Here is a 70,422-nt window from a genome sequence, read left to right as displayed (position 1 = left end):
GTCTTCCCAGAGGACTGGACATTTTCAGGTTAGAACCACCCCAGTGAGTGGTAAGTAAAATAAAACTAAACACATAGATAACAAACATCTCAAAGCCAGACAGACCCGGTTTCCCACCTGTCCCGTGGGTTCCGTCCGTCCTTGGGGAGCCAGTTCTCCGGCCCGGCTGCGCGTTCCAATCGCCTGGGGAGCGTGTCCAACTCTCCCACGCCTGGGTCTCCTCTCAGACCAACAGAGCCTCTGAGCCTGGGGCCAGGGATCGCGGCTCACAGGGAAAGCGCAGGCGCCCTCAGAGCGAAGTCCAAGGACAGTGCACGGGTGAACCATGAGAGGGCGCAAGAGATCACTCAGCCCCCAGACGACTCCTCTGTCCCGGAGGCTGCAGAAGAGCAGTCAGCGAACAAGGGCGGGCAGCTCCCCGTCTACCCAAGGGTAGCACCAGGGGCACCAAAGGCGCTGTGTCCTACCCAGGCGCACCCACCTCCCAGAACCACTGACCGGGCGCCACGGAAGCCTGGCCACGGGGCGCAGCGGCATGGCGGTTCGTGCCACACTGCTGCGCTGCCTTCTGGAAAGGCGGCTACCGAAGCCCAGAGCGGCGCGGGCCTGCCCGTGAGCTGCACGCCGGCAGGGGCTCCGAGCGGCAGGCGCCCTGTCCTCGCCCCGCTGCGGTGCCTGCGGCTTCAGCACCCCTGCCGCCCCAGCAGGCCGACGGGGGCTGTGCTGACCCCCTGGAGGCGGCCAGTTTGCTAGCACGGCCAGCGAGCCCTCTTCCCCGCTTCCTGCTGCCATGCGAGGAACAGGGTGCTGACAAGCCCTGCACAACACGCGGGACTCATTCCGACACCCAGGCGGCTCCGCAAAGGCAGCGTGGGAAGGTCGCGTCACCTCGTGAGCTAGTTTAAAAAAAAAAACAAACACACACACAAACCGGATGCAAGGTTTCCAGAAACGTCTGGAGGGCCCAGTGAAGGGCTCCCATGCATAGGGATACCGCTGACAGGCCGGAGACAAAGGCGGCCTCAGGCCCCAGTCCCAGCCCTAAAGGTGCCGTCCACAGAGGCGGACGCCCCCACCCCTCGCCCCCATGCCGCCCAGCGAAGGAGGTGGGGAACCGTCTGTGGCAGCCCGTCTTGTGCACTTGAACTCCAATTACCAACAAAAAAGCACCACCCACAGGCTGTGTGGGAAAGTGTTCGTGGTTAATCAATTCGATTGATCACTGTTTATTAAGTAAAAACCTGTTTTCTAACCAGGTCCTCCCGACATGGTGTTTTTGCAGGCTGCTAGAAAACAGGAGACTAATTAGAGCTTTTAATTTAAGTCCACGCAGGGAGACATGCGCGTGCACCAGGGTGGGGGGGTATGGGTAAGAGGAGCCTCGCCCACCCAGCATAACAAGGTGGGGGTGACGCGTGCCCCACCCCCGCCTGGGGCCCTCCCAACACCTGCTGTCACCTCCCTGCTCAAGAAGCCACTGGGGCCAGGTCAGGCGAGGACACCAGGAAGGCAGCCGACTGATCGTATAGATTATGAGGATGTCTGAGTCACATCAGTGCTGCGAAATTGATCGGCTCCATTCAGCACCTCGCGAGCCGGCATGGGAAATCGCTGGCTGGCGGAGGGTCAGGTGCCGAGATCAGTGGCCACAGAGTCCTTTCTCTCTGCAGAGAACAGCGATCTCAACCGCCCCGGGGGCTCTCAGTCTAAAAGCAAACCACGCACTGCAGACCCATCCAGGCCTGGGCACGCCGAGGCCAGGGCCACTCTGAGAGGGCGGTGTCTCCTTCGGAGGGCGCGCCCGGCCCACCCAGGGTGCAGGTCTTCCTGAAGGCGGCCCCCGGGCAGGCGGGCAGCAGCCTGAGCCGCACACAGGCCTGCCTGGTCCACACGGGCGCCCAGCCTGTGGCCTGTGCTGGCGGCTTCGCAGAGCGGCAGGGACGCCGTCCCTCCCCCCCAGAGCCCGCCCAGGCCAAGGCACCTCGGACAAGTGTCGCCGCAGAGCCTGCGCCCCGGAGGGGAGAGCCGGGAGCCCCTCTGCACCCTCGCCTCTGCCGCAGAGCCCCGCCCACGCCCCACAACGCGGCCGGGAGTGACAGGCTGCCGCACGCCCATTATTTCTCATTAAGCGTGGTTCCCAGGTCTCTCACGCCGCCCCCCTCGGCACCCGCTCTCCCTGATGAGGATGCCGCAAAGGGTCCTAATATGTCCCATCAGTCACAGACCAAACGCCAGCGAGGAGGGGCCATTAATAAAAGGAAGCGCAAATTTTTGCCTGCAATTATACCTGCAATTTCTGCACGAACAGATACCCGAGGCATCAGGAATCCAAATGAGAAATAATGGTAGTCGCTCTGCAAGGCACAAGTCACGGGAATCTGACATTTTTCTAGGGACGCTGACGTAAGGATTTTAATTTCCGACTGATGAGCCGTTTTGAGGTTCAGACCTCCCGTGTCAGCCACATCAGAGGGAAATAATAGTACTCCATGCACTGGACACGAACTAGCTTAACGCTTCTCCAAAAGCAGAAAAGAGGAACTTGGAAAGTTTGGTCTGCTTGTGGCCTTTGCCGGCCCAGAACGGGCCTGTACCGGCTCCGTCTCTGCACCGGCTCCGTCTCTGCTGCAGCCTCACAAAGAAATAAAAAGCAACCACTGGGTCCCCAGGTGACAGGTGCTTTTCTCCATCTGGAAAATGAACATCAGAGAGTCTGGAGGCGGGGGGGAGGGAGGGGAGCGTCCCTGGTCACAGTGCTGGGCTGGGGACAGCGGCTCGGGGCTCGAGCTGAAACGGCCACTTGTCACAAGGCTCACGGTTGGGCAGGAAGGAGGGGAGCCCGAGGGGCAGCGGGGCTGCATCAAAGCAACTCATAATGAGGTACAAATTCGGCTGATGGTTCAGCGATTTACACAGATTGGTGGCGCTGACCTTCCGGCCCCACGGTGCCCATTTCACATGTGCGGTCCCAGAGCGACCTCTAGCGGTAGCAGGGAAGGAGCGTATCTGGAAGGCAACGTCGGAAACGAGCCTCTCATGGAGCCTCGTAGCCTCTCTGCCCCTAAGAAATCTTCATAACATAATGAGATACAGAAGTGATCTGTTTAGCTATTTAAATCACCGTTAGTTAGAAATGTTTTAAACCTTCTCTCATGGAACCTTGCAAAGGGTTTGCATGGTTCAGAGATCTATACATTTTCTTTCTTTTCATTGTGTGTAGAGGTTGTGGGAAACGTCACTTTAAAAGACGTGTGTGCCTTGTGGCACGCCCTGCCCTACAGACAATTAGTTGCCTTATTGTTCCTTCTGAATCACAGGTGCCTAGGCGGCGACTTGCTGGAATGGAAGGTGTCAAATATTCGGAAAAGCCTTACTGTTCCCCCTGCGGAGGAGGCTGCCTTGGTAGCACACACCTGCCCTCAAACACGGCAATACACACAGAGGGCGCTTCCTGGTGCCCAGCGGAAAGCAGGACCGACCGCCCCCGCCCGGTGAGGAAATCGGCAGGCAGCTCAGACCTGATCCCACCGAAAGGGCACCACCAACAGCTTTCCCGTGAGCAGGGACAGCGCTGACAGGGGGTCCCAGCAGGTGCGCACCCAGCGGTGTGCATAAGATCAAAAATGTGGAAGCCCCTGTGTTGTCCAGCTGGAGGCAGGTATGTGCAGACCTTCCATACAATGATGTGCTAACCTATCATTGAAAAAATAAAATAAAAGAGAGAGAGAAAAGATACTGCTACTGAAACGGTAAGTCCCAAAACGACGATGGCTTAAACAAAAAATTTAAATAAACAAAAAAAGATTGCAAAGTAAGAGAATGACCTGAAAATATGTTCAAGACGCTGCGTTAAGTGGAAAAAGCATGTTACCAGACGGAGGAAAGAGACCAACACGTAGATGCTTCCACTTCTGCGGTGAGACCGTGGAAGATCCCTCTCTTCCCTTAGCTCCTGTCTAGTTTCTAACTTCTACACTGCTTTTATCTATCTTGTCACTTTAGATTTTCCAATCGTATCACTTTATCATTCTCTTCCTGAGTAAAGGAGTCGGGTCTGTTCCGTGGGTTCACTTCCCGGCCACTGTCCCCCTCGCCCCAGTGCCACAGAGAATTCCAGGCGCCACAATGGGACCCGGCCGACGGCCCCGCTCAGGGCCCAGGGCTGGCCCGTCAGGCGGGTTACAATGGGTCACTGGTGGCCGGCATGTCTCCGGGCACTTTGGGAGACAGGAATGCCTCCCTGTGAGCCTCACAGAGAAGACTCCGAACTTGGAACTCTGAGCAAGTGCAAGGTCAAAGCACAGAGAGCTACACAAGAAACAGTCCAGCCTGGGACGGCCTGCCTCAATCCAAAACAGCAGGAAAGCATTAAAAAAAAAAAAGGAAGCCCCCCCCCCCCCCCCGCCGCTAAGGAACAGGAGGCACAGATCTGGGGGAGCACAGTCAGAGGGACCGGGAAGAGCCCCGTGCCTCATGGGGGTGACAGCAGAGCCTCAGGAGGAGGGGAAGGTGTCCCCGCCGGGACTACACCGCGCAGCGCAGAGGGTCTGCAGTGCGCGGGCACCAAGGCAACGGGTTGTTGCAGATGGATCGATCCAGTGACCCACCAGGCCTTTGCAGGTGCGGCTTCGGCACCCAGAATAAGGGAAGCGGGCAGCGAGGACCCCTCACAACCTGTTGCTTCAGCAGGAATTTTTTTCTCTCCGGGGGCACCATGCTTTACAAAAACGTCTTTGGTAAATAGAAGTGCATTGTCTATTTACCAAAATAAAAGAACGGTCTGATTCTCAACCCAGGTCTTACCGCCGTGTGGGAACAGACAAAGGCCCGCCAAGCGGGCAGCAGCACAGGCCTTTGGGGCTTGCTACCGCAAGTTGGCCGCTGTCACGGGCATTGCGGCGAGGCCTGGGAACGCTCTGGCGAGGAAAGGGCGGGGGGGTGCCCGGCTGGAGGCCGGTGATGAGGGAGCTGGGGGAGCCAACAAGCAGTGGGCGTCCTACAAGACCGGTTCAAGGGGCGTTTTTGGCTTAATCTTAAGTTGGGAGCAGGGACCAAATTAGGGCAGCTGCCCGTTAATAAACAAGTCCTGGTCCTCTGGGGCCACTGCCGTGGATTGTTACCGGACGCCGCCGCGTGGCTCCCTGTATGAAGATACAGCCCGTGGACCACGGGACAGCTCGATGCTCAGTCTAACGAAAAACTATGCTGAACCCTTGATCTCTCTCCGCGGGGGACGATGACACTGACAGATACCTTGACTTGGGCGTAAATCGAGGCACACCCAAATGCCAGGTCAAGCGGCCAGGGACCCCCCCTGACCCCCCCCCCCGCCCCCCGCCGCACGGTCAAACCTTCGGACATAAGGCAGGCGGTGCAGACGAGAGAATCCAGGACCTCATCAAAAACGACGGGGTTGCACCCGCAGGGTCCCTTCCCGCTTGGAGGAGAACGCCCCTCGCTGCCCCTCCCTGCCTCTTGGGTTCGCCACCCGGACTCCAGGCCCCGCCCCTGCAAAGTCACAGTCTGCCAACTGAACCCCAGCGCCGGGTCCCCACGGGCGCGTCGGCAGCCCCAGAAGCGTCTTTCTGACATGGACCCCCACCCACCGGCGCGTCCGCTGTGCGTGTTGCGGGCCAGATCAATCCGAGCCCGCTCCGCACGGGCAGATACCGAGACTAATAAATCACTGGCCCGCTCGCAGCCCACAGATGGTAAGTGTGGTTCAATGCAGGTAATTATTAAAAAAATGACTTTGGGAGCAAAAAATCAAAACATGGGAGTCTGTGTCTAATAGAAAAGGCCTGCGAAGAGATTTGGGAGTTCTAATGACTCCGAGGAGCAGGTGAAAGGTCCCCGAGCCTGACAGTGGGCTGAGTGACAGAATCGATCTCTTCTTCCCGGCAGCTTCGCCAGGCCCTCGGCTGGCTCCCCGCTGGGTCCCCCGTGCCAGGCGGCGGAGAGGCGGGGGCTGGGGCGCCCCTCCTGCTTTAATGTGTTTGCAGAAAGAGCCTCCACCAGCCCATCCATCACCAAGACTGTCAGCCCGGGGCCGGGCCGGACAGTGGCAGGGCCGGGGGGGACGCCCCCGGGGCTCCGTGGGAAGGGGCCGGCCCGGCACATTCAACCGCTCCTTCCGTCTCCGCCCCGGCCTCTGCCACACCCTTCCCGCCACCATTAAAAAATGCATTTTTCTTTTTCCTTTAACTTTCACAAGGATGTTATGATTTCTGCAAAAATGTGGCACAGAGGACGCGTCTTTCCTCTTTCAGCCGCCATTCACTCCCGCGCCCGGGGCAATCGCAGGCTGTGAGCCCCTCCCTGTCTCCAGCGCCGCCAGCCGGGCGAGGCCGTGGTGCCCTGGCCTCCTGGCACAGAGTTTGCCTCGGGCTGGGGACACGTCAGGGGTGGGCTTCAGAAACTTGCCGGAGCCCACACAGTACATCAACAGGCATGCAAGCAAAGAGAAGCACTCGGACTGGAGAAGCAGCGCCGTCAGCACCTGGGAACCCCTTCCCGGGAGGGTGGCGTGGTTCTCGCAGCCCAGCGGGCGGGCCCACGTGCAGGCAGCGGTGTGAGCAGGGCTCACAGTTTGGACACTGATGAAATAGCACTTTATTCCACTCCTACACTTACTCATCACCCGACATCTACAGGGCACGGTGGAGGGGAAGAGAACAACTGTTTTGCTTTTTTCTAAGAACGTGTATATTCCTCCCCAGATTCAGAAAATATTCGAATTCACTGTGTAGGGAGTTACAATTACCAGAAACTGAAGGGCAATTCATTGAACTGCCTTTGGGCCAACCCCAGAGGTAGCGGGAAGCACGTGTTGTGTTTTTAAGCTCTAAGCCAATTCTCACCAGTAACAATTCCTCCGAATGTGGCGAACTGAACACACACTCGCACGCACAAGCTCTGCCGGGTCCCTCACGCTCCGAGCCCACACGGCCGGGGAGGCCAACAGCCGCAGCCTAATGAACAACACCTTTGCGTAGCAGAGCCTGTCAAGGTGTGTGCAAAAGGCGCACTAACCATCTCTCCCCTCCGCCAGCCGTGCCGAGGCGACGGGTGAGAGGGAACAAAGGGGGAAGACTCACTGCTTCCGAATTAAGTGTGGCAAACAGCCCGATAACCTGGAGCGTTCGTCAGGCTAGTATTGCATGAACGGCGGCACAGAAAGAAGAAAAGTGTATTAGATGATAACCACAACAGCAAGAAAACAACATTGCGTTTAGAGCAATTAAAACAAAAAGTAATGGCGGTCTGGAAACTTTCTAACGTTTCTCCTTGGCCACCACAGGAACTCAGCTGGGAGAAGCCCAGGCGCGCAGGCCGCTGGGATGCAGCACAGTGATTACGGGCCGTTTAAGTTTAATTCGTTCAGAGCCACCACGTCTCACCTCTCGCCTCCCGGGCAGGGGTGCCGCTCGGGTCAAGGCCTCGGGTGAAACCGGGATCACCCTCCGGGGAGGGTGGTTCTCGCGCCTCCCTGACCGTCCAGGTGGAAATTAAAGATCCCAGGGTGCTTTTCAAATGAGCACAGGGGATCACCCAGGTGTCTGGCCCCAGTTTCAATAAAATCCAACTTAATGTTCCCCGCCAGGAGGGGGCCCTCCGCGAATACAGAGGGGAGTCTGTGTTCAAGGCCACAATCGGGACGCTGTCCTGGGAGCCCTGAGATGGCTTTATGGTCCACAGAGGGCTCTGATCCCCAGGGAGCAGGGGAGGCCATGAAAAAGTCAATTCCATCCTGATTTATAACTGAACTTATCCACAGAGAAACAGCGGGCCGCTGGATAAAAGTGTCCTCTAGGGAGCATGCTCACAGGAGGGGACTTTACTATCAGAGGGCTTAGATCCAAGAAAACTTAAATTCCAAAATAATAACTTTCAATAAAAGCATAAATTTGGGGTTGAGTGTTCACGTTGTGAAAGAGTCTCCGAAAATAACACTTTAATAGCTCAGTCTCCTATGAGCCTGATTAAATCAACAGTCCGCACTGAAAATCGTCAGGTTATGGACCTGAGGGGGGAAAAAAATCACCAAATTGGTGTTAGATTTCTTTGTCTCCTTTTTAAACTGATCAAGGCACTTCTGGAAGCATCAAAACTAGCATCAACCGAGGTGTTTTTTAGGCCAAGAATGTCTTTCTAGTGTGATATATTGTTGCACCCTACAACATGGCAGGCTTTGTTAGAACTTGAATATAGGGGGGCATTTTTTTTCTCAGATGGATACTTCTAGGAGGAAAAACTCTCACCGTCTGTTCAGGCGGAGGGCGTGTCTCACAGGAACCACTCGCCGCCCTGCCGCACCGCGGCCTCCTCCTGAGTCTGTGGTCCGCTACGGTGCCCGGACGTCATGCAAGGGAACGCCAGACAAGCTTCCTCTCCCCAGAGCCCACCTACCCTTATACTTACAATTTTAACTAAATGGCAATTTGCACACTGAAATTTTACATGAAGGTCACATGGCATATATAGAATGCTCAGGGTTTTCCAAAGCAATTTCAAAGGCATCATTACGCCAGGTCTGTGTGCAACAGCCCAGGAAGTGAGTTATGACACCCGCTTTATGGATAGGAATATAACGATCAGAGCGAGACTTCTCACTCTTTAAAGAGATAATGCTCATCATGGTTTATAAAGGGCTTAGTCAAATGGAAAAGACACTATGTAACAAAACAGGCAAAAGTCATGCTATTGGAATATTTGCACTAAAAAATACAAAACGTAAGCAGGCGCGTGGGAAAACATCAATGATACAAATAAAGAGAATCAAATTGGAATAATAATCAGCGCCATTTCAGGCCTCATAAGTGAACAAAAAAATGAGGCAAATCCAACGCTGACAAAACCGCAGTGAAACTGTTAAATTCATTATTAGGGGGTGACAATATGAGCCAGCCTAATTCTTCCAAAAAAGTAAGTCAACAATATATTTCTTAAAAATAAAAAGTAAAAGCAATCCCATAGCCTTTAACGAAATATGGCCATGTGCAAAACTGCATTCTTTAGAAAATAATTTAGAAGTCATTTGCAGGAAGATGTTCACTGAAGCATTGTTTACAATAACATAAAGAGGAAACAATACAGGTTTGTTGTAAATAAATAAAACAAAGAAGGTTTGTTCAAATGATTTTATCATCCAATCTCTCTCTCTCTCTCTCTCTCTCTCTCACACACACACACACACACACACACACGCACACACACACACACTGTACTTGGCAAATACAGGCGAGAAAACGCAGTGTCCACATCCCTATCACCCCGGAAGGCGCCCCTCTGCCAGCTCAACATCTTCTGCTGGGGGAGAGGCTTCACCTCTGCCATTAGCAAACAGAACCCCAATAAACATCATTTACACTTGAACATGATACTTGATTCCCTCCGAGAAACGAAAACATCTGTTTGGTTCATATAGTTGCTGGGAAGTGCAGGGAACACCTCGAGGCAGAAAGCAGGGCAGTTAAGGACGTTCTGCGCCTTAGGCAACCTAGTGCCTTAGCTTCCCCTCTTTGGGGACAGGAGTTGCCGCTGAGGCCACTGAAACACTGTGCTGAACGCTGGTGCTGGCCTTTCCGGCCTCACACGTTTCTGGTCACCTCGTGACATGTTTATTGGCCTTGCCGGGCAGGGAGCAGAACAGGAAGGCGGCCTCACGCCCGCCCGAGGCATCTGCGGGCCGACGGCCGGGGTTCAGCTTTGCTTGGCTCTGCCTGGTGGCTGCGGTCCCGTCTGCTACGAGCCCCTCACATCCGACGCACGGTGACATCTGTACCAGCACGTCACGGGCGGATAAATGCACAGCTTGTGTAATCAAACTGGGTTACAGAGGAGCATCCTTTGGTCTGCAAATAATTCTGTAAAAGGGTTGTATCTTGAGGACGGCCACTTATTTGCAGGGTTTTGCCAGGAAATGGCTCATTTCAACCCCTGCGATTGGGCCCCGGGGACTGGCCACCTTGTATATACAAGTCACCGTGGCCTCTCAGCTGGGAGCTGCGATGTAAAAAGTTGTGGCCGGTTTCCCAGCCTCCCCTGCTGGCAGGTGTGGCCGTATAACCGGCCCTTAGCTGACGGAATAGGACCAGGAGGATGGCAGCTGTCCCGGCCAAGGCGTTTAAGGGGCGCTGTCCTTCCTACGCCTCCTTTCTTCTCCCACCAGCCCCGGCAGGGGGTGGCAAAGGCATATGAAGCAGTGGAACCGAAGCAGGAAAGAAACTCCGGGTCCCGAATCACTATGTGGAAGAAGAGTCTTCCCAGCAGCCAGGCACAGCTGCCCCAGACTGCGGAGTGAAAACTCAAGTTCTAAGGTGCTGAACCGTGATGCCTGTTTGTAGAGAATAAGCTGACCTACCCCCACGCAGAGGGTGGGGGGCGGGGGCACGCTCAGAATGGGCCTCACATTCCAAATGCAGCTTTTGTAACGCAGAGAAACAGCAGGCTTGCGTTTTCCTGCAATGCTTTTGGAATTGGCACTTTTCACAGTACCCCACACTTCCCATCGTTCCCAAAGTGCCAACGTCTGCGACTACAAAAAAGCGTTTTATTTATATATTGGCCACGGGATCCTCTCCTTCAGGCCTCGTCCACAAGGTCAAAAAGTCCTCCTGTACCGTTTCCCAAAGTACGACATCCAATTTTCCCTTGAATATCTCCAGTTCCCGTGTCTTGACAGCTTCCTGAGCAAACTATTCTACTGTCCGACTCACCTTCATGGTCTAGAATGTTCTTTTCCTCCACATCAGACTTTAATTCGCCTTTTTCTAACCCCAGCAGATAACTGGTGAATAAAACCGCCCCAGAGGAAAAAATCAAAAGCACGGCTTTCAACCACTAAAATTAGCATTTATTAAGCGCTCCCCAGATCCCATGTCGTTAAACCATCATAAGAGGGCATGGGACACAAGCTCAGCGATCTCCATGGGCAGGCGCTGAGGCTCCGATTAGCTCGGCGCTGCCACCCTCGGGCCTGAGGAGCGCAAGGCCAGCCCCGCCCGTCCCCGGGGCCCCCGGGGATGCACCCGACAGGGACGCTGCGCGGACGCGAAACTCCGAACGTGCGGACTGTTGGAGCTCGGACGGCGCCTCCTTCCGGGGCTGGAACGACCGGTTCTCGCGAGGGTCGGTGTGCCTAGCAGGCAGCGTGGGCTCGGTTCCAGGCACTGCGGTGAGGTGGAGACGGCCCGACATCGAGCCGCACGGATTTTTTGGTGTCCCAGTGCAAATAAAAGTTACGTTTACACTCTACTGTAGTCCAGCAATTTTCAACTAATTACAAAATTTCTGCGGCACACAAAAAATACATTATATTTTTTTGCCGATCCGATAAAAAAAGATAGGTATAATTTGGACTCATTCAGGCTGGACGGCTATTGTTGTGCTGGCTGTTGCCATCTTTTAATTTGACATTAAGGGGCAAAGGTCGGTGCCCTGACTAAACAGTTAGATACTGCATCATTTAAAAATTCTTGCAGCACAGCGGTCGAAAATCTCTGCTGTAAGTCTACGAAGTATACAATAGCATTATGTCTAAAAAAACAAAACAAAACAATGTACAGACCTTAATTAAAAAATACTTTATGGCTGAAAAATGCTACCCATCCCTGGAGCCCTTGGGGCGTCCCGGCCTTGTCGCTGGGGGAGGGCGCCACCTCGGCGCCCCAGCGCAGCACGGGGAAGGCGCAGCAGCCTGCGGCGCCCGCCGGCAACGCCCTTGGAGGTGGCCTGGGACAGCCTTTCACAGGCAGGAGACACAGGGAGGCAGTGGAGTCAAGAAAATTCCATTCTCTTTGCTTAAAATGAGCTTCCAGACTGATCTGAAAAGGAGCTGGGAAATTTTGGAAACTGTACGTTGGCCTTGACCGGACCCTGTCGGGGCACAGACGGTGCGACACCGGGGACCCCTGGGACGGGCCGCCTGCTCACCCCGCCACCCCCTGGCCTGTGGGCAGGAAAGCGCGTCCCCAAGGCCTCCGCCACGCGTCCTCACTCCCACACGCAGTGCTGGTGCGGGCAGCAGGCCGCAGGGGCGGGGGTGCGGGGGGGGTGGATGGATGGAGGGGCGGGGGGTGGATGGACGGAGGGGCGGGGGGTGGATGGACGGAGGGGCGGGGGGGTGGATGGACGGAGGGGCGGGGGGTGGATGGACGGAGGGGCGGGGGGTGGATGGACGGAGGGGCGGGGGGTGGATGGACGGAGGGGAGGGGGGGTGGATGGACGGAGGGGCGGGGGGGGGATGGACGGAGGGGCGGGGGGTGGATGGACGGAGGGGCGGGCGGGTGGATGGACGGAGGGGCGGGCGGGTGGATGGATGGAGGGGCAGGGGGTGGATGGATGGAGGGGCGGGGGTGGATGGATGGAGGGGCGGGGGGTGGATGGACGGAGGGGCGGGGGGTGGATGGACGGAGGGGCGGGGGGTGGGTGGATGGAGGGGCGGGGGGGTGGATGGATGGAGGGGCGGGGGGTGGATGGCTATAAGAACAAAGAATGAGAGAGAGGGGAGAGAGAAAGAACGAAAGAGAGACATAAAGAGAGCGTGACTGAGAGAGAGAATTTCTCGCTGCTTGAATCTGCCCCAGGTGCCTAAAGGAACAGGGAGAGAGTATCTGGAGTCACCCAGGACACACGTGACCCTCCTCCCGACATGCCAAAGGATGAGCCGGCACGACAGCTGTCAGGCTGCCCTTCCTGCCACACGGCGCAACACAGTGCTCGGTCGAACCAGATAAATCCCACTGGCTCGTTACCTTCATTCTGTGGGCCTGCGTGTCCCCAAACTGTCAGAGGACAACCCAGAGTACACAGGGTTTCCAGACTGGCTTCCGCCCTCCCAGAAGCTCTGAATCCTTTACATTAGCATCTGTCGATGAGTCTTGTCAGATAATGGAAAAAAAGGGATGAAGAGGGAATACAGAAATAAAAGGAGCCTGAGAACAGCATTGCATTCTCTCCATTCAGTTTTGATTATATGTCATTAACTGTTGGATTGTTTTCCACCTTTTCACTTCAAACTGATTCCAGGAAGAAATGAGTATTTTTCAGCCTCCGATGGAGAGCACTGAATGTACTTGTGAACTCCTCTAATGAAAGACAATTACTTTATGTTGCCTTAGGCTCTCTCCAACCAACAGAATGTCGATGTCAAATTCTCCAATTAAAAGGGACACCTCTGAAGAGACAAATGCAAACTTTAAAGGAGAAAGTTGGTCCGCAGTCGGGCGAGTCCTCAGAACTGTCTGCCAGCCAGGCAGGCAGCCCACGAGGCGGGAAACAGGCGGACGCCTCCCGAGGCCCTGGGTTCGAATCCCATCTGCCACGTGAGCCGCACAATTTAATGGATCATCGGCCTCCCTGGGCTTTAGTTTCCTCCCCCTTCAGAGGATGGATGTTCGTAAAATTTAGCAGCACGTTTCCTTTTCCAAAATATCTTATCCAGACCTCCTAACGAAAGCATCTGTTAGGGGCTGAGCAGTGTCTCTCAAGAAAATGCACTCACATGTTGAACCCCAACCCCCTGCCTCTGACTGCGACCTGTCTGCGGACCAGGTCCTCGCAGGGGTCATCGAGTTAACGCGGGGTCACTGCGGCAGCCCCGATCCAGCATGACTGACGTTCTTAAAACCAGGGCACACGTGGGCATGGGGAAGGCAATGTGACGGCGCGTGTGTCCACAGGCCCGGGGCCACGAGGAGCAGGAGACAGGCCGCCCCCGCCCGCCCCCAGCGCCTTCCGAGGGATCACGGCCCGATCGGAACCCGCGTGCTGACTTCTGCTTCCAGAGCTATGAGACAACAAACGTCCACGCTATCGCGGCGCCCGAGCATGGCGCTCTGCTGCCCAGCAGACTCGCGAGCAGAAACGCCCCGTCAAACCTTCCGCTGCCTGGAGAGCCCCACCGCGCCCACCCCGAGCGCCCTGGACTACGTGGAGGCTGAGAGCCATCTTGCCTTTGTTGTCACGCGTCTCCGAGCCCTGACATCGGAGTCCTCGTCCACGGAAGGGCACTTCTTTTTGTGGCACTTGGACATGGAGTGTATAGCCATGCAGTGGGCGTCTTTAAAATGACTGCAGTCTGTCCAGTTGGTCTGCCACTCTTCACGGTAAAATTTAATTGACCTGAACAGGCTATGCCCTAGTCACGACGGGTGAGAGGGAAACCTATTTGGGTTTGTTTTTTTTTAAATACTCAGTAACCGGGGAACAGGTGTTAGGAACTGTTTCTGTAACCTCTTACAGACTCCCCGACTCTTGGGGGCCCCAGGCTCCTGGGACCACCCTTCCAGAACTACGGCTTTAGAAGGTGATCTAGGGAATTCCCGCACAGGACTGGAGCAAGGCCAGGTGGGCCTGTGCAGTTCTTATGACGTGACGCTCTGGTTTAAAGTGTCTCTCCGTTGCCAGCCTCCGACCTCGCCCCCCGCAAAAGAAAATTAATAGTCGATGCGTACAAACAGGCAGGCAGGGGCGCGGTGGGTTGCAGAACAGGGCTGGGGGCGGGGGCGGGGCGGGGTGGCGCCTCTCCCTGCCCACTGAGCAACTCTGCCCCATCTCCACCCCTGTTAAAACTCGGCTTCGGCATCTTCTCCAAGTGCGTACTGAGCGATGTCTACAGCAAACACGGAACACTTTTATGATGATAAGATCTCCCAAAAAACAAGGAGGGAGGGACGGGACACCCAGAAGCTTTCCCCACTTCTCTCCTTGACCGCGGGGTCCCCAAGGCAGGAAAGGAAGGGGGCAGGATGAGAAAAAATGATCAAGCCGCCGAGAAGACCAAGGCCCCCCACGCAGACCAGAAATTCACGTGACTCGGGTCAGACTGTGATGTCCTGTCCAAAGGACAGAGAGCAGCCTTTCATGAGTTCCTGTTTGCCCACGAATGGGCTGAAAGGCACACCTCGAGGGTCAGGCAAGACCCTTCAGCGAAGACCCAGCGCTGCCGCCCCCAAACGCGTGACTCGGCACCTCAGGTGCCGACTGAGCAAGTGGGGTGAGAACCCAGGAGCCTACGGAGCTGAGCACCAGCTCAGACGCAGACACTGTCCCGGCGCGGGAACACACCGCGCACCCCGGGCAGCCCCTCGCTGACCCGCAGCAGCCGGCCTGGCCGCCCGGGCCGCGGCTCGCCAGGCTTGTCCATCGGCGGGCCCTCTCCTCGCCCGCCGCAGGGGCTGAGAGCGAACAGGCCCCCCAAATACTTCCCGGGACGCACAGCCTGCGAGCTGCCCACTCAGGCCGCTGCCCACGACGTCAGGAGAAGCAGAGTTACAACGGCGGGGAGGGCGCGCCAACGGAAGGCACCCCAGGAGGCCGGGACACGCGGTCCCCGTGTTCACCGAGAGGGACGTTTATTCCAAACGCAGCTTCTGACCCCGAGGCTCAGCAGGCCGCGGCCGGGAGCGCGAGAGGGGAGGCTCCTTCTGCCAGCGTCAGCAGCAACTGTTCCCATTTACGGGACTTCTCCCTTCAAACGAGCCACACAGTCAGTGAGCACCTGCCGTCGGGGCCGGGGGTGGGGGTGCGGAGAATGATAGAAAGTGGATAGAAACTGAAACGGAGAAGAAGGGATGGTGGAAAATGATGGCTCCAAAGTCCTGGAATCCCGGTAAAATGCTGATTCTCAAAAAAAAAATTAAAAACGTTTTCTTAAAAATAGGACGACTCGGGCAGGTCGTTCACTGGGGCTTCCCTGAGACTCGGCGTCCCAGCCCAGGGCCCACGCTGACCTGGGTCCCCCTCCACCTCACAGCACCCCGGGCTGGTGCGTGTTCCCAGCCGTCTCCACGGGAAGAAACTGACTTTCTGAAGGAAAGGACCTGCTGCCTGGCCCGGCCACGCCGCCTCAGACACGGCCCTGCTGGAGCTCCGCACAGAACCGCAGGCGCTGTCCGCGGGCCGGGCCCCTTCCCCTGAGGGAAGAGAGCTTCCCCGGAAGCCCCACCCAGCGGTGTTGCACTTAGGTTTCTTGGGCTGGATCAGTGTCCCGTCCACAACTGCCAGGCTGCCTGGAAAACGGCATTCTTCAGTCTGGGTGTTGAGAAAACCATCGGTTAATACAGAAAGGAAACGGGTTGGCCTGCCAGGGCTGCTGGCCACCGCGGATCCGAGAGGCCCACAGAGCTTGACTTAGGAGAAGAGTTCGATGGGCAGCAGGGACGAAGGCGCCCAGAGCCCGGCCCAGCGTCCTCTCCGACCAAGGCCCGGGTGCTGGGGACCAGGCCGCGGAGCACCGACCACCCGACTCCGAACAGCCCCACGCGCGGGTCCCCACGTAATTACTGATTTCCTCCACAGATTTCACGTCCGAGTTTATCTTCCCTTTAATCCAATTTCATGCCTGGAGCAGGGGGAATTCAGCAGAAGGTCTTTCTTAACCTTCTGATATCATTAATTATTGCTACACTGGGACTTACGGCATGCAACAAGCAGGTTTTTAAATAGAAATCATTTGTCTCTCAGCAGGGAGACTGGCGGCTTTATTTCCGAACACTCAGGCTGCCTCCCTCGCGTCGTGGGGCGCGCGGCGGTCTCCCCGCATTCACCTCCGAGCCCGGCAAACCCCTCCCCTTGGCTGCCCCATCGGCTGGTCTGCCCCCTGCGGCGGCGGCGCTTCCTGCTTTATTTGCCGAATGGGCTTTACCCACAGAATGGGCCTGCTTTTCCCTGTGCTCTGGGCTCTTAGTCATGTTGCCTGGTGATTTTCTGCTAAAGGAAATCCCCTAACTCATTAAAAAACAACAAAAAAAAATAGATTAATTGACCAGTTCAGTAACAAGTCGCCCCAGGACCCAATAAACTTTGCAAAGAATACATTTCAATTACCACTGCGCTCAGCGGGACCCCAGGGGGTCAGCGAGCATCACCTTTCTTCTGCATGCAGGGATTTTCGTGTTTTCCTCTCCGTGCATGACGCTTTTTGCTCCAGCGCGGGCCCTGAGTCCGCCTGCGTCCCGCCCTGTCCTGTCACTGTCCCAGCCACAGCGACCCGGTGCGCCCGTGAGCCAGCCCGCGACACCCACGGGGCGCCAGGCAGGGCCGGCAGCAGGCTGGGGCTCTGGGAAGCAGCCTGACCGCAAAGCCGGGAGACACGGCGCGAGATGATGAGTTTGCCAGGAACCTTGGCAGAGGACGCGTCTGGGCAGAGCTGCCCACTCTCAAAGGAGCTACACCGTCACCTGGAAGCCTTGGGCCCCAGAAGCGTGTTCCCTCTGAGAGGACACCAAGTCCCGTAAGAGATTTCACCCAAGACCGGCCTCAGAAGCGCTGCGCACGATCACTGAAGTGCCTCCAACCCGTCGGCCTTGGCCTGGAAGTCGTGGGCTGCAAAACCCTACATCAAGGCCCTCGCCTGCCTCGGCGAACAAAACACGACTTAGGAATGCAATTAAAGCAGAGCCGCAGCATTTTAAACTCGGCCTCTTTCCTTGGCTGCTTTCCCCCGACACCTTTTTCCCGTCCCGACTTCCCGCACTAGGGTCCCGGTTCACGCAGGCTGCGAGCGCTGGCCCGGCAAGGAAGGACGGGCACGGCCTGTTTGTGCTTTTCACACCTGCGGGAAGGGCAGGCGAGCGTTCTGGCCCACGCGCAGGCTCCGGGCGGTGCTCCCGCTCTGAAAACCCACAGCCCGCAGGCCTCCGCTGACGTCCGGCGAGGGGCCGCCCGGCCTGCCCTTGCTGCGCATCACCAGCTCCTCAAGGTCATCCATCAAGTCTAACCCTTCCCAGGGACTGGCACCATGTCTGGACGCTGGGAGGCACGAACCAGGGTTTCTCAGGCTCAGCACGACTCACATTTTGGGCCACAGGAGTGTCTGGTGTGGGGACTGTCCCGTGCACTATGGGGGCACCCACTGCTGGAGCCAGTGGGTCACAGAACATTCTGCAGGCTTGACACCTCGCAGGGCGCCTTCCACAGGCTCAGCGACGGGCAGCGAGCGCACCACGCCTCCCCGGGGGGCCTCTCCTGGACCCCCGCCCGCCGTGCTGCTGCAGACCCCTGCAGGGAGGCGCGCGTTTCACGGAGGATGTCCCCCTTCCATCCCCCCCATAAAGCTGTGTCTCGGCAGCTGCGCCTTCACCGGCACGACGCCGCGAGGAACAACGGGCTCCTCCGTGCTCTGGGACAGCGGCGCAAAGTTAGCTCAGTTTTTTGTTACATCACTTAGGAAAAAAAGACAAACCACCCGTTGATTAACTGAATTTGGAGGGGGAGGGGTTGTTTTTTGGTTTTTGTTTCTTGGTTTTTTTTTACTGTTTATTTGGCACTACAAATACACGGTCGGAATTCTTTGCGTATTCTTTGCGGAATTCTTTGTGTATTCAAAATTACACAATGCAGTGGGGGGTATTTTTAAAGAAAACATTAGTAAAATTGGATCCCCAGCACCAAGTGTTAGGGATGGCTTAAAATATTAATGCAGGTTGGATGCCAAGCTGTTTTGGAGGCTCAAGCAGACCTGTATTTGGCAGGAACGTTTCGCATAGGCAAGTTAGGTACACGTGCAAATATTTAATTATAAGTTGCTGCTCATCCGCTGAACTACAGCAGTTCACCAACCAGCCAGCTGGTTAGAGGGCCGTTGGGGATCAGTCCATAATACAAGGAAATCCTCCCTCCCTTTTGGAATTCACCCACATTTTCAGCTCTGGGGAAAACGAACCATTGGGTTAATCGTAGGAGGAAGGCAAGAAAGGTTGAAAGAGATCTCTGAATCTACATTCCCAGCGGACTCTGAAGGGCTGGAACGCTGCTGACTGCGCATACTTATCTTCACGCCACTCCCCACCCGTGTCCCCAGGACGTCACGCGACGCCGAGCTGGCTACACACACTCAACGTCCTTCTTCAGCTTGGGTGGACGTTTAGCAATTGCGCATTTCGTCTAAAAAAATAAATGTTTCCAAAAACGAATCAGCACATGGAAACTCAAGCTTCATTAGATGTTAAGTAGTGAGCGCTAACGAGTGTATAAACACATATATACAGGGTGGGGCAAAAGTGGGTTTGCTGTTTGTCAAATAGTGCAACGATTCGTAAGTAACACAAGAGTAAACTGCTTTGCATGCTCGCGACGGTAAAACCTCTTCTCCCCACCCTGTCTACAGCGCCGCGCTAGAGTATTACATTCATTAGCGGACTGTTGCGTATCACGTGTTTAGAACCCTCCATGGCAGCGGGAAATGTTACAGCGCCTTGAAAAGGAAGGGAACCCTGAGGACACCGTGCTGCGTGAAATGAGCCTGTCACGTGAAGACACACCCTGTACGGTTCCACTCACATGAGGTCCCCAGAGCTGGCAGATTCACAGAGGCAGAAGGTAGGGCGGTGGTCACCGGGGCTGGGGCGGGGGAAGGAGGAGTCAGTGATAAATGGTGCAGAGCCTCCCTTTTGCCGGGTTAGAAGCTCTGGCGGCTGGTTGTACAATGATGTGAACACACTCAGCACCACTGAATTGTACACCTAAAAACGGCTAGAATAGTAAATTTTATATTATGTGTATTCTATCATGGCTGAAAATAAAAATGGAACTAAAGTTGCTGCTCTGCGGCCGGCAGGTACTCGGGTGAACTCCAGTGCCGTCGGGGAGGGCGAAGCCGGAAGGCCTGGGTCCACGCCCCGGCCTGGGCCGCGTCCTCGCTGCGTGGCTCCGACGAGGCCCTTTCCTATTCCGTGCCTCCGCTTGCCCATCTGAAAATGGCCGTAATTACAGAACATGCCTCACAGGGTTTTATGAGGATTAAATAAGGTGAAGCTTTTATACAAGGCGCCAGGCCTGCGTTTCACGCTAAATGAACACACGACCTTGGCCTTTGAGGCCGCCACCCCCCTGCGGGCACCGTGCCTTTCCGGGAAGACGAGACCTGGGCGGGATCCGAAAGGGGCCGAGGTTAGCGGGTGAATGGCCACACAGAGCCTGTCCCCAGGTCAGCGCCCTCCCGCTGGAGGGCCTGTGAACCCCCGTCACCCCCAGAGCCCTCTGACTACTCACCCCCTCCCCCGCTTTTGTTTTATCACATTTCTTCTGATCCTTCAGTCCAAACAGTTGTGTGGGGTTTTTAAATTTCCATCCCAAATCCCAGATGCCCTGCATGGGCAGCTTAAAAAATGTGAGAGGTCAGAGAAAATATAGGCCAATGAAAATAACATTGCAGAGAGAAATTAATTGCAAAGCCCGTTTAATATGACAGGGGACTCCCTAAAACTCTGTTATGCTGTCCCCGCTCCCCTTCGTAGTGGGCTCCGATTCTGGGCACCGAGGCCAGGGCAGGCTCCCCGGTGCATTGCTGCATTAATTTGACATTTCTGGCTCCAATTAACCTTACATTTCAGCTATTTTCTAAAGCTTGGTCTTTTAATTTGCGATGCGGTCATATACATTTTCCTGTCGGTGTTCGCGGGCTCGCGCGCAAGGCCCGCATGGCAACACGGCCGTCCACACTTCGTCCACCTGTAAGCAGAGGGTTGGGGAAGAGACGGCTTCCTGCCGTGAAGGGCGGTGCAGGCAGGTTCTGGTCCCAGGAGAGCCGGGTGGGGTGGTCCGCGCGGCCGCGTGGGCGTTGTGAGCCGGGGGCCCGCGCTCCGACTCACAGTCAGGACGTCGCAGTGTAAAAAGCACACTGGGCACCGACTCAGCAGGCCTGAGCTCCAGTCCCACCTGCACCACGTACCACCTGTGTTGCCACGGGCCGCACGGCTGATACGGCGGGGCCTCCGCCCCAGATGGCACAGGGCCCCCTCCCTCCTCAGGGTACTAAACGAGAAGGCAGCAGAAAAACACTCTTCTCAGACCGGACCTGCAGGACTCTGCTCCCTGTTGGACTCTCCTGTCGTCGCCAACAGCTCTGGAGCAGCGGTCAGCAAACCACGCCCCGTGGGCCACGCCCGACCCCCCGTTGGTGTTGTAGGTAAAGTTTTATCGGCACACGGCCATGTGCAGGCAGTTCCTGTCCGGCAGCTTTCTCACTAGGGTGGCAGAGTTGAGAAGTCGCCATGGAGACCTTCTGGTCCTCGAAACCTAAAATACCTGCTGTCTGGCCCTTCCTAGGCTGAGTGTCCGACTGCTGTCCCGGAGCGACAGAGGAGAGCGAGGAGGCCACAGGCCTCTGCGCCACGACGCCTTCCTTCACCGCTGCCCAGCTGTGGCCGGTGGCGGGGCCCTTGAGGTTGGACGGCAGGGACGGACGTCCGTGAGGTCCTCTGTCCCTGCTGGCACGGTGTAGATGATGCCCCCCACTCCGCTGGGGACCCGGAACTTAGACACCTTCACTTCAATCACTTACTTTATAAGCTGCACACGGACACAGACAATAGCGTGACAGAGCAGGGTTCAGGGCGGTGGCAGAAGGCCAAGCAGGGGTAAGTGGGGACGGAAAGAGACTTTGCTGGGTGATGTGTGCACCGTGCGGTGTGCTGACGACGCTTCGGTGAGTTGTACACTGGAAACCTGCATGGTTCTGTAAACCAACAGCACCCCAATAAATTTAATTTTTCACAAAAAGACAAAAGAAACTTTCCCAGCTTTTGGCACACACAAGGATTAAAAGCTTTTTTTTTTCCCCACACTTCAGGCGTCAGATGCTGGGTTTTAAAATACCCAGCATGGTGTGAACTTAGCTTTCAACATCCGCGCAGCTTTTCCATGTTTGAAACCAAGTGGCTTGAGGAAGAGAGACGTGAGCAGCGACAGGCACAGGGCAGAGCCAGCCTCGTGCCGTTACAGCGACGGAGTGTAGGCAGCATGGCCATCCACACCCAAAGAGGCATGTGGGGGTCCCTGGGGGTTCCGCCCCCCCCCCCCCGCAGCAGCACAAATGCACACAGCCCTCCCCCCGCCCACATCGGTCACCAGAGCCCTGACTGAAGCGCTCTGTGTTCTGCGTTAATGTGGGATTCCATACCATCCGACGTCCGTATCAGGAAACGCAGTGCAAGTAACCGATGAAACAAAGCGGCTCTTCTCCCTCTTTTCAAAAGAAACAGCCCCATCCTGGGGAACGCGTGATGATGCACATAGTCGGGATCTGTCCCACCAGACAAGCAAGGGTCTCTAAGACGGTCTCAACACAGAGCATCAGCCGAGCGGCTGGAGAACGGGTCCACGTCGCCTCCTTGCACGGCTGAGGTGAAGATTCGAGGAGGGCAGGCGAGACGGGCTTCGTCCACCGCACGGGCACAGATGAACCGAGGCCCTTCACGAGCGCTCGGCCGTCACCAGGAAGCACAGGCCTGGGCCTGCCGGGCTCCAAGAAAGCTCAGGAAGTCCAAGGCCCCTCCTAGACCCACCCTGCACCGTGCGCCTTCCCGGGAAGGATGGTTTTAATGTTTGATCAAGCACAACAGAACCTCTGCCCCTACAGAGCCCTTGCTTCCAGCGCGGCCGAGCTCCCGCAAAGCTTAGTCTTTGGAGAAGTCAGGCTCCTCGCTTGCATTGTTTTTAAGCCTGACCAAATTCATCATTTTAGGTCTTTTAACAATAATCCTATCACAGCTACAAGGATTGAGCGCCCACTGCATGCTATGACATGCTAGTGAATGCGTGGTTATACCCTTTAATTCTGACAGCAATCGCATTTCACAGATGGGGAAAATCGAGGCACGTGGAGCGAAGTCACTGACTAGGTCACAGAACTGATCAGCGGTGACGCTGAGATCCAAGCTGAGGACAACGACAGGCTGGGGTGTGCTCCCCAGACACTGAGCTCTCTCCAGGGCCTTCCAGGCCCTTCTTGCGCACACGCCCTCCGTGGCACCGCTGTGTGCGCCTTTCGGAGCCATCCGGCTCTTCCAGGAGCGCCTGGGCACACCCCGGGGCGGCGGCGGCGGCAGAGACAAAGAGGGAAAGGGGAGCTGCGAGGACCCTGGGGTGCGGCTTCTGGAGACGCGGCTCCTGCCGTCCCCACGTGACGCCTGCTGTCCCGGCCTCACTATGGATGGCTTTCCCGTTCGTCCTGCAAAGCGGCCAGGCTGCGACCGTAATCTCTGTGGCCACCCTGGGCCTCAGGCTTTTGCCAGGATATACAGACACTGAGGGACTAGAAAAACAATTCCACGGGACAGCCCTTAGGGAAACTGCCTAGCATTCCTCTGCAAAACAAACAAACAAACAAACAAACCCTGGCAGACGTTCTCTCACGCCTTTAAGATTCTTCGATCCCAACTCCTTAACCCGGTTGGGCATTAAAAATTAGAATATTGCTCTATAATTGAAGTACCCACTATCTTAGCATGCAGCATCACAAATCCAGGGGTTGTGGGGAGTGGAGGATCATTCAAAAATTGTTTTAAAACCTTGTCAGTCACTTCCTGTTTTAATTATTAACCTGAGAGACAGAGAGAAACATTGATTTGCCGTTCCACTTACTGATGCATTCATTGGTTGATTTTTGTATGTGCCCTGACTGGGGATCGAACCCACAACCCTGGTATATCAGGACGATGCTCTAATTGAGCTGCCTGGCCAGGGCCACCACTTCCTGTTTTAGAGTATGAGAGTGTGTGTGTGTGTGTGTGTGTGTGCACGCGCACGCACGCGGTTCTGTTTCGCTCTTATGTTCCCCTCCATTTACCTATCTCTTCCTAACGTGTCCCATGGGTACAGCTAGTAAATAAAGAAAACAATTATTTCAATCTTATTCTAATTGCATAGTTTATTTTAAGCCTATGTTTACACTAAAACTGATTAATGCTTATGTTTCATTGAGTTAAGGAAGAGTTCCTTTTTATAGAATTATTTCCAGTTACCCCTGGATGCTACAGCCAATGGATAAGGAATGTTGAATATAGAAGGATACTTCCCCAAGTTTTACCTATTTAAATACGGTACCAGGGTTAATGACAATTAAGGCATATTGGCTCACGGGCATGCTGGAGACTCCTGCATTTAAAGGCACACTTCTGTGGGAAGAACCGCTGGGAGGTCCCAGAGAGCCACCCCTGGGGGGGCTTTGCATGAGCCACTCTAGCATCCGTCCTGTGGCTGAGAGGTGCCAGGGAGGAAATGCAGAAGCCCTGGGTACAAACCTCACAGAGCCAACAGCTGGGGCCCCCAGACACCAGAACTTTCTCCGAGGGCCTATCGGCTTGCCCCCTGAGACCTGCAAGACAAGCAGTGCCCACCCGTGTCTGGCGACGAGCACAGGACCGGGGACACGCGGCAGGGCCCCCTGCACACCCCCTTCGCCACCACGGCCCTGCGTCTAGGGTTCTGCAGAGAGACCGAAGTTTGGGTGAGAGCTCACCTTCCTCCGTGTAACCTAAAGCACCTACTTCCCAGGCACAAGGGCGCGCCTGAGCCGCCTTTTATGTAATGCAATTACCCCCATTTCACGCTCTTTCCTCAGAGCCCCAGAGCTGGAACATGAGTTTCCTGTCAAATTGCGACCTCTGACCCCTTCGACATTGATGGGTTTCCCAGGCCGGAGCTACCGATCATCTCCTTTTTTATTTTAGCAAGTTTCACTCAAAGGACAAAACATGCAGGCCTTGAGCGCCTGAGCCTCCTGAAAATATTTAACATCTGAGTTAAACCACCAGGCTTTGCCAGAACAGCCCTTCCTGTTCTCTGTCTGAGGCTCTCTTCCCCCAGCGCTGAGTCGCTCAAATGTGAGCAGACCGAGACAGCTCTGAGAAACCTGTCCTCGGAACTACATGCCACCAAGCAAATTCTCAATTTCCCCTTTCTCCCAGCACGAGTTATAAAGTGTACTCCGCCCTTCGCGTCCCTGCTGGATTCGATTATCCGGAAGCAAACGTTACTGTGGGAAATGAAGGTGGGGGGCCGTTAGCGGGAGCCAGCCGCTGTGCTGCGGGCGAACCCAGAAGCAACGGGGCCGAGACGGGGACGGAGGCGCGGAGGGCGGCCTTGACCGGGATGCAGGACAATGGAACTACACAGCCTCCTTTCTGGATTGGCCGTTCGGGATGGACGCCAAAGGGCCCATCCCACGACTACTGACTGCACACGCGAATAACAGGGCTCCCTGGACGTTTCCAGAAAGCGCGTCTGGACCACCTTTTCCCAGTGAATCAGTCAACAATATTTATTAAGCACTCTCGTCAAGTCCAATACGCTGCGAGGCGCTGTGGGGGTAGAGAAGAAGCAGCAAGCACGGAGTCTTCCGGGAGCTAGGCCGCCCTCCCCTGGTGAACCAGCGCCCAGCCGCGCGCAGCAGCGGGCACGGCCTGCGTGCCTACCCGGCGCCTGTCCACGCTGCGGCTTCAGCGGCTGGGTTTGGGCTGGTGGCCTAGTGGCCCCGGTGATGGCTGGACTATGCCAAACCCGGGTCCTGGGTATAAAATTGACCTCCGGAGGCCTGCCAGGAAGCAGCGGTACTTTGAGAAGCTGCGCCGTGAGGTGGAGCAGGTGGATGCGGTGACCCGGGCGGCGGCGAGGCCTTGCGGACTCCGGCTGTGGGGAGCAGAGAGGGACAAGGTCTCACGGCCTGTGCGGCCAGGGCTGTGGGTGGCGGCGGGGCCGTCCCAGGGACGCGCGGCAGCACCGGTGCCGACCTGCGTTCGGCTTGCAGGGCTCCCTCTCGGTGTGTGGCTCCCAGCCAGCTCGCGCTCCGACGCCCAGCACAGCGGCAGGTCCCAGCCCCACCCCCACTGTTCCCCAGCCCTCCCCGAGCACCGAGCACCGAGCACCGAGCACCAGTGGACACAGCAGCTTGTTTCCCGCCCCGCCCTCAGAGGCCGGTGAGTGCCCTGCAGAGCACCAGGTCCCGCCGCAGGTCAGCTCTTTTGATCAGAATTTCCAAGGAGAGCAGGACCGAGGGCTGAGCCGAGGCGAAGTTCAAGGCTTAGCGGGAGCTAATTGCGTTCAATCACACTAGGATTGTATAATTAGCCACAGCACTCCTTCTGCGTGGGCAGACGGGGCTCCCAAGAAGAGGACAGTATCAGGCAGGGGAAGAGCCAGGCCGCAAGCAGAGGGCGGGGCAGGGGCGGGGCTGCAAGGCCGGCTGTGGCTTTCTGCCTGGGGAAGACCATCCTCCCGGGCAGGCTCCGGAGGTCCTGCACCCCCTGGACCATGCTCCGCCCATGCTGACCCCAGCCCCATCGGCCCCATTTCCTCGCACACACAGCAAGAGAGGCGCCGATGAAATCAGGGGCCCCAAGGAGGCAGGAAGGGGCCGAACGCAGGCAGGAGAGCCCGAGAGCCGCTGCAGCTGCGAGGACGAGAGCCCCTCCCCACAGGGGCCCCGGGCCAGGGCCCCGCCCCGCCCCCAGGCGGAACACACGCAGCTGGCCCGGCTCTGCGCGGCACCTCCCCGCGGAAAGAAGAGAGTCACTCACGTGGGGGCGCCCGGGTGACCTGGGCGAGGCCAGCCCCCTCCTCGGCCACCGGGCCCTTCACAGGCCACCGGGGTTAGCCGGAGTGTTTAAGTGCTTTGCTCTGAGCAGCCGATCCGACGTCAGTCAAAGGTCGAGGCTAAGGCCCCTGCGGACCCCTGACGAGGTCACCCTTTGACTCTCCGCCTCCCTTCCCCGGGGTCCCCCCGTTGCAACGTCCGTGTCCCTCTGCCTCCCGGCGTGCCCCGTGTCTGCCTGAGGACAGGGCGCCCAGCGGGCTCACCGCCCGGGGGCCACCCCACAGCCGTGGCTTGTGGGCACACGGCCGAAGTCGGGGCGCTGGGGGCTCTGGTTTGGGGAGTTCCGCCCCCCTGCAAAGCACTGGCAGCCCGGGAGGCGCGGAGGGTCCGTGCGCTGGGACTCCTGCGTTCAAGGCCACCTTTCCTGTAGGTTAGTGTTATTGATTGCCCACACCTCAGGCCCTGACACGTAATCAATAGGCCCCCTGACCCCGACGTGTGACTTGGCCTGCGGGGGCTTTAAAAACAAGCAGCGAACACGGCAGCCCTGGCTCACGCTCTTCATCCCGAGAATTCCATGTCCCCCCAGAGCTGCAGGCCGCTCCTGCTCAGATCGCCCCCGCCATCGGAGGGGCGCCCGCCTGCAGGCTCTGTCCGCGGTCCCTGCTGGACAGCTCTGCAACCTCCCCCCAGCCGTTACCGACGAGGGACGGGCCAGGCTTTGGGAAAATCAACACCTGCCCCCAAAGAGCCAGGACTCAGTACTGTCATTCTTCGGGCGGAAGGGAGGGTCACCGAACCTTCTCAGCATGGAGTGTAGGAAATGATGACTCTCGATTGGGGACAGAAGGACAGGGAGGGGACGGAGCACCTGCCAAGGGAGGAGGACAGAAGACAGAGGCCATGGACACTGTGACCCTCAGAAGCAGAAGGGTCACGGCTGGCAATAACGACCCTGACCGTCAGGCTATGGGTTTGGGGAGACAGGGCGTGGGGTTGGGGTGCAAACAGTGTCAGGCTCTCAAAGACAAACAGAAGACAAAAAAACTCCAAAATCACTGTGGATGCCACCTCTTCCAGGAAGTCTGCCCTGACCCAGCTCAAAGCCCGGGCTGGAAATTACATGCAATAAACTGCATGTCTTTCATGTGCACATGTGATGGACATACTTGATTTGGGCAGACGCATCCATGAAACCATCACCACAATCTGAAGGTAACAGACATGCCCGTCATCTCTAAAAGTGTCCCGTGTCCCTTTTTATCCGTGCAAGAACACCTAACGTCAGAAATTATGTGCATCTGTTGTTGCCATCAAAACATCATCACCGTTGTTAGTTTTGGTATTTAAGACAGTTTTCGTTTTAAAAAATATCTTCTCAAAAATGGCTTCTGATAAAATGACTTCACTTAAAGGGGTTTCCAAACGTGTCTTTTCGATGATTGAAATGGCCAAAGGCATCTTGTGACACTAAGAAGTTTCCGTTTTGCTACCTTTTTTTATAAAATGCTTGTAATTGTCCTCGAGGATCCGAGGAACTCGGAGCAGGCATGACGTTCCGGCGACGCTGCCGCTGTGGTGTGTACGACTCCGGCAGCTCTGTCCTGGAGGAGGCCCCTCCGACCCCCCTCCCCGGAGCCTCACGGGCCCTGGGTGGCGAGCATCTCCCAGGCCCTGCGGCGGGCGGTCCCGGGTTCCGCCCCCGGGTCCGCCCCAGCCCCAGCCCGCCCTGCGCCCCGTGCCCACAGCCTGTCCAGTCTCTGCGACCCCCTCAGACCGCGCTTTCCCGGCGGGCTCCCTCCGCAGCACCCTGGCCATCCTGTTGTCACTCCTTAGCTGCTGTGGCTGAGCGGGTACGCAGAGCGACCAGGATGCAATCACACCAGGGGTGCCCTCGAGGAGAACACGCTGCTCCCACTTTTATAAGCGCCCCCACGCGACTGCTGTCATGGCGTGTGACGGGAATTCTGCCATCCCAAGGGGCAGATTTTGGGGAGCGGGGCACCATGCAGTGCATTGGCGGGGAGACTGTAAGAGTCCCGAAGGGCTTCCCTGCCACGCTCCATAGCCGGCGTCCCCTCCGGTCACGGCCTTCTGGCTGCACCTCATTTCCTAGGCATCTCAGTGAACCAGGCCCGGCTCACAATGGCATCTTGTGATTTCACTCGGGACTCTAGCCGGACGGAGCAGCAGGGAGGCGGCGGCCGGCAGGAAAGTGCAACATCGCCATCTAGTGGCCGCGTGGGGCGGCTGCAGAGATGCGCCAGGACCCAGGATCATCCATCAAGGAAAACGGGGTCCGCCCACCGCCCCCGACCTTGGTCACTGTCCAGTGACACAGCCCCCTGAGCTCCCCAGTGAACATGAGCGACTACCGCTGCCACACCATTAAAAAGAAAGACCAAACCACACTCAGAGGTTGCACCTAATCGGCCTGAGTGTTGATGAGGAGCCTGGCAGGGATGCCGAGCGGGATCCCCGAGTCTCCAGGGCACGTGCAGCCAGGTCGAGGTCCCTCGGGGCGCGCGGCTCTCCGCCCGGGCGAGAGCCGGTCACGGGGGCGCCTGTCTGCTCCCGCCCCTTGGCGGCGCTGTCACGGAAAGGCCTCCTCCAACAGAAGGGGCGCCCCTGCTGGGAAGAGACCCCAGCAGGGCGCAGCCTCTCAGACCTGAGCAGCATCAGCGCCGCCTGGAGGGCCCGTGAGAACACGAGCCCCGGGCCTGGGAGGCGGGGCCGAGATTCTGTTTCCACCGTGTTCTCTCCACGATGCTGAAGCTGCTGAGCGGGGCCCACTGGGAGGCGGCGCACAGGAGCCGCAGGTGCTCGGGCTGGACTACAGGCTGCCGCCGTCCACTGCTGCCTGGCTCTGCCCTGCGGCTGGCAGTGCTCTGGGCCCAGCCACTCCGAGAAGCCAGGGAGCAGCGGGGGCGCGAGCAGGGGCTGGGCAGAGCTGAGCAGTGGGGCTCCCTCCCTCCCCGTGCTCCCCCGCCAGCATGCCCAGGCCAGGGCTGCGGCTCGGCCCAGACCCTCGGTCCCACGCGGCCCCCGGCCATTCACGACCTCAGAACGTCGACCACCCACGCCCGCCGAGGGACAGGTGCAGGTCGTCTCCGCACCAGGCGTGTTAACAGGTTCCCACAACACTGGCAGGAACACTTGTGCCGGGGGTGCTTCGTGCCACAGATTTACGGGCGCACGTGGGAAGCTTCTGCACCAGTACCTGAACCCCCGATTCCAGGCAGGGCCGTCTCCCCGGCCCTCAGCCCTGAGCAGGAGGAGGGTCCGCAGACGCCCAGGCCAGGACGGCGGCTCTTTGCAGCAGCAGCACGGATGGGCCTGGAGGACGCAACGCTGAGGGACACAAGCCAGACCCGGAAGGCCACGTGGTGCCCGGTTCTTCTCGGCTGAGGCACCTAAAAGTCAGGCCCTGGGACGCAGCGGGCAGAATGGCGGCGGCCCGGGGCTGGGCAGGGAGGACGGGAGCTGCCTACCGGGCCCAGCGTCACGCAGCCAGGCACGACGGCGAGCGGGCCCCACAACTCTTAATGGGCGGAACAGCGCCTGCGGCCACAGATGCTGCGTCACACACTTCCCTTCCATGAAGAGGGCAGGCCCGACGTTAGGTGTCCTGCACGGGTAAAAAGGCACACGGGACGCTCTGGGAGATGACGGTGTGTCCACTACCTTCAGATTGTGGCGATGGTTTCACGGATGTGTGCATCTGCCCAAATCAAATATGTCCATCACGTGTGCATGTTAAATACATGCAGTTTATTGCACATCAATTAAACCTCAATACGGCTGTGTTTATGAGAGAGGAAGAGCCAGCCGGAATGGTGTCTGGTTGCTCTGCATCCCGAGGCTGAGGGGAAGGATGGCCCGCACACGGGGGCGGGCGGTGGGGGGACAAGGACCGTGTTCCCAGCCAGCAGCGCACCCGCTGTGGGTGGGTGCGCCCCTGCGCTCCCTCCTCCCGCCAACCGCAGACTGGGCGCCGCATCCCCCTGCCAGGCCCGGGGGCGGGCAAGCCACAGGGCCGCCCACCTCAGCGGCAGTGAAGGGAGGCAGGGGCATTTCAGCAGCCGGTGGCGCTGTGTATTATTGTTTTTATTGGCAAGCCTATAGGGTTGATGAAGAAATTAGGGAAACTGGAATCTGTCTGAGCTTCTGGACTTAGAATAAAAGCTAAACATTTTTTCCTTAAAAAGAGAGACAGGCATTTGAGCCCCTCTTAAGGAGGAGTCTCAGCTGTACCGTCTGTCCTGTCACAAGAGGGAAATTCCTGGGCCGGGGTGGCACACTAGTTCCGTCCAGACACCCATCAACACAGAGCCCAAGTCGGTCGTCTGCACGCTGTCTTTCACCAGTAAAGTGTGGTTCCCAGCAGCAGTTAGAAACCCCCACCTGGCCAGCCTCCCTGGGTTTTTTGCAGGACGGCAGGCGACCATCCACCGCCCACTTGGTGCTGCGGTCCTGGGGTCCTGGGACACGCAGGCTTTCGTCTGTGCAAGGCTGCCATCGTGTGGCCGCCTCGGGTACTCACCTGGGAAAGCAGCCCAGGAGCAAGGGGTCCGTGCTCTCCTCAAGGCTATTCAAGATCGCCCCTTCCTGCCACCAGCCGGAAAGGGGGTCAAGACACAGGTTAAGAGGAAAGGCAAGCTCTCGCGTTGCCGTCTGGGCCTGAGCCTTCTCCTGGGTATCTCTGGGCCCTACAGGGGACCTCATCCCCAGAAGTGGGGTGATGTCTCCTCTAAAGGAAGAGCTTCTGTATGACCAGTCAGGGCAGGGGAAGTCTGAGACGGGAAGCCCCAAGCACCGGCCCGGTCCCCGCTGCGTCATACCCCACGTCCCACCTCCGTGTCAGAGCTGGTCGCAGACCTGGACCCGCAGCCCTCTCCGTGCAGGAACCAACCGCAGAGAGCATGCGCAGGGACGAGGGGCTGCTGCTGCACCGAGGGATGCGGCAAGACTGCAGCACTCGGCCCGCGAGGCTGAGGAGGGCTGCACCTGCAGGCGCCCGAGCCCGAGGACTGCCTGACGGCACCCGTCCGCCCGTCTGTCTGGGGCTCGGCTCCCCAGCCTCAGCGTGGCACTGCGGCTGTCCCGGCACATCGGGCGGCACCCCTCACCCCACTGTGACAACCCGAAATGTCTCCAGACATGGCCGCACGTCCCGAGGGTACCCACGCACCAAAGGAGTCACCCGCTCGGTGCCCACCTAGTCCGGCATCCATGGGCCACCCGCCGGGCATGGACGCCACCAGCCGTCGGCCACCAAGGGCACAGAGGGGAGCGAGCTCTGCTGCCGTCGGCACGCTGTCGTGGCCCGGCCGCAGCGCGTGCCTGCGTGAGAGCCTGAAGGTGACTCTGTTTGGTGGGAAGGAGGCCTCGATGAGACAAGCCAATTCCATCAAACAGGGCCCGTAGGCCCACTGAGGGAAGCACTTCCGTTGCTGTGGACATCTACAGGATTTTCTGACAGGAGAAATCACTCTTTCTGGTTTCGTCTATTGGATGCTAAAAAAGACAGAAAGCCTGGGTCCCCAGATGCTCGGTTGGGTGCTGGGCTCGCAGACCTCCCGGGACACAGCCTCCCCCTCGCGAGGCCGCGGTGAGAGCCTGTGCCCTGCACGAGGTGACAGGGGTGCAGGTCGGAGAGGAGGGCGGCCAGGGAACCCCATGGCTTCTCAGCGTGGAAGCTCGGATACCTGTCACAATTCCAGGCGCTGACCCTTCTTCCCCCAAAGGGAACTAAACCAAGACACAGAAAGGGCCAACCGGCACATGGAAAGGCGCCCCCAGCTTAGTCATCGGGGGACACGCTCCTCAGAGCCACGACACAGCTGCAGGCGCGCTAGGATGGGGCCTGCAACAGAGCAGCCGGCGGCAGCCAGTGCCGGCTGGGGCGGGGCGACGCCCGGGCCCTCCCATGTGGCCAGGGGCCGGGTAAATGGTGTAGTCCTTTTGAGAGGCAATTTATGTAGCAGGTCCTCCAAATGCTAAACAAAGAGCCACCATATAACCCAGAAAGCCCACTCCTGGGTCTACACCCAAGAGAACTGAAGACATATGTGCACACAAAAACACGTACACAAATGTTCACAGCGGCATTCTGGGTAACGGCTGAACACTGAACTCCACCAGAAGCCCGTGAACTGGTAAACGCACAGACAAGGAGTGGCCCGTCCACATGGCGGCCTATTACTCAGCTATAAAAAGGAATGAGGACCCGATACATGCCACACACAGATGAACCGTAAAACATTATGCTAAGTGGAGAAGAAAACAGATGCAAAAGGCCACACGGTGAAGGATTCCACTTGTGCCATGTGTCCAGAACAAGGAAATCTACAGGAAGAGAGGGCAGATCCGCGGCTGCCCAGGGCTGGGGGTGGGTGGGAAGGGAGAACCCGCTACTGGATAACAGGCTTCCTTTTGAGGTGCTGACTGTGGTGGTAGTTCCTTGGCCACGTGGATGTACTGAAAACCATGGCACTGTGTACTTCAAGGGAGGTTTATGGATCAATATGGCTGCTAACGACGATAGGCAAGAGCAGAGGAACAGAATAATAAATTAAACAGAGATGACTTAGTAAAAACAACACGACACACACACCCACGCATGCTTCGCCGACGTTCCCTGGGCTCGCCACGTGGGCCCACGGGGCCAGCTGCCTCGGGCCAGGGGGCTGCCAGGAGCACCAGACCATCCCTGCCGGTTCCGTGCGGCTCGCTGACATGGGCTTCAATGGACCACGTCAGCACGTCTGTTCGCCTTCCGTGGGGAACTCTTTTATTGAACAGAGACCTCACCAAACCGAGACGCTCCCTTCAGTTCATTGTCACATAAACACAAAGCAGCAATGATTCGTGTGGGACAGTACAATGTTCGCCGTCCACAATGCATCACACACTGAACGTCTGCTGCACAACAGGATGGGTGGATGGACGGATGGATGGGTGAATGGACTGGTGGACAGAAACATGCAGACGGAGGGGTGAATGGACAGACAGGTGGGGGGTGGGTGAGTAGGTGGATGAGGGTTGGATGATGGATGGACAAATGGACAGTAGATGAATGAATGGGTGAACGGATGGGTGGACGGACGGATGGAAGACAGGTGGCTAGACGGACGGACACATGGATGAGTGTGTAAGTAGCAGGGGCTGGGGGCACAGTCCTCGGCTTCGCTCTGAATCCCACGGTGAGTGAGTACATGGCGCAGGCGGGGCTGTGTCAGAGGCTGAGAATGGGGAGGCCTGTGTCACATTCGGCTCGGTCACATTCAAGGCACTAATATGCTACCCGTGTCACAGTCTGCCCGGCTGGAGCACCCTCTGAGGACAGACAGCAGCGGCGAGGGCCAACGGTGTGCACAGGCGGCCCAGACCCCATCCTCAGGGAGCTGTGACGTGACTGAGCTTCTCCAGAAAAGGGATGCATCTCCCGCAAGTCCCCTCGGTGTCTGCTGTCACGGTCACCGCGGGGCTGGAGCGGCACCCTGAGGGCTCCCTGCTGTGCAGACCAGCCCAGGCGCGGCCCTCCTGGGAGCTGCCTGCCCTGCAGAGGAGGCGCACACGTGCAGTTCCAGCGCAGACGTCCCAAGTTCGTGTTGAATGGCAGGCACCATATCCGGCCTAACGAGGGAGCTGCCGGGGTCTGAGCCTGTGGAAATAAATACTCGCACCTCAAAGACCACAGAGGAAGACACAGCAAGGACAGATGGGCGCTCAAGGTCACACAAACCCTCGTGCCCCGGGCCACCGGACGGGCCTCTGGGAGTCAGGAGCAAGGTCAGCACGAGCTTCCACCACGCCCCCCGCGCGCCTGTCCACCGCCGTCCTCTAGGCCTCCTTCCCGTCTGGCACGGCCCGGCGGTGCCTCCCGGGCGGCCCCGCTGCGGCTTCTCCCGCCGCACCATCTTGATCTTCCTTCGTCTCCTCCAGTTCTCCGCCTCTGGTCCTCTCCTGCAATCATAAGAGAAGCTACAGAGCATTCCGGTCAACGCTGTCCAACTCCCGGGCCTGCCGCGCTGCGTGTTCGCGAGCGGGACAGAGGAGCCGGCCAGCCACAGGGCGCGGGTCTGGTGCATCAGCAGCTCTGAGCGCATCTGCACTGAAGGGAACTAAAGGCAGGTCCAGCCTGGGACTTGCAAGTGAGAACAAGGCAAGGGAGCTCTGCTTTGAAAAGTGGAGCTCGTGCGCGTGCGCGCAGACTTCTTACACACAGGCCCCTGGCCGTGACGTCATGCAGGGTGGAGGCTTCCTGCTCCTCTAACAGCCTTCGAAGTTTGAAAGCAAAGTCAGGGATCAGCAAAGAGGCAAAGCACAATGCTCTCCGCTCTGTGGCCTGGGAGGTCAGCCCAGCTCTCCATTGGGAACATGCAAGCCCTCCTCTGCTAGGGGTGGCTAGAACTAAAGTCAGATTCCAGGCAGCTTTGCTGAAACAATCTCGTATTTCTAGCCTCTGATGTTCCCTCTTCTACCCCAGAACTGCCCCCCTTCCAAAATAGGCAGTATTTCCCACTAAGTGCAAATGTAAGTTTTGGATTTGAAAATCATTTATCGGCTCCTTAGGGACTCAAGAGCAAAGGCTCTTCCACGCCAGAGAGTGCGTGTTATCACCACGACCTCGTGGGGGCGAGGGCCTGGCTTCTGGCCGGGTTTCAGGGAGGGGCTTATGGAACCCCATCACCTCCAGATCTTATAAAATCCCGAACAGCAACAGGCCTAAGAACCACGCAGGGCCATCCCAGCCCGTGGTCTGGTCTCGCGTCAGCTGCTCTGGGTTACATCATAACCAACGTCGCACTTTATCGTCTGCTGTTGGGACTTCAGGGGCAGGGGAGGAGGGAAAGACAAATGTGTCTGTGCTTCCATTCTGCTTGAGAGACGCTGGTCCGTGGCACAATCTGAAATTCAGGTTTTCCACTCTTTCCTTCACAATGCAAGGTGACAGCTGATCCCCACGTTCCTGGCTGTGTTCGAGCTTGTCTGGCTGAGGGGCAGGGCCGTGCGGAGCCGCTCACAAGGGCCCTCCCTCCCACCACAGCACGGAGGCGCTGGGCCCACGCCAAGGGCCGGCCGCCGCGGGCACGCTCAGGGCCGCGGTGTGCAGGAAGGCCACATGACCAGGGAGAACACAGGCGACGCTCCTAGAGGGCAGGCCCACCACTGTACCTTGTTGCCTTCCCCGTCCCTGGACTGTCTGGCTCCACCGTCCTGAGACGTCTGCTCGCGCCTGCTCACGTCCTCCTCAGAGTTTCCTGGGAGAGCTGCTCTCCTCGAGCAAGAGAACAGGGTGAGCAAACAAGGGTGGCCCCCGAGGAGGTGGACGATCACACGGTTAAGAACACGCTGGGGGCCCTTCCAGAAGCAGCGGGCACCTGATCACGGGGACCCAGTTCTGTCCTGTGGACCTTCCCGCTGACACCTCTGCAGCGCCCTCTGGGGGACGCAGGGCAGGAAGCGATGGTTCTGCTCAAGCATTTTGGAGCTGGCGTTTTCCTCTTCTCTTCCAATTATTGGGGCACTGAAAGGGTCAGGTCTCCAGTTCCGTTCCTAGCCCTGCACTTTGCTCACTGGAATTTTCACTCACAAGCGAGCCCACAATCACACACGTTAATCACTCCTTTTCCTACCAAATCAGTCCCAACTCAGAACGGGACCACTTCCCTGTCCTCTGCACCTCCCCCCACCAACAAAAATTTCCTTGCGGAGGTTGGAGGGGGGAAAGGTCAGACCCCCAAAAAAGTATGCAGCATTCTGTCTGAGTTGAACATACAAATGAAACACATTTTTCAATGAAAGAATAAATATATTACTTAGTAGTTACCTGCAGAGGTTCATTTTAAAGTTTACTTCCAGACTTTGTAAGTCAGCAGAATTAGGTTGGCAAAATTTCGTTGTAAGTACTTAAAAATACCAGCACACTTCGGTTCCCTCTCGGAGTTTCCGCACAGAACGGCGGGGGCGGGGGCGGGGGCGGGGGCGGGGGCGGGTCGCGGTCGGGCCGCAGCCGGAGGCACTGCTGCGCCCCCGCCCCGGGCAAGGCCCGGTGTCCGATGGCGCTGCACTGGCCGCAACCCACCGAGTGAGCGCGCGAACGGATGGACAGACACACGAGCGAGTGAGCGAATGGAAGAACGAGAGAACGAAGTACAGAATCCATTCTCATTTCTCTGTCTTTCCTGATTTTGAAGTTGTTCTTGTGTGTTATGGACTAATGTACGCTAGTAGCTAGGAAGTGCTTACTTGTACTTTATTCCTAACCAAAGACGGTTCAGGAAGTTTTTTAAACAAATGCACAAATTTGAACTCCCAGGTATAAGAATCTGAGACCACACAGGTCAATGGCGGCAAGCCTGGGACGCAACAGACTACAATGGCCACTAGAGGGAGACATGGAACCTCTCAAAGAGCCACATGTGTGTGACAGAAAAGTGCCCCCCCCCCCCCCCCCCCCCCTCCCCGGCCCTGCACTCCCCCGGCAGGGAGGGTCTGCTCTCCTCCCTTCCCAGCACAGCTTCCTCCCAACCCCCACCCCCAATGTCGCTGCCTCTGTGCCAGGCAACCTCCGACCCACAGGAACGAGCAGAAACAAGGTTAGAGGAAACGGCCCCACCCCCGGCTCCGATACTTCACACCTCTCTACGTATACTCCTTCTAGCTTTAAACATTTAATGTAAATGGAAGAAAAATACCCTCCCTGCGGATGACAACTGAATCTATTAGAAACTCACCTGGAAAGAAAGCAAATCTCTAAGCTGAAGAGTGAGAAAATTAATTTTTAAAGCTGTGCACAACCGGTGTCTGCCCCCCGCAGCACTTCTGTGAAAGGACTGTGGGCGGGTCCCAGGCTGCCCGCGGGGACCACGCACACGGGGCGGGGCCAAGTGTCCAAGGCTCCTGTGCCAGCGAGGGGAGTGAGGAAAACATTTCCCACAAACCCCTTCCCTCGAAAGCTCAGAATAACCCTATAAATATTTCCAGGGCCATTATAAGCCACAGATGTTATCAGAGGCAGAATCGTGCAAACTTTAGAAGACCTAACCCGCAAATGACGCTGCCACAAAAATAGATTTTCAAGCATCTGAAAGGAATACCAGCTTCCCTCTGGAACGCTGTAGAATGCCCATGCCTTACTTTGATATCAAAAGCGATAGCTGGCTTTCCTGCTTATCCCGCGGCCCATGAAACTGGAGGAAACTCCCAAAATAACACTCAGAAATAAAAGGACAGACAACAGAACCGGAAAAGCAGAACAGTTCAAGAAGGGAACTGTAAGAATAACTAACTGGACACAAAAAAACAGATTATGAGGCCTCGTGAGGTTTCCAGGGTGGAGAAGATTCCAGAATCTGCATTGCTGGGTGACCTGTGGGAACATCTAATGGGCTCATTTTGTCAATTTCCAAGAAGGGAGCCACGGACTAGAACCGGGGAAGCTACAGAGCGAGCGCCTGCGTTCATCTGCGAAGGTGCTTGCAGCCCTCCCCGCCAGCCTGGGTGCCGGCGCCCGCAGGCCACGCCGCTGCAGACGGCGCCGCTTGGCTGGACCTTCCTGAGTGGACTGACCCCTGACCGCAGCCCGGAGGGGCGGGCAGGGAGGCAGAGGTGTGGGTGAAACTGGAAACTAGCTCCAGTTTACACCAAGAGTGAAAAGAGGTTTTTTGTTGTTTTTTTTTTTTAATTATAGAGTGTTCATAACGTAGTTGAACGCTAATTATAATGATGACCCTTCTTCCTTCAAGGGACGCGTGCATGCTTCCGGAACATTCTCCGTCCAAGTCCCCTCACGGGCTGATCTGCAGGGAGCTGGCGAATCCCGGGGTGAGTCAAGGTGACAGCCCTGGCACCTGACTGCTGACCGCAGGTCGGCCGCCTCTGCTGGCCCCAACCCTCGGCTCGGCAAGGACCTCCCGTTTCCCCTGGGCCGTGCGGGTCTCCTGAGAGAAAGCCAGCTCTCCAGGTGGGCGGGGACGTCCTCCCCACTGGCCTGTGGGGCCTCCATGTCACCCCACACTCTGACAGGCGGGCCATCGGTGTCTTCTGTCCCCAGTCAAGGAGCTGCGGCCTCGTTTGCACAACTCCACACACCCGCAGGGCGGGTCAGCCTGGCGTGGGGGGGCCCGGCGGGGGGCCGCCTCCCTGTGCCTCTGACTCCCTGTGCCACAGGGCAAGTCGCTGAAGGGCCTCGTTAGGGTCCCGGCCACAGCCCGGCCGTGTCCTCCTTCCCGGGGCCTAACTACCCCACCAGTACCGGCAGCGCTGCACTGGGCCTTCTAGCTGGAAGGCGCCACGCTAAAACCCAGAATGATCACTATTACCATCAATAAGCTCCAAGGCCGCCTCCCTGGTGCCAGCTGAGGTAAACCAGGGCGGGGCCAAGGGGCACCTGGGCCTGGGACGGACGGCACCTGACGCAGACCGGGGCGCGGGCGCCGGCAGGGAAGGAGAGCCGATGCTGCGCCGGCCCGTGAACCTGAGCTGCTGGGCCTCCACGTCTCCAGCACCCATGCACCCGTCGCCGGCAGGGCCCGCACCTGTCCCGTGCCTTAGGGCCCAGCCTCGCCCCGGCGGGGGAAGACAGAGGGAACACTGCCCAAGAGTGGCCTGGCCATCCAGAGGCCAGTGCTCTGGGTACTCGAAGGTCTCCCCACGCCTGCCTCCCGTGGGACCCACCACACAAATGCCCCCCAAGCCCCACCGGCAAGCTCTATGGGTGTGACCCGCTGTGACACCCCCACGGAGGACAGCACGTGTCTGCAGCAGGGCCGCCCACATGCACGAGCACGTCTCCAGAGGACACCGTCCTGCGCTGCCCGTAAAAAGGACCAGGTGCTCGTTGGCAGAACACTGTTGTGGGATGTGGCCACTTCTTATTCTCCCCAAGGACAAGGAGACAGGAGACCAGCTCATCACAGAAAGCCCTGCGTCTCTTGAAATAACGTTTATAACTGACCCTCTTCTACTAGACAGGGAAATGCGCGGCTTCCCTGTTCAATGATCCTTTATACTTGTCAGCAGGGAGCCCCTCGGTCACAGGGAGCTGCTGATTGGCTAAACAGGGTGCAAATCTCCTGGGCAGGTGCGTTCAGGAGGAAGGCGGTGCGCTCAGCAAGGGGCGGAGGAGGGAGGATGAGGCACCGCCCCCGGGCGCTGCTGCTCCTGCCTGGGCCCGATGGATCCGTGTGACCCAGCCTCTGCCTCAGTGACCGACAAACAAAAGGAGACCAACATGCGCTTCCTGGCGCCAACTCACGGTGTGGCGCTGCTGCTCCTGCCTGGGCCCGATCGATCCGTGTGACCCAGCCTCTGCCTCAGTGACCGACAAACAAAAGGAGACCAACATGCGCTTCCTGGCGCCAACTCACGGTGTGGCGCTGCTGCTCCTGCCCGGGCCCGATGGATCCGTGTGACCCAGCCTCTGCCTCAGTGACCGACAAACAAAAGGAGACCAACATGCGCTTCCTGGCGCCAACTCACGGTGTGGCGCTGCTGCTCCTGCCCGGGCCCGATCGATCCGTGTGACCCAGCCTCTGCCTCAGTGACCGACAAACAAAAGGAGACCAACATGCGCTTCCTGGCGCCAACTCACGGTGTGGCGCTGCTGCTCCTGCCCGGGCCCGATGGATCCGTGTGACCCAGCCTCTGCCTCAGTGACCGACAAACAAAAGGAGACCAACATGCGCTTCCTGGCGCCAACTCACGGTGTGGCGCTGCTGCTCCTGCCTGGGCCCGATGGATCCGTGTGACCCAGCCTCTGCCTCAGTGACCGACAAACAAAAGGGAGACCAACATGCGCTTCCTGGCGCCAACTCACGGTGTGGCGCTGCTGCTCCTGCCTGGGCCCGATGGATCCGTGTGACCCAGCCTCTGCCTCAGTGACCGACAAACAAAAGGAGACCAACATGCGCTTCCTGGCGCCAACTCACGGTGTGGCGCTGCTGCTCCTGCCTGGGCCCGATCGATCCGTGTGACCCAGCCTCTGCCTCAGTGACCGACAAACAAAAGGAGACCAACATGCGCTTCCTGGCGCCAACTCACGGTGTGGAAGCCTTGACTGTTGAAGCTGAACCTTCAGCCAGATGCTGTCTCGCTGGCCCCAGGCTCCGGGGGGCTCCGCCTCCCACAGGCGCCCTCGCTGCTCCGGGTGGGCCAACAGGAACTTGCTGCAGACTGCGGGAGGGGCCCGCGTGAGCCGGCGCGCGCCGCGCGGCCCCGCGTTTCCCGCTCCCCGCGCCCTCTTCACCCTGCCAGGGCCCATCTCCACTCACACGCACAGTGGGGCTACAGCCTCGACAGGAGAACGGGGCACCCGGTTCGCAGGGCAGCGTCCCCTCCCCTCAGGCACTGCCCCCTCACCCCCCAGCCTCAAGGCCCTCCTCTCCCACGGCCTCCCCACTCATCCCCCTAGGCACGGTGACTCCCGTGTCCCCACCGTCACGAGGTGAGCGCTTCCACGAGGCAGTGCCCCCAGGCTGCCCAGCGGGACGCTGCTCCCGGCCCCGCGGGTGCCCACGGGGACCCCACCGGCCCCCTGCCGGCACCCTCGCCCGGGGCGCAGCGCAGAGGGCGACCCACAGAGCGCCGTGCCCGGGGTCCCCAAGGGGCAGGCTCAGCGGGCGCGTGCGAGGTGGGCTGTTCTGGTCTCCGCTCTGGACAAGGGCAACTTCATCACCGCAGGGGAAGCTGGCGTCCGATTTAGAACCCTTGGACGCCCCGGCGTTTTGCACCAGAACGTGCGATACGCAGCCCGCCTACTCCTCGCACGCGGCTCCCCAGCACTGCAAGGGGCCTGTGCACCCCCACGGGGGCCCGTGCCCACCCTCCACCCACATCCCACCAGCAGCTGCCCTGCGGTCGAAGGATGTGCAGCCTGGCGGTGTGGGCAGCTCGCAGCGCACAGATCCGGGGACAGAGCCCATGCAGGCCTTGGCACCGCTCGGCCAGGCAGGGACCCCGGGGGCCCGGTACTCCGCGCTGGACTAGCGAAGAGCCTGGACCGAGGCGGGGGCCCCCCTGAGGCCCTCGACCCCCGTCCCACGGAGAGAGGAGCAGCTGCCCGCCAGGAGCCCGTAGAGCATGGGCCCTGGGCGGGCGGGCCCTCGCCCAGCCGGGGCAGCCTGTCTGTGCGCAGCGAGCACCAGCCCGGTCCTCAGCCGCCGCGCTCACCCACGGGCTGGCACTGCCTCCCCTCCAGCCCGCGGCTCCCAGCTGCTAGGGCAAAGCAACGAACTACCGGCCTCAAGGGCAAGAGCAGCGGCACGGGGGGGCCCAGCAGCAGATCTCTGGGCTCTGCGTCTCCCTGACGTTGTGCTGATTTGCTTTTTATTTCATCTAAACCCTATTATTTCTCGGGCTGGGAAAGAGAGGCCCCTGTGACCGAGCACGGGGTCCTGTTTGTGCTGGAGCGTGGGTGCTTTCTCTGCGGACCAAGGAGGGCTCCTGGCCCCGCCCCACCAGCCACCTGCAATGCGCATGTGCACCCACCACCCTTACCCAAGGCTTCCACCCGACAGGGGGCTCACCACAGCGCATGGCGGGAGACATCGGCCGGCTGATGCCGAGGGCCTCCTCCTCGCGGAACGTCTCGCAGAAGTCCCACAGCATGGCCGTGCCCAGGCCTCGGCGCCGGTGTTTCCTCCTGACAAACACGGTGTCCAGGACGGGCAGCAGGTAGCACGCACCTGTGCCATCGCCACAGAGGCTGCCTGCGGGGAAGGCAAGAGACACGGCTGTGCGCGGGGCCGGCGCCAGCCGGAGCCAGGGCCAGCCTCACAAACCGAACAGCCGCAGACAAGTAACAGGCGGCTCCAAACCGCCCGCTCCCCGGCGGCCTGGCTGCCCGGCCCACGTGGCCGCAGCTGCTAGGAACGCAGCCACCGGACCGTGGCGCCGAGACGCGAGGTGAGGCTCGTGACTGACTGAGCAGGGCTGCTCCTGTGCAGGCGCCTGAGGTTCCTCCGTCCCTGCGCGGGTTTTGCAGAGGCCCCTGGCCCCGGGGACAGGGCGGGGGACTGCCTGACACATCTCCTGGGCAGGGACTCGTTTCAGTGACTCTCCCGAGGGCTCCCTGTGTCCCGCTGTGGCAAAGGGCACTCGCCCCAAAGAGACTGAGTCCCGTTTCCCAGAAAACACCAGCAGAGTGAGCAGCGACAGCGGCTCCCTTCCTTCCTCTCGCCCCCCGAGTGCCACCCCACCGCAATGGCTCCCACCAGCCGCCTCGCAGCATCGGCGGGGGGCACTCCACGTGCTCGGCGCAACACTTCTGCTATCTGAAACTGCTCGAAAAATGAAATCCATTAATTTTTAAATATATTAGGTATTTGAAAAGGGAAGTTGGACCCTTACCTCACATCATATACAAAAAATTAACGAAGATAGGTCTACACATAAATGTAAAGGTTGCAACCACAAAGCTTTCACAAGAAAACCTTCACAACCTAGACTCAGGTGAGGAGTCCTCAGATTCAAAGCCACAAGCACAAGCAGTGGCCAGATCTGACTTTAGCAGAATGAAAACCATTGTGTCCAGAAGACACAGGTAGGAAAAGGAAAAGACAAGGCACAGAGTACAAGAAAATGTCTGCAAGTCACACATCTGATAAAAAAATAGCATATCCAGAATATATATAAAGAACTCTTAGAATTCAATAAAATGAAACCAAGCAACCAATAAAAAATGGACAGATAGTCTGAACAAACATTCTTCCAAGAAGACATACAATGGTTAATATCGATAACAACAGAATGTCATTAGTCATTAGAACATGCAAATGAAAACCGTGGGGAAATGCGCCTTCCCCCTGCGAGGACGGCTATGATCACAAAGACCAGCGATAATGCGCGCTGACGGGGCGTGGAGAAGCCGAAGCCCTCGTGCAGTGCTGACGGGGTTATATAATGGCGCGGCCACTTTGTCAAATGATTTGGCACTTTCTTAAAAAGTTCAACACATGCTCACCAAATGACCCAGCAACCCCCTCTTAGGAATCGATCCAAGAGAAATGGAAGCACGTGTCCGCACAAAGACACGCATGTGGACGCGTGCGGTGGCACTGTTCACAGCAGCCCCAAACGAGGGGCCATGCTGGGAGGTGCCTGAGCAAGATGGGGTACAGTCACGCCCTGGCACATTACTCAGCAATAAAGAGGAACAGAGTCCTCATATGTGCTACCACTGGTATGAACCTCAAAAACGCCGTGTTAAGTGAAAAAAGCCAGATGCAAAAACAAAAACAAAAACATCACATATGGCGTCAGTGCACTGATCTGAAGTGTCCAGGAAAGGCAGAGGGATGGAGACAGAGCGCGGCTCGCCGGTCGCCTGGAGCGGCGGCGGAAGCTGAGACTGACACCACGTGGGCCACTTCCCGGGGTGGAGGGAACGTCCAAAAGCAGGATCAGGGCGATGACTACACACAGCTCATTGTATGTGCCGAAAGTCACTGAATGGTACAGTTTTATGGGACATAAAATTATATTTCAATAAAAGTGACTTTACAGGCTTACCATGCATTGTACTAAAATTGTGCTTGAATGATACAACTACGTAAGCAAAGGGAAACACAGTAAGGCACAGAGGAGAAGCCTGGCAGGTGCCCCGGGTGGTCAGGCGAGCGTTACCAAGAGCAGCGCAGATGCCCCGCCCCCACTGTATGAAGGGACCCTACGAGGAGAAGGGCACCTTGCTTTCCTCCAAGCACGCCCCCGGTCTAATCGTGAGGAAGCCACCCGACAAACCTGCATGAAGGGACATTCCGCGCACATCCCGATGGCTACGCCCCAAAAGCGTCCAGATCATAAAAGACATTTTTTTCTGATCGTCATCCCCCTCCAAACTCAGTGCTAAGGGAGGAGCCTTTGCTGGCAGAGTCGAGCTCTGAAGAGCCGCAGGCCCCTGCCACGGCTACGCTGTTCTGTGCGCTGCCCAGAACAAATGTCTGCCCGCTGAGGGCGGTGCCAGCCCGCGAAGAATACATGGAGTTTACCATGCAGTCTCGTCGTGGGATTTAGATCGGCAATTTCCAATCGGGGCGCCGCACAAACCTTTAAAACATGCAGTACCTGACTATTTAGTCGGGGCACTGACCTCTCTTCCCTTCGGGTGTCAGACTGAAACATGACAACAGCCAACATGACAAGAGCCATCTTGGTGTGGGTGCCCTGTCTTGACCCATAAACATACAGGTCATGTGATGGAGTTGCATCCCACCAGTCACGCCGAGAACCCGTGGCCCACATGCTGTGAGGAGTACCGGCCACGCCTGCTGGACGCGCCATCCGTTGGGGTTAGGCAGCTGCGAAGGGCTACCACTTCACAGCAGGACTCCTTCGTGCGCTGTTCCAGGGCGTCCGCCCCCACGGTCCTGCTCTAAAGCCGCCTGACCACAGCCTCAGTCACCGAGCGCAGGCCAGGTGGCCGTGCCTGAGCCCATGGAGACCTGAGCTACAAGTGCACCCATGGTCCTCGAGAAACCAATACACAGGCCCTGCACCCTTCCAATACTCCCCACATCTTCCAACTGGTAACATTAAAGAAAAGAAATGAAAAGCACCATGCTTGCAAAGTCATTCTACACCGTTAAGGGCCACAAGGATTTTACGGGGAACATGGCACAGCCTGGGAATCAAAAAGAAGCATTTTTCGGCCTGTTTGCAGGTAAAACGAGAAACGGGGTGGCTGTGCAGCCCACACCTCGGGTTTATTTCCCACGGCAGCCGAGTCAGCAGTAACTGCTGTGCTCGAAGACCCTCTCCAAGTGACGCAGGGCTCAGGGACCTCCCCGAGGCAGGAAGTCCCTGCGGGGGCTGGGCGGCCGCCCCGTGCCCCTCACCTTTCGCTTTGGTTGTGTAAAATCCAACAGCTGCTCCGTCCCTCCACAGGATCTTAGCCTCCTCCTTCCCAGAGTAAGGTAAGAAAAACATGTCATCGTCATCCAGTCTTCTCTCCAGTCTTCCAAAAACAACAACGTTGAGGATGAAAAGCACGATCCTTTCCCCAAATGACTGAACCTTTGAAGGAAGGGGAAAAAAAAAAAAACAACCAAGTGAGATGAGAGAAAAATCAATGCGATTTTTTTTTTTTTTTTTGCACTTGGCACCGACCCAGGCGTCAGAGCCAGGTGTGCACGCCCGGTCACACCCCCGGAGCCCTTCCCAAGCTCGAGGGCCACAGCGGGCGCCTGTCTCGCCCGAGGTTTCACACCGGGGCCTCCCACACCAGTCAGCCTCCGGGAGGGAGGAGGGGCCGTGCCAGAAGGGCCTCAGGTCCCCAGGGCCACAGACGCAGGACCTAAGTGGACAAAGAACAATGTAATGAAACAGGGAGTTACCTCACACGTGGGGGAGGCGAGCAGCCTCAGCAGGTTTACAGGATGTGTCCACAAAGAAACCCAATCGGCCATCTTTACCAACAGCCCTGAAGTCTGGCCTCCAAAGGGGGGCAAGCCACTGGGGACAGCAATGGCTACACCAAAAGCAACTGAACTTCAGTGACTTGTGCCTGGTTTTGGCACAAACTAGAGGCCCGGCTGCAAGAGCTGCTGGGCCCGCAGGCCCACCGTGATCGATGCTGGGAAAGGGGACCGCCTCTTCCCCACCGCTAAGCCAGGGCCAAGGAAGAAAGTGCGTGTGGTCGAGGCGAGGCCAGGCCCAGCCGCGCCTCATCCCTAACACGGCCACGCCATGCCCACCGCTGCCTGGTACGGCTCTGTGCACGTGGGCACCCAGGAGGACGGGCCAGTGGCCGAGGCGGGGCCTCCCGTGCCCATGGCCATGCCTCGGCAGACGGGGCCGATGCACCGCGCGCCCCGTGGCTGCGCCTGGAGAGCGCCCCAGCGTCCCAAAGGCAGCCCCAAGCAGCGCGGAAGCGTGGCCCCTGCGACGAGACCAGCCCACCACTGACAAGGCGGCAGCGCTGCTGCACTGGCCTGCCCTCTGACAACGCTGATGGTGACCGCCCGGGTGCGTGGGTGTCGGTCACCCCTTCCCTGCACCGCAACAAGGTCGGCAACGCTGGTCCTCGCCGCGACGTCCCCCCACGACCCGCGCCGCCTGCCGGGGAGGAAACTGAAGCACAAAGGGGAGAGTGGCTACAGCCATTGATTTGCCTGCCTCCTTCCCGAGGGGGCTCCCCACAGCTCGGTGCGGGCCTGCCAGGGCGTCCGGCGGGCGGGGACAGGCCAGGGCGTCCGAGTCGCAGGCTGGCGTGGCCGCCTGACAGTGGCAGCCCGTGCTTGTCCCGGCATCTTCACCCATGAGAACGGACCCTCTGGGGAAGGGATGTTCGATATAAATACTCACGCTGGGGTTTCTAGTTAATACTTCACCCTAAACTTGCACTGCCATCATGACTTCTGGCCGTGGCTTGTTGGCCTAGATTTGCTGGGAGACCCTGAGCAACTTACAACCTCCTTGAGCCTCAGTTTCCTCAGCTGGTCAAGGGCAAAGACCACCTAAGGGGTGTCTGAAACATTTGTATGTTTTTCCACTGCTCTGATAAGAAAAATAAGGCAGCCTGTAGCATCCAAGCAAATGGCACAAAGTACTCAGTGCCAATAAACTTATTAATTGGCCCAGAATGTAAAACATTTCACCTTTATCTAGAGCCAAATCTTAGATGAGAAAAAGACTTCCGAAAACCACACCCACTAACTCTGAGAAGCCACCCTGACTCTGTGTCTCAGACGGTGGCCACCACATCAAGTTCAGACTTTCAGAACGAGCCAGTCCAAAACCGGGATCAGCATGCTGCGGAAGGGTATAGACGTCAACTTATAAAAGCCAAAGTTCGGAAAACACTGGTAGAGAAAAGCAGGCTGCATCTGGCAAGAGGGAAATATTTCATCAAAAACTGGCAGGAGAAAAGGAGACAGAGAAAATGCACTTAATCTGTCCAATTTCACTGCCGGGGAGAAAAACAACACGGGATGTGCGACGCTGCCACTGAGAAATGTCTCTGAGAACACAAAACGGAGACCCAGTTCTAATCCCTCGATTAGGACCGCTGATGACATTAACAGAAAGAACATTAAAAAAAGTTATTTTGTTTTTTGGGTTTTTTTTTTTTTTTTTTTGGTAGTTGGTGAAGAAGAGTTGGCTAAGAAATAAAATGTAATTAAAAGAAAGTCAGCCCCCCAAGTTCTGTGGAAGGACAGGGGGCTGTCCCCACAGACAGCAGGGGCAGGACCGATCTTGGCAACACGGCGCTTTAAGTGGGAAGAACGACCGTCCAAGCGGCTCAGTGCTCACAGCCTGGGCCACGTTTTCAGAGAGTGTGCGGGTTTCCTCCTCTAAATGCCTTAAAGAGCACGGCAGGCCCTCCCTGGCAGGTGGAGCCCAAGCCCCTAAGCACCACCCGGCCACCCACAGAAAGGAGCTGGGACGGCCACCTAACTGGCCCCTCCAGCAGCCGCGCGGGGACCGCGCCCGGCCGGCCGACTCCCAGACGGCCAGCTGCAAGCCTGCTGGACCTCCCCCACCTCAGAAGGAGCCAGCCGTGCGTCGCCCTGAACCCAGACCTCCCGCGCCCAGGCCTGCGTGACGACGCCGTTCTGCTGTGCGAGCCCCAGTCTGCGGCTTCCTTACGCAGCCCTAGAGACGGCCCCGGGCTGGCCTGCTGTAAGCGGTCGCCCTGGTAATGGCGCCATGGCTGAGAAAACCGCCTTTTGCAGTGCCCGTTCAAAGCAGCACCGCCTCACCTTCAGCAGCCCGTCTCTGGCAGGGTCCGAGGTCCTCAGCGCGTCTTCGGCGGCCCACCAGGACTCCTTCGCGTAAACAGCCACGACTGAGGGAGGAGAGAGGCAAGGGGCGGTGAGGACGGGCACACAGCCACAGTCGCCAGGCAAAGGGCAGACTGCAGGCGGGAGGGGGAGGGCAGGCGCTGCTTCGGGAGCTGACGTGCCCGCGGAGCGCTGGCCAGGGCAGAGCGGCCGCTCGCACGGGAAGGGGACGTCGCAGGCGTCCACCCGGAACAGGTGCACCCTCACACCACCAGACCAACGAGCCACACACCCGCCCTGACCCATTCCACGGGCAGGAGTTCCAGTTTGTTTCGGAGCCCAGTTTTGTGCCACAGCTCAGAGCTCCCCCAGCAGAGTTGACCCCCCACTGCCCGAGGCCCCCAGGAGCCATCAGAGTGCATCCCCCACCAGAGTGGTCATTTCTTACAACGGATGGAGCTACGTGGGCCCACCGGGGCCCCCCGAGGTCCACAGCCGACGTCGGGCCCGCTGCTGAGCTGTGCGCCGGGTGGGTGTGCACTGGTGTGTGGTGGCGCGTGCCCGCTGTGACGGGGTCACACGGAGCGTCCTCACTGCCCTGCCAGTGCCCCGTGCTCCCACTCCTCGCCCCTCCCTCCCTGCACCCCGACCTCTGTACTGTCGCCACCGTTTGACCTTTCCCACAACGTCATGTAGTTGGAATCAGACACGATGAAGCCCTTGCAGACTGGCTTCTTTACTTTAGTGAAGCCATGTCTTCTCATGGCTGATTTTCTCTACATCCTTTTTAGCGCGGACTGAGCTCCACTGAATGGACCTACCACACTTCCGCTCTCCTCTGGGCTCTTCTCTGTGCCCCTTTCATTGCCATTTTTATACCTGCCTCTCGAGCCAGGTGTCTGAGCCCACGGGGTCCAGAAGCCACAAAACAAAAAGATACACGTTCCCTGTCAAACCCTTTTAGCGGAAGGCTGGGAGGGAAAATGGTCCCACGGAATAGAAAACAGTCTTTAGCACTTAATGTTAAGCTCAAGACTTCAAAGGGAAGTCTGTGGACAAGCCAGGTCAGGCTGCCCGCTCCTTCCTCCCTATTCCTCTTGCTCTTCGAGCAACGTTGGTAGAACACTCCGTGAGGACCAGGGCTCCGCGGGCTTGAGCCAGTTAGTAAACGCGGACTCGGCACAGCCAGCCCCACTCCCCGCAGGCCGGCACCCCATCCACGGCGTCAGTTTCATGTCGTCGTGAATGGTATCACCTCCAAGGACAGTCCCCAAATTGACAAGGCTGGCTGAGGGAGAAGGGCCAATTAATGCTTGACACCTGCCTTATTAATTCAACTAACTTCATGTTCCAAATGTCCCCTCCTGGAACGTACGGGTTCATAAAGCCACAAGGATTATTTTCTTGCTGAACAAGATGAATCAATAAGAGATGTTCAATTTACTACTACAGCGTGTTGCTGTAACACAGGTGTCTGAGGTACTCCGACAGTTTCGAGTAGGAAACGTGCCACGGCCTGGCGCTTGGGTGACGCCTTGTAAGTTTCACGGTGCGGGGCAGAGTATTCATTAGTCACACAAGCTGTCACCAGAGAGACTGAACTGTTGTTTTTTTCTGAAGAAGAAGAATCTTAAGCTGCTCCATGACAGTGAAGGTGAAGTCCAATCGCATTTAACAGGCCTAAAATACGCCGTCCTCAAAGCCAGCTCCTGAGAAACGGAAGCAGCCCTCTGGAGAGGGGCAGCCTGTGATCAGAAGAGCACGATGCCCAGTCGCGAGGAAACAGAAGGCAGGGAGGAACGGCGGCAAAGCCCCTGGAGAGAGGCTGCACGGGCTCAGGGAGGACAAAGGACAGGTCCTGTGACAGCGAGGCAGAGCCAGCCTCGGGTACCCCCTCTCAGAGCCCCGGGCCGAGGTCCGAGCGGGAGAAAACAGGAAGCACGCACCAGCCACAGCCGTGGTTTCCAAAGGAAAACGCAACTCTGGTCTGTGTGGCCGGGGCCGAGCAGCGGGACTAGGCGCCAGCAGGCGGCGACAACAGTCACCGGGGCGTCCGTGGTTAGGGGGTTCGGCCGTGCGGAACCACTTTAACTCCCTCCTCCCCTGAGCGACGGGCGATGTGGACCACACGGCAGATGTCAGCAGCAGGTGTGACTCTGACACGCCAGGTGCCGTCCCAGGCCCCAGGGCGGGTGGGCAAGCTTCCACCCTTGCCCCCAGCCCCAGGAGCTGGCAGCCGGCACGGGCAGGGCATACAAGGCGCAGCAATGGAGCTGGGTGCCAAAGCAGCCCTGAGCCCCAGAGGGGGCCCACCCTGCCGAGGGCGCCGGAGAGCAGCCCTGGGGCGTTCCGCCTGCTCGGCTCCGGCACGGCTGGGCAGGACTTCAGCAGGCAGGAAGCGACATCTGCGTGCATTGCAGGCGCCGCCGTCCGTGAGCAGAGGCCCGGAGCCCGTCAGGCCCAAGGCCACGCTCAGGGCACCTCCAGCAGGGCGAGCAGCTGGGCGAGGCCAAACAAGGGGCTGCAAGCCGCAGTTCCCGCCACGTGCACGACCCAAGGCCAGCACACAAAAGCCAACCGCTTGCCTGTGCACCAGCCATGAACATACCTGACAAGGAGCAAGCAGGATTTGGAATGGGAAACAATGCCATTTATACACTTGAACCCCCAAACTGAAAGGGTGAGGAATAAATCTTAAGAAGCACATTTAAGGCTCTAGCTTCAGATGCTTACAACTTAAAGGAGGAGAGGCGCCTGGCCAGGAAGCGGAACCAAGGAAAGCCATCGCGCTGTGTCTGTGCGTCAGCAGCGGGGATGCGGCAGGTTGCTCCTACTGAGAAGCCGGACAACCTTCCGTGGAGGCGCCTGAGGCGGGGCCTACGGAGCAAGTAGGGCCCCGCAGGGGAGAAGGGGACTCAGCAGGGGTGGCGGCAGAGCCTCAGAGAGGTGAGAGCCCACAGCGTCCGGGCACAGGTGCCAGAGCAGGCGCGGGGAGTGGGGGAGGCCGTGAGGGGGCCTGGAGGCCGTACCCGTAGGCGACTGGAAGCCACCAAGCCTCAGAGAAGAGGGACCTGGCCCAGCAGCTGTTTTAAAATAATACCCACCACGACCATGTGTCCAAGCCCCCACCAAGCGTTTGGTGCTAAGCCAAGGGAGTGTCTCAGTGAACGCTTGCCACAGAGGTTCATTTTCTCACCTGAGGCTCAGAGGGGCCCAGAATCCTGCTCACGGTCATGTGCCTGTGGCCTGCAGGCAGCTGGACACCCAGCCCCGAGCTGAGCAAAGACAGAGGACCATCCTAGGAACCAGGGAGGGAGGGGTTCTCACACATGCATGCACACACGCACGCACAAGCACATGTGTCTTACCTCCCCACACCAACTACAAGCCATTCCCATGTTGGGCCATGATTAAAACTTTCCTCAGTCCTGACAGAAGGGACTTCAAGTCCCCCATCTCTTCCCCGGAGTCTAAGCCACCACCGTCCCATTACAAATCTAAGAAATATGTTGTTCCCCAAGAAGGAACAGCACCGTTAACCAAAGTGACAGGCCATCTTTGCAAAAGCTGAATGTAAGGAGGGGGAGCAGGGGGGAGTAGTTCCGGCCAAGGAGAGCACGCAAGCACATTCCAAGGCACTCGGGACTGCAGGCCGCACTGGCGAGCCGGTCAGACATTTCAGGGGCGGGAAAGACCGGGGCCGACACAGCGACTGCCACATCACGCCATGCGGCTGCCCTTCCACACAGACGTCTTCTTCCAGGGATGGCCCTCCCCGGGGCTCAGGCGGACTCCACCAGGGAGGGGCAGCAGCTGCTCTGCAGCTCCCTGGAGCGTCAGCCCCCTCGGTTCTTGAGCCTGAAGCCATGTGGCTGCCATGAGCCTAGGTTTTAACCCAAGGAAGGCGGAGCCCTGGGTCCGGAGGCACAGCTGGACCACAAGAAGCAGCGGGGGCAGGCGGAGGCCCGCACCCAAGCTCATCTGCCTGGGAAGGGAGGCTTAAAACCAGCAGGGCGCACCGGGGCCAGGACAGCGAGCTCCTCAGGGCGGGGCACCGGGTGCAGACAGCCCCAGCGGCGGGCTGGGCCCTCAGATGCCCGAGGCCCGCCCCACCCCCAGGCGCGGCTCCATCCTGGACTCTCTGAGTATTCTCCTCGGACCCTCCTTGTTTTCCAAATACCATGAGTCCCTTGGTGAGAATGGCAGGTCTTTGTTTGTGGGAGGCGGTTTTTCTCCACGTTTCAATCCGACTCACAGTGCGTGCCATAACTTAGCAGGGAATAAAGAAGGAAATCCCAAACAACAGCCTCCATGTGTCCCTGAAATCTGCGACGGCCCTTCCATCTGCGTCCACCGCGGCCCCAGGGCAACAGGACTCTCTCCTGTCCTAGTGTGAATGTCCTCTGCCTATGTGCACTCGGGTCCTGCTCAGTCTGGGGGGCGCCTGGCACCAGCCAAGGGCACAAAGCCACACGGGCACCTCCGCCACCGGTGGGGGGCAGGTATTTAAACCAAAACTGCGTTTCTGGCCTGAACTCTTCCCCCAAACTGTCAAACCCTCTTAAGTGGGACCCCAGCAATAGGGAAGTTTGGAGGGTGGGACCCATGGCAGGCTGACGCCTGCTTCTGCACCACCCACAGAGCCAGCACGTGGTAGTCCTACAGACGATGGGATAAAGGTGTGGTGCGTGCAGACAATGGAATATTACTCAGCCACAAAAAAGAATAAAATCTTATTACCATTCACAAAAATAAGCCAGCACAGGCTCGACCATGAAGAGCCAATGAAAGAATTATTGCAAGTCAACAGTAAGAAGATAAACAACCCAATGTAAAAATGGGCCAAGGATCTGAACTGTTTTCCAAAGAAGACACAAAAATGACCGGTAAACATCTGCAAAGATGTTCAACATCATTAGTCATGAGGGAAATAACCGCAATGACTCCCTGACATCAGTCTTGGGGATGATTTTGTGTATCTGACACCAGAAGCAAAGACAAAAACAAAAATAAACAAGTGGGACAACATAAAACTAAGAAGCTTGTGCACAGCAAACATCAGCAAAATGAAAAGGCAACCTACTGAACAGCAGAAACATTTCTGCAAGTCATATCTTCGATGAGATTAATATCCAAAACATAGAAAGAACTAAACTCAATAGCAAAAAAAAAAAAAAAAGCGATACTGTAATTTGTAACAAGAAACTATATTTCATATATATTTATATCTGAACGTCACCCCGATTTCTGGCACACAGATCCTAAACCCCCTGGAACGGCTTAAGCGACAAGGGGGACAAAAGTGTCTCTTGGCATGTGGACGAGGTTACTTTTGGACCACACCCAAGATGGGGGGCTGACAGCCCAGAAAGCCAACCACGTGATTAGAAGATGGGAACTTTCAATCCCTTCGGCCCCTACAAATGCAACCGCTCGGGGAACTTTACAAAGGAGCCGGCGACGCGATCCCCACGGCCCGGCTGAGCCGACGTGCAGAGCTGCGGGGAGGGCCTGCGCCACCACCGGCCACTTCGCAGTCCACGCACTTCAAGCCACAGGAGGGACATTTACGCACCGCATCCACTTCCAAATGCAAAATTCAGGGGCGCAAGGTGAGGGTGACCGCTGAGGCGCTCTTTGGAAATCTCACCTAATAGCAGCTACACAACGGAGCCCCAGGAGTTTAGAAAACATTTCAAAACTTTATTTAAAGTGCTGTTATATAAGAAACGGGCCAGAGTGAGACTTCTTGGAGCTTATGAATATTTACTCTACCACATTCTTGAAAACAACCAAAAAATTAAGTACCGTATTAATAGGGAGCAGATTTACAAGAGTCAGTCACATGCTTATATTATGCAAACTAGCTACAGACCTACAACCAGAATATTATGCAATGCTGAGAAAAGGCAGGGGAGGGCTGCTGAGGTTTGGGCATTTTCTTAAAGTCAGCAAATGACATTTTTGGAGTTTTTGACAAGGTGCTCATTTAGGAGTTCCTGTGGGCGCACCCTGTCACTAACCTGCGGCTCGTCCCCGCCCTCGTAGCGGAGTCCCCAAGTCAAAGCACCGTGGAAGGCCTGGGGTCATTACAGACCCTTGGCTCACGGAGACCCAGGTTTGGAAATCAACATCCTACACCTTGACCAAAAGCTGTCACACAGCCCAGCCACCCCCGGCCTCAGCGTCGGCTCACCCACAGCTCCCGGGCGGCTGGCCACGCACTCCCCCGTCTCGGCGTCAGCGACAAGAGAATAACCTGCCCAGGTCAGGGACACCGCTGCCACCGGGACTCCTCTGAGTGCAAACCCGGACTGACGGGCGGGCAGGGAGAAAGGCAAAGTCGGGGATGGGAGGAGGGGTGGAGAGCTGGCGGAGGCCCCCTTTGCAAATTGTAGTTAAAGACCTAAACCCCATACTTTCACCAGATACACCATTTAAGGAGGGCTATCTAATTAAGGGTTGGTTTGGTTTTCTTTTTTTATTTTTTATTTTAATTTCTTATTAAAAAGACCATACATGATCATTGTGGGAAATCTGTAAAATATAGTAATGTGTAACAAAAGAGAGCTTTTCTAAATAGGATCCAATTTACACTGGGACTCCCCTGAGGTCAGAGACAGGTGCTTGAGCCCCCGGGGGCCCTGGGCTCAGGGTGGACAAGGGACCCGAACCCTCCTCCCTGCCCACCGGTGCCCGCTGCCCACAGCCCCAGGCCACGCAGCAGGCCTGACTCTGCAGAGGCCTCGCTGGGAGAGCTGAACACAGTCACAGGTGGTCTCCGCATAACGCAGAGGAAGAACGGATGAGCCGCCACCGGGAACAAACCGCACCCTCCCGTCACCTGGCACACCCCTCTGCCCCGCACGGCGGCGGGGCCTGGGCCCGCTGCTTGACCGCCGGAGGCCTCCTCGCCTCCTGTGTCCCTGAGGGTAAAAGCAGTCCCTGTGCTCCCAGGGCCGCGGTCACGCTCGAGCCTAAGGGCCCCACTCTGTGCAGGCGACCCACACATGTGACTAACAACAATGACTAATGTCCTCAGATACAGGCCTGATACCGTCACTGTGGGAAAGGGGTGTCTCACATCCTTAATACAAAAAAAAAAAAAAAAAAATCCATATGTGTCAATGAACAGAAACAATGCACTGTCTGAGCTCTAAAAGCGGAGAACAGCTCACTTCCACTTGTTCTAAGTCCAGACTCCGCGTACAACCGCCATCTCCTGGGTGTTCGGTACCATGAGTTCTGAACGTTAAATCGGAAGCGCGTTTTTTTAAATCCATTTTTAAATACCTACCTGTCTTTGTGTCCTGGGGGTTGACCAAGACCAAGATTTTATGTTGAGGTTCGTCACGATGCACAGTGCAAAGGCGAACAGATGAAGCTTCAAGTTTAATCTGAAAAAAAATAGTAAGATCGCTGTTTTGTGCTTTCAGCATAGGAAGGGCGTGAGAAATCACTTAACACGTAGCACAGTGATCGCTGAAAGCTCGCTGTTACACAGAGGGGAACGTGACAGGCCGCAGGCCGCAGAAAAGTGGAGACCTTACCGGCTCTGAGCTGAGCGCCAAGGGCGACGTGGCGAAGGCTCCTTGCTGCCGCCCTCCCAGAGAACCCGCTCCTTCGCCCGTCCGCCGGACCATCTGTTCCGGTGCTGACCAAACGCCCGCTCAGCCTGTCCCTTCCGCATGCTTCCTGGGGCCTCAGCCCATGGGCGCAGAGGCCGCCCTGCCACGCCAGCGCCCACGGCCCTCCTGGGGCCACCCCACGGACAGCCTGTGTGTCCGCCTCGACGCTGCCGGGCCGCCGGCCGCCCTGGCTGGGGGTGCTGCACGCATCCTGGGGAAGCCCGTGGCCCCTCCGGCCCTGCAGGCTCCGCTCTGGCTCCCTGGCAGCCCTGGCACAGAGAACCTCAGCACCGGGTGCCTGTGTGCTTACGAGTAACAAGGACACCCAGCAGCACGCTCAGGGTCTCTAACCAATGCCAGGACTGCACCCCACCCCAGGGCGCTTCTCTCAAGCGCCCACATCCCAAGCCCTCTCTTTGCCCATCAAACTGATGGCTCCTGGCTCCCAGAGCAAAGGACCAAGACATTCCATTGCAAACTGTTTTGAGAACCGAGGAAGGTACAAGAAAATGAGAAAAGAACATGTGGGCTGAGTGAGGAAGGCAGGCGGCTTATAAGAATTTGCCGTGGGCCTCCGCGGTGTCAGGGAGCTGCTCCTTCACAAATCCTGAGACCCGTAAGCACCCGCGTGCCTCCCGACCTTCGAGTCGCCTTCCTGAAGCATCCCCACGCTGGCAGCAGCTACGTGAGGCGTGGCTCACCCACCAGATGACGGTCACAAGGCCATTATAAACCACACGTATAAAGCATTGTACCGACATGGAAAGAAGCTTATTAGAGACATTCTTGTATTCAGACTGTGATCTGAGTGTTAAAAAAGCATACACAGAAATAGAAGCCAAATGGAAACACGTCAAAATGTTGATTGCGGTAAACTGTGGGTGATTTTATTTTCTCTGGCCTTGGCTATGGATCCCAAATATTTTACAATGAGCATACACTGTTATGACCAGAAAAATCAGTGACTGCATTTTAAATGGGATGGGACCATTTCAGGCTGAAAACAGAGTAAATTATGAAAAGAAAAGGCTTTTAGGAAGATCAGAGTGAGGTGCCATGATACATCCTATCTTTTTATTTGGAAGTATCCTTCTGGATTCAAAAAGAAAAGTTAAATCTGCTGAAAGCAAAAAGGAGGTCTAACACCATCCCAAATGAGACTCTTTCAAGCTGGTAAGTGCTAGGAAATCGCTACCCCTTCTTAACTAGCTGAGTTCTCTGCCCCAGGCCTACCAGGGAACCAAACGATCATTTTCCTAACACGTTCTTTAGAAGGGCAGCAGCGAGTAGGTACTTAGTCATTCCAGCATTTCTATCATGCCAAAGCAACCTAATTTTAGTAACTGTCCTATTTTATTATGGTTGTGCTAATAGCACTGAAATTATTCACACACTGAGCATTTACTATGTTAGGTTTTTTAAAAGTAATGCAATCCATACATAAGCATGAAATAAAAGCAGACGATGGAAACCTCCCCCGTAAGTACTTCAGGGCTAACTCTCGTTTGTTACCACAATTCTCAGGTTACCTGCATTTCCCCCAGTCCCTCCAACCGGGCAGCCCCAGGCCCTGGGCTCCCTAAGAGGAAGCCCCTGGCCCGGACCAATCGCCTGCTTTCTTTCCTGCTTTAACTGCCACTAGGGGGCGCTAAGAGCGTGTGCCTACAGCAGCCTCTTCCGCAGATGAACAGGGAGCAAACACCCCTGGGAACTGGATTCCTCCAGGAGTTGATTACAAATCTCAAGGAAGCCGCACTATGTAAACTGGACAGACCATTGTTTTAGTTCACTCTGGAGCAACGTCGCCACAGTGAAACGAAATCCTCTCTTCCTCAACCAATTTCACCAGCCAGAGAGCAACAATTTCTGGAATGAGTAAAGTCTTACATGTACAAAACAAGAAACTCCTGTCTCTTTCAACAAATCAGCCTCAAATCTGAAAGAACAGTGACTGACTTAAGTACAGCCCAGGGTTCACATATGCTTTTTATGTCCTGCGGTGGGGAAAAAAGATCTTAAAAGCAACACAATTTCTAAAGTTTACCCACAATCCCACCGTCCCGATAAAACAATTCTCATTTCTCTCAAAATGCAGTCTTATCAGTGCTAAACATCGTAATGGCTGTCACTTCTTTCCAATTGGTATAAATCACTCCAGATCACAAAATTTTAGAACTGAGCCAAACCTTAGAGATCAAAGACCAGCCAATCCCCTCACTTTACAAATGCGGAAACTGAGGCCCAGCCAGGCATTCCATACAGTATCTCAGTTAATCCCCATTACCACAGTGTGAGGCAAGCTTCACCCTGTCCCAGTTTTAGAGATGAGAACACCAAAATCAGAGGGGTTAAGGCACTTGCTCAAGATCACACAGCTCCTGAGTGCCGAGTGTGGGGTTCGCAACAGCCCCGTGGCTCAGCCTTGCAGAGCCGGACTCCCAATCCAATGGGAATCCCAGGCCCCATCCCAATCCAGGGTTCCTTCTGCTTCTCAAGGCGGACTCAGGGCCCTATTCACCCCAGGAGCTTTTCTTCTGCCATCTGTAACAGTCTCTCACGAACATCTTATTTTCGAACAAGCCAGGTCTTTCAGAGCTCTGGACCAACAAGGCAGAGCAGACGTACCTGCTCCCCGGAGGGAAGAGAGAAGACCTCTGCGGTGCGCTGCGCCCCCTCCCGCAGGGCAGCATAGTACGCCAGGGCGGCTTCCCGGTGCGCCTCGGGGTCATCTTCCAAAACATCCACCGGGTAACCGCCTGCGTGGGGAAAGAGAAGGCAAGGCGTGAGAGCAGTCTGACTCTTTTGATAAAGAGAAAGTCACTTAAGAAAATAATCTTTCTTGGAGATTATTTTTTAAAAGCATCCGAAAGAACACTTGCTTTAAAAATTATGTTCATCTTTTTTTTTTTTTTTTTTTTTTTTTTTTAATGAGAAAGAAGAGGAAAGCAGTGCGCCAGCAGGAGGCGGGAGACAATAAAAAGACTTTCCTGATGGCAGGATTGGCGCCGACCCCAAGGAGGGGGAGGTTCAGCGTGGACCCCCTTCGACTGCCGCGGAACCCCCTTTCTTCACCCAGGCCACCGGTGGCTTCCCACAGGGTCCGCGCAGCCGTCACGCGTGCCGTGACTAGCTGGGTAGAACCTTGGTGCCTGACAAAATCGAGCTCGAGTGAGGATTTACCAGCTTACATACACATGCAGGTGGCTAAGATTTGCCCGTTCTCCTTTGATTGGGCTACTTTTTGAAGAGAGTTTAAATGTTCAAGTTCGTAAGACCTGTAAAGCTATACACACGTAAACTCGCAGCCTCTCTTCCTTGTCGCCATGCTTCCGGAGGAAAATTACGTGCTTAAATAATCATGTAGACTGACAGCATCCACTTCGGCTGGGCAGTGGCCGTCGGCGTGCCCCTCTGATGCTGGCGGGCCTCGGGCTGGCAGGGTCCCCGGTCGCCCCGCGCCGGCGGTGGGCGCTGCCCTGTTGACCTCCCTCCTGTCAGCCAGATGCTCTCAGTCCAGGCCCTCAGGGCCTCCTACCAGACTCTGGGCCGACCCCCTCCCCCCATCCACCAGTCACAGTGACACCTAAGCAGGCAGTCCCTGGGCCCAGGTGCCCACTGAGTTGGCATTAACTCCCATTTACAGGTGGGGAAACTGAGCCTGGAGAGGAGGACACTGAGCCAGGCAGAGGCCACACCAGGGCACGAACACCTGTCTGATTTTGAGACCCATGTCAAGCACTCAGCTGGTCAGTGGAGAAGGACCACCCCCAGGACCAACGAGCTCTTCCTCTGGGCAAAGGATTCCTGGACATCTCGATGCTCACACCACAGCGCAGCACCCATATTCGGTTCCTCTTTAAAGTCGGGAAGTGAGGTGCAGACCCCCGAACCCCAACACAGGGCCTGCTGCACCCCAAGCAGCCTGAGGGCCAAGGGGAGGCGGGAGTCTCAGTCTTTTGGTTCCAATTAGTGCTCTTTCTTCCAGGGAAATTCTCCACCAGAGCAGCTCAGCGGCTTCCCTCTCACACGGAAAACGCCTGGGTTAGTGCTGCACAAACCGCGCCGGAGTGGACAGGAGCGGCCAAAGGCTGGAGGGGGCCATCAGGTGCCAGCTGGGGCAGGGGCCCTGCCCTCGGCGGGGAAAGGCCCCTCCCCAGCCCCAGGAGGAGGAAGACCCCTCCCCAACCCTGAAGGAAGGACACTTACACACATACCACACATACACACCTAAGGCTCTGCCCGCATGCCACGGAGGAAGGAAGCTCCCCGCCCACTCCCCAGACCGCAAGGGCACGCTGGGGCAGCGCAGAGGGGCCCCGAGGAAGTCCCCAAGTCCGGCCGCGCTCGCTTCGGCGGTGACGGAAGGCAGCCAGGCAGGAGCTCCCAGATGCGGAACGCTAGCCGGCTCTAATGGCTTGAACTGAACAGGAAATATTTTTCCGAAGCCAAAAGAATGTAATCTTTTCAGTACAATGTAAAATGCTTTTATGAAAAAAAGGCCCACAGTTGAAGTGATAATTCATTGCAGACTGCAAAGAAATGGAAATCCCCAAACGAACCCCAAATTTAAGAATATATTGTAAGCATGTGTTGGCTATAGTCATCCAAGAAACAAAAGCATTCTTCCAGGGAAAACACTTCCATCAGTCAGGATCTTTGTACCAGCGCCTGAGTTCCCAGGGCTGCTCGGAAGGCATGCCATCCCCTCCGCCCCCCGAGCGAGGCCTGTCCCCCCAGGGCTCGGCCAGCCACAGCTGGGGAAGCCACTGCAGGCGAGGGGCGGGGCCTGAGGCTCGAGGGCCTCCCAGCCTCCTTCGGTCCTCCCGATGTAAACAGCAATGCCGATCAACAAACACCTTCACAAGAGCCAACGCCCTACACTGGGCCGCTGAGGAAGTATCACTTGCAGAATATTCTCTCCAAATACCACTTCACCACGAACACTAGGCAATTTTTCCATTTTAGCAATGTGTGATTTTTCTCATAGACAGAAATTAATAAAGGCGTTTTAAATTTCACTTGCCTCACTTAGAACTTTACTGCAGTCTCTACACACTGTTAACTGCACGACATTGTGTCTCTGGGAAAGCTAGCTAGACAGAGTTCATTTTTTTAGCAATGGAGATTGTCACTCTAAAGTTACAGAAAGAGCAATTCTTGCTCACAATGATATGTGAAAAAATTTAAGGATGCAAATTATAAAACAGTATTCAACTTTGTTTTTAAAATGGTTAAGAGTAGCTATCACTTGAACAGAATTTTTTTTCTTGCTTTTATTTTTACATAAGTGGCATGTTTTTCCCTTCAGAAATTAATTTTCTTCTAACAGGAACTTATTGTAAGAAAGGATCCTCATTACAGAAGAAATCTGCCACCCTGGGGGGTTCGGTGCCCAACTCTGAGCTCTGCAGAGAGCGGGGAGGCTGGCGCCTCAGAGAGGAGGCCACTGCAAGGGACAGGGCGCGAGAAGTCTCCGTGGAGGTCTGAGCAGGAGGCTCTGCACCGCCAAGGCGCTAGGGCGGGGCCTGCAGGAAGCAGACTTCCAAATGCCACCTCGGCTGCTCAGGTTTCAGGCCCGGCCACTCGCCAGGGTCCCCACTTTCCAGAGAGGCCCGCGGCTCGCCGCGCACCCCACTCCCCGGGGCATGTGCCTGTATGCTCCATGAGGACTCAGCATTCACAAAGGCAGACTTCATCTAGAGCCGCCAAAGCATTCGGCGCAGGGCGCCTTAAAGCCAAGAACTACTTTTAACTTAAAACGGGGCTGCATTTATGTTTGTTGTAACAGGGCCAGCGCACAGACTGGGGAGTACCCGAGCGCCCCCAGCTGGGCGAGGCAGTGCCTGGCAGGCATCTAACCCCGTGGCACCCAAGGTCTGCATGCCTCCCACTGTAACTCCCCTGCCTTAGGCCAGCATCCCTGGAAGTGTACCCTGAGGGACACCAGCTCCACGGGCCATGCTGGGGAGGGGTTTCTGGGGCCCAGAGCTCGCTGCTGGGAGGCCTGCATGCCTGTCAGCAATCAGAACATCTAAACACTCGGCAGCAATAGAATTTGCTTAGCCCCGCGTTTATTCCCCAAACTTAACTAGGGACCCCTTGTTCCAGGACCCCGACTGACAGATGACAATACACACCTTACAGTGCTTTGAAATGCTGTCAGGGCAGAAGGACCCCCCACTACCCAGCTCACTGGCGGGCCCGGCTGGGGGCCGGTGTCAGCAGAGCGATCCGCCGCGCAGAGAGGCAGGGAACAGAAGGTGAGGCAAATACACACTTGGCTATTTTCGTTGGTTTTTGAAGAGCATCTGATTGCCAAAACATTCTTAGCAAAGAATTGGGGAAAAAAAAAAAGTTGGAAGACAGCATGTAGAATATGTTGGAATGTTTTGAGCAGATGAGCGAAGCCGTCAGGGAACGGAGGCAGCGCTGGGACAGGTCCGCAGGTGGTGGCGGGGAGAGCTTCCTACGCGGTGACTGACAGGGCGCCTGTGGCTCGGTTATCACGGATTTAGTGTTGGCCAATTTGCACCTTGTCGTGGCCTTGGCTGGGAACAAATCCCCTGTCCCAGATCTGAGATGGTAAAACAGGCAGCCGACTTTCGGTGCCGCCCACGCAGAGGTTCGGGGAACCCTAACCGCTTTTAATGTGCAGGCCTCCCGACACGCGCCTAGGCAAGTCTCGCTGCAGCCAAGCACTGCAGAGGCAAAACTCCCTTCACCCAGGCCATGCAAAAGGACAGGAGGTGGGAAGGAAGCATACTGCCCCTGTGCACACAAAGAGGGCCACAGCCGGGGACAAGTGGGGAGCCCTGCTGGGGGCCGTGGGAGGAAACAGACCATTGAATGGCCGCCTCCTCGACGAACGGGGACAGAACAGGGGCGCTCACTGACAGCACTGGGGGCGGCCAGGCCTCCGCCCCTGAGCTGGAGCCGCCCGCCCCCGCGGCCATCGTGCCGGCCAGGAGTCAGGCCTCTACCAGGACGGACGGACGGACAAGGGCTCGGGCGCGCACTCGGGAACTTGGAACGCTTGACTCTGCGCCCTGAGTTTAACTAACCAAGACTCGTACGGACACCGAGCACGGGTGTCAGCGACGGAGCACCTGCGGCGGCCCAGACACTGGCGGGAAGGCTGTGGGGGAGCAACTGCACAGAGCAGAACGGGCCGACCCGCACTGCCCAGCACGAGCGGGAGAACCCCCTCACGCCCCCGCAGCCCCGTGCTCCGGCCGGCGAGGCCCAGGACGGCAGCTCTCACAGCTGCCCAGCGCTGTGCCTGCGAATGCACGTGGCTCTGGAAATCACATCCCTGGGTGCCCATCGGTGGCACCGGGAGCAACACCACCTCGGAAGAGGAGAAAACGGGGTTTCTATCTGGCCGCCCCGCCAGGCGCAAAGTGACAAGGGGGCTGAGAGCAGACGCGTCCTCAGGCTCCACACCCAGTTCTAGATTAGGCCTCTGAACACGCTAAAAAAACAAAAACAAAAACAAAAAACAAAACGAAACAAAACAAAACTGCCACGAAATGGTCCTCACAAACCACAGAATCAGACACACAAATGCTGCAAATACTGAAAATATCCAAGAGAAGATACAGATATTAAATATGTTAAAGAATTTTAAACACGGAATTTAAAGGGCCAGGATTTTTTCAACGAGCTGGTAAGATTCTAGGGGAAGGAAAGCAGATCTTCTAGAAATGAACATCTTAAACAGCTAGGAAACTGACACATATACATAAAGAAATTGCCCAGAATGCAGCACAGAAAAATCAAAACAGGCGGAAAATGTGAAAGGCAGCTTAAGAGACATGGAGAGTAGAATGATGAGGTATATAGTACAACGTAACTGAAGTTCCAGAAGAAGAGAAAAATAATAAACAGTCAAGATTTGAAGAAATAATAATTGCTTTTTTCCCCCAGAATTAATGAAAGATACCTATCCTCAGATTCTGGAATCCCAGGCAACCCCCAAGCAGAAAAAAAATCAAAAGAAAAATTCTCACCTCAACACACTGTGGTCAAATGGTAAACCAACAAACACAAAACGGTGACCGGAGAAGCAGCCGCAGGGACACCCAGGCGCCCCGCCATCTGCATCGCCAGCAGCCTTCCGACGGCCACCCTGGGCGCCCGCAGACAGCGCAAGGACATGTCTGAGGCACGGCAGGGAAATGCCCTCGTCCCCCACCGTGCAGGCGTGCCTTCCAGGAATGTGCGTGCAATAAACATATGTTTAGAAAAACAAAACCTAAGTGAGTTGACTACCAGCATATCCTCATTTTATGTTTAAAGGACGCCTATCGAGAGAAAAGAAAATGACCTCAAGAAAAAGTTAGACAAGAAGGAATGGGAGCAGAGAAACCAAGAAATGGGGATAAAGTCCAAGCCACAGCTGAGCACCGAAACAAAGACAGCTCATGTGGGGGAATTAAAAGCACCGTGGGCCAACGGGCTCTGCAACAGCAGCTCACGGGCTGGGGCGGGGCCCCTGGAGGGACGCACGCTAAGGCCCTGGTGGGGGTCCAGGAGAAGCTGGGGACTGATTCGTTTCAGAAGTAATTGGCATTAACGTGCGTATCAAAACTTCTAAGCCAGCCCCTAAAAGAATAGAAACATAGATATTAAATTTCAAAATAGGAGAGAGAGAAAATGGAGTTAGGGAAAGAATGGGGAGAATCTCAAATTAAAAGAAGGCAAGAAATGAAAACAAGATGACCTGTGTTCAATTAAATGCATATTTAATTGTTATTTAAATTCATTTTTATTTCAGTATTTAACGGTTATGATTAAAAACAAATATTCACCAACAAATAACTGGACCATGTTTTTGGCAGGACAGATTTTGTTTTATTAGTGTTTTTACCCCACGTGTTTTTACCCCACGTGTTTTTAAAGATTTTAATAATGTGTATTCAATACTCATGTATTGTGAAAAAATACTCAGCAACCTTTCCTTCCACATAACTTAAATTTTTTTTTTCCAAGACGTCCTAACAGCCCCAATGTGGGTGACCCATGTGTGTCACGAAGGGCATCTGTGGGAAAACGTAAAGGTCACCACGAACAATCCACGGGGGTCAGGCCCACCTGCCCACACGTGCGCAGGCCCGCGCACAGCGCGCTAAGGGCGAGGGGCAGGCGGGCCACCGCGCCGGAACGGGTTCCCCACGGCACGGGCTCTTCAGTGCTTACCGCTGAATGACACATTCAGGGACTCCGAGGAGGGTCTGTTTCAACAAAATGCAAGAAATCGAAAGCGGCTTTCTCCCTGTGTGAGTGGAATTTGCAAGTAGCGGTTAGAGACTTGGTTTCCAAGAAAAACACATTTATCTTAATTTCCGTGAGTCAAGGAAACCCAGCGGTCTAGGAGGTTTGGGGCCCTGGGCGCCCCTGAGGCACACGCACGGACAGGAGCCCCCCTCGGCCTCCCCAAGGCCCGGCCCTGGGCCCTGGGGTGCCCAGCGGCCCCCTGGCTGTGCTGTTCTGAAGGGACAAAGCAGCAGCCCAGGGCCTCTGTGCCTGGACAGGCAGCAGCCCCGGGGGAAGCAGGGGACGAGGTGCTGCCGGGCCCGGGGACGTGGGCAGGCTCCCAGCAAAGTGGGCAGAGAGACACGCTGGGTTTCCACAGACAGGGGCCTTTGGAGTCACACACGCTGTGTGTCCCACCCCACCCAGCTTGCTGATGGCTGCCTTGGGACTGACACCCCACGGCAGAGGAGGGGGCGCGCTGAAAAGCAGGGCCTGTGCAAGCCACCGCGGCTACATCCCAACAAGCGTCATTCAAAGGCCCCAGATCGTCAACTGCTACAAGTGACGGTCACTCAGCTGCGACTTCCACCCCCCACCAGCAGCCCTGGGTTCAAAGTCTTGTGACCCGGGGGAGGACGAGGCATCTGGCCAACCAGTGTGATGGAATTCGGCCCCGGAATGGGTTCCTAAACCACACAGCACAGCAGAAAACACAGCCATCTTCTAGAACCCTCTGTCTGGAATTTCCCTGGGCCGAGCTACAAACAGGAGTGTCACCAGAGGAACAGAGAACCAGCTGCTGTCGGTCACCACACTAGGGTTTCAAAGGTCAAAGAGACAACGCCGCCGTGCCCACTGCCCTCCCGCCCCCGCCCTAGCCCTGAGCGTCCGCCTGGTCACTCACTCCAGCCTGCCAGGAGGGGGTCAGGGGCCAGCCATGCCGGGTCCCGCCCCGGGCAGCAGAGACCCGCGGCCGCACAGACAGAGCGCAGCCCTGACATCTCCAAGTCGGGGAGGACCAGACCCCCGACGGGAGGGACACCACTGCGTGGCAAGGAATAACGACCGACAGAACGGCGGCACACAGACGCCTGGGCCGCCAGGAGGGCCCACTCAGGATTCAGCCCTCCCAGAAGAGCGGGGCCCCTGGGAAGACATTCGGGGGCACACGTGGACCAGGGGCAGGCCCCCCAGGGGTGGCAGGCAGCTTGCGTCACCCCATGTCCTGATACGCCCAGTCTGCAGAGGGTCCTCGCAGCAGCCCTTCCTGTAGCCACGGGCCCAGCAGGGGTCTCCGCCAGCACCCAAAGGGCTCAGGGAGCGCCTGCCGGGTGCCAGGGGAAAGCAGGGTGTGGGGGCGGGAAGGCCCGTAAGGGGGATGGCAGGTGGGGTGGGAAGGAGAAGTAGCCAACACACTTCACGGCCACAAGGACTCTCCAGACCACCTTGTCCGTTGCCGCCCCTCCTGACAAAGGAATGGAGACTCTCTGAAGGCCACAGGGCACTCAGCGGCAGCGACAGGCGTCCCAGTGCCAGCCCAGCCACCGCCCACTGCCCCCGGGAGGCCCTGCTCCCCAGGCACGGAGACCCCCAGCCCGCCAAGCCCACACCCTTCTGTGGGCACACCTGTACAGTGTGGGCAAGGGAAGACCCGAAGGAACATCTGCCCACGGCCTCCCTTCTTGCTCTCCCCTCCTTCGGTGCGGGTCTCCAACGGGTGTCGGACCCACCCTGAGCCCCGCCCCGCCCCCGCCTCCTGTCGCACAGGGGTCACGCTGCCAGCTTGCTCCCCGCCCCGCTGCAGGGCCACCACCCACATCCCGCGCAGGCAGGCGCCGGCTCCCCCAGGTCCCTCCTCCAGCCCGGAGCCCGGAGCCCAGAGCCCGCTCCCCCGGCGGGGCCGCCTGGGCCCTGTCCCCCCGCCCACGCTTCAAGCCGTCCCGGACTTGCCTCCTTGCCTGGGGCTTCCCTGCCTATAAAGCTCTGCTTCACTTCCAGTGCAAACTGCCCAACACCTAGCTCTCCTAAACCGCAACCCTGACTGGCTTCCGAAATGCAGAGGGTAAAATAGGCGGTTCTCACAAACACTTCAAGGGGCAGGGGACAAGCAAGCGGCCTTCTCTGGGCCTACTCGGAATTTCAAGCTGGCCCAGAGGCCAGCCCTGAGGAACACAGGCCTCATTCAATCCCTACACGGCAGCTCAAGCCCTGGCTTTATAGATGAGCGCTGTTCAAGGTGAAGGATGAGGGGAGTAACAGAAGCGGGCTGTCTGGCTTTCTTTCCCTTTCCCGCTCCACTCCCAGCTGACATGACAACAACAGGTGGTCTGATGGAACCTAAGGGGACACACACACACACACACACACACACACACACACACACTTGGGGTCGGGGAGGGGAGGGGAGAGAACGTGCGTGGCCCTGAGGCGGGCCTTGATTATTATGAGGGGTGCTCCCAAAGCCCCCTGGGAGAGCAACCCCCGCCCTGCCCCACCGGACACACCGACATCGAATAACCTCGTCTTCGTACAGAACACAACTCCCACGGGGAGGTCACAGGACCTCTCCCTACATTTTGGCGCTAGCGCTAGGTGGGAACTGGATACAGCCTTGTCTGTAGGCGTAATTCTCAGTTTGACGCTTCCTTGCAAAAGGAAAAAGGCTTCTCACACCGCCGTGAGCTGCCCAAGCCTCTTCTGGAGCGGGGCTACCGCGGCCCGCGCGGCAGGTCAGCTCGCAGAGCCCCGGTCCGTCGGGATCTAGCGTGTGCGGCAATGATTCATGGGCGACTGCTGTGTGTCATCCGGGCCGCCAGCTATCGAGAAAGCCACAGCGAACGCTGAAATAAATACAGGAAAACCCTTAAACCGTTGAGGCCAACTACGCCTCTCAGAAGATGAAGTTAGCCGTTACTTTTCTCATAAAAAGGGAGGAGGCCTGGTAGAAGCCACACAGCTCCACGGCAACGGGCGGGAGGGCCTCTGACTCCCGGTGCCACGCCGGTGCAGACGGGCGAAGTGTTCAAACACACAAGAGTGCGTGTGGTCCGGAGGCACGCCTCAGATTATTATTGCTGGTGCCCCCAGGCCCCCGCCCCATATCCCTACGCAGGCAAAGCTTCATTTGGAGCACAAAGAAAACAGCATCCAAGAGTAAGTCATTTTTCTCTTGCCCAGCTCTCGAACACATGAACCGGTCACCACACTCACTGTCCCCAGCCATGCCAACCAAGCTTTCAGAAAGGACCATGGAAAAGAAATCAGAAAGGAAATAGTACCTTCCCCTGTAAAAACAGAGACAAAACCCTTTGTCAGTCTCTAGACCAGGGAGAACCTTCATGAGGAGTGCAACCAATTCAAATGATTGGCTAGTGGTCACCCTCCCGCCTTAAATCACTTGAAACCAGAGGGAAGTCAGCTCAGAGTCACAGCTCTTAAATGCAGGTCATAAGCACAAGTACAGTAAGTCCTCACCTAAGGTCAGGAGTAGACTTGATGCCAAACAAGCATAATGAAACCAGCTCTGCCATAGGCTAACTGGCATAAACAAGAATTAGGTGCCTACCGCGTCTCCTTAGAATAAAACCACCTTGTGTCTCATCAAGGGCCAGGCAGCTGCACAGGCAGCCCCACTACTTAAGGACGGGACCCATTCTGAGAACTCTGTCCTCAGGCCATTTCCAGTTCAGCCCTGCAAACAGTGGGGACACTTGCCCTGCGGCTGCTCCCGGGCACACACTGCCTGCCTTGCGGGAGCTGCAGGAAAACCTCTGCCGTGTTGTCTCATGTGCTCTCTCTCCCCCAGAAAGAGTGGGGAACAGCCCCACCTGGGCCCCGGAGGCAGCGTGCCCGGGGTCCTGCCCAGCAACCCAGGCTCCACTCCCGCGGCGCCCACTGCCCGGGCGAAGCGGCCGTCCCCAAAGGGGCAGGAGGGGCGCCTGTGGTAACCGGAGCTGCGCAGTCCCCCGTCACAGATGAGGCCACCGAGGCACAGAGCTCGCCACGGCCAGGTCAGCGGCCCAGGCACCCACCGGGTGGCCCGGGGTGGACCCGGAGAGTTGAGTCTGCTCCTCCGGGGGGGGGGGGAGTGCCAGAGCCCCGCCAGCCCTGCGCCAACGTCACGCCCGCCCCGCTCTTTCCCTGGCAGTGACAGGTGCGCGGACCACGGAGCCCCGGCAGCAGGTCAGGGAAAGACTCCCTGGCTGCGCACGCTGTTTACGGTCTCCTTCAGCAGCGCCGGGCCGGGGCGCTCCGGCCAGCCCAGCCATTGAAGCCCGACACGAGGGGAGGGGCCGTCCGCAGGCAGCGAGGCGGCGGCGGGCGGGCGGCGGGCGGGCGGGCGGGCCAGGCTCCCCTTACCTGCGGCTCCCCTTACCTGCGGCTCCGCCTGCTGCCTCAGCCTCCATGCTCCCGCTCCTCAGCGACGCGCCGCCCTGCACCCTCACCTCTGCGGCTCCACCCCGCCCCCAGGGCCGCGCCTGCTCCTGCCCCCGGGGCGGCCCTGTCCCCCTCCCCTGCCCCCTGAACTGGAGCTGGTCCTGTGTTCTCACCATCCCTAGTGAGAACACGTGGGCGCGGCTGCTTGCTTTCTGGGTCACTGAGGGGCTGCACCTCACCCGTTTGATCCCAGAGGCAAATGCAAGTGCAAGTATTTTCCTGCCGGGAATGTCTCTCCTAAGGAAGACTGCTGTGCTTTTGGCTAAATAAAACTTCTCTGGTTGGTAACCGTTTTCTCAGGCTTACTAGATTTCATCAGCCGAAGACTGTCTGACATCAGCCATTGCTCAAGACCATTTGTTTTCACAACGGAAACGCAATCAAAGTGCAGACGCAGACCTCAGGACCCATACTTCTCTGAACTGTTTTCATTGTAGAGAGTGAGGATGTGTGTTTTTCCCCCAGGTGGGGAAGAATACAATCGTAGACGTATTACTGTGGCTAGGGAAAGATATATCATCTCTCTCATTTTCTGTTTTATTAATCGCAAAATTAGAGGAAACTTTTAGCACATACAAAAATAAGTGAATTTTGGGGAAGTAGAAATAACAGGACACGGTCCGATTTACATTAAGAAAGAATGAATCATGTCCAACCCTGGAGAAAAGAATGAGAACTGCGGCATCAATACTGGGGAAGCAGCCTCCGCAAACGGCAGTCTCGGCAGCGGAGGGGACCGTTTTCGTGACGCACGACACGCTGACGTTAGGAACCACGCGTCATCATAGCCAGACCCCGCCAGTCAATGCCATTACCAGATGTGACCTGAGAGGCAACCAACTTGACAAACGTGGGCGTTTCTAGTGGCCCGACCCCGCGGACCACTGTGATGGGCAAGCACAGAACTCTGCGAGAACTGGCCACGTGGCATGAACGTGAGCAGCCATCAGTCATTCGAAGGGGCGAAGCCACCCATGCCAGAGGGAGCAGGAGGAACTGGGTAATGCGTTCCCACTTGAATTCTGGTGCTGTCTACTGCAATGTCGAAGTGAGGCAA

The 70,422-nt window shown here is 57.2% G+C and overlaps 1 protein-coding gene across 1 annotated transcript; it reads right to left on the bottom strand.

The window, feature by feature from the left end:
• Positions 1-33,100: 33,100 nt before the first annotated feature.
• LOC129061289 (protein FAM169B-like) lies at positions 33,101-69,358 on the bottom strand. The gene is made up of 9 exons (XM_054561980.1): positions 69,304-69,358; positions 58,299-58,429; positions 55,343-55,442; positions 48,025-48,110; positions 45,160-45,337; positions 41,851-42,033; positions 40,367-40,498; positions 35,498-35,592; positions 33,101-34,285 (listed from the first exon to the last, which is right to left on the bottom strand). Exons 1-9 carry the CDS (start codon positions 69,332-69,334, stop codon positions 34,163-34,165), a joined length of 1,059 nt encoding a protein of 352 aa, XP_054417955.1. The 5' UTR covers positions 69,335-69,358; the 3' UTR covers positions 33,101-34,162.
• Positions 69,359-70,422: the final 1,064 nt, after the last annotated feature.

This window comes from Pteronotus mesoamericanus, unplaced genomic scaffold (assembly GCF_021234165.1).
Source record: "Pteronotus mesoamericanus isolate MK-2021 breed Mesoamerican mustached bat unplaced genomic scaffold, CSHL_Meso_final scaffold_582, whole genome shotgun sequence".
Classification (NCBI taxonomy): Eukaryota; Metazoa; Chordata; class Mammalia; order Chiroptera; family Mormoopidae; genus Pteronotus; species Pteronotus mesoamericanus.
This window is presented reverse-complemented; position numbering and strand designations above follow the sequence as displayed.

Excerpts from the sequence above, each read along its gene's own strand:
- LOC129061289 (XM_054561980.1), bottom strand. The coding sequence starts at position 69,334 with ATGGAGGCTGAGGCAGCAGGCGGAGCCGCAG. Across the intron at positions 55,443-58,298 it reads CTCTTCCCTCCGGGGAGCAG|ATTAAACTTGAAGCTTCATC; the intron begins GTACGTCTGCTC and ends ATTTTTTTTCAG. Across the intron at positions 48,111-55,342 it reads CCCCCAGGACACAAAGACAG|TCGTGGCTGTTTACGCGAAG; the intron begins GTAGGTATTTAA and ends CTCCTCCCTCAG.